Below are 72089 nucleotides of genomic sequence, written 5' to 3' on the forward strand. Positions count from 1 at the left end.
TTGCAGGAGGAGAAATGAAATAAAATGACACGCTTGAAGTTTCGTGTCGTATACACTAATACATATGTGGTTGACTCGGAATCAAATCCACTATCCTTCAAAGTCTGGGATTAATACTTGGATTTTCATGGTGTGTCACATAGAATTTCACTCCAAGAATTCAATAGTAGTTGACGTTTTAGGAATTGAGTAGATCAATGAAGTAATAAGGATGATGATTTCTGAAGCAAAACTCTTAGGTCAGTGGAGCTGAAGAAGCAGAAGAGGAGACAGGTTTGAAGTGTGTCCGGCGTTCTCTTCTTACCATTGCGGCTTAGCTGGAAGTCGACACGACAAATGAAAGCAGGCCTAGTCTAGAAGAGAGAGCCTTAAGACAATCTGCCATGATGATGCTGATCAGGATCATAAAGTAACCACAGCTACAACTTTCCATTTTTAAAGAAAGACTAAGGTACTTTCTTATTTCTAAAATTATGAATCTATTTGAAAGTCAGACAGAGACAAAGACAGAAAAAGAGACAGAAAAGAACAAATATCCTGTGCCCTTTTTCACTCACCAAATGCCCAGAACACCCTGGATTGGGCCAGGCCAGTGTCATACACTGGGAAATCAAAGTTTGCCATAAGCATAGCACTGACCCAAGTACTTGAGCCACCATCTGCTGCCTGCTAAGACACGCATGAACAGGAAGTCAGAAAAGCAAGAGGAACCACCACTCAAACCTTGGCATTTGGTTATAGAGTATAGGAGGTCCAAACTTCATTTTATTAGCATGCCAAATGTACGCCCCAGAAACCAGCATTTTCCATCACTTTCCACAACACATTTATTGTTCTAATTCCTTGTTATATATTGTTGTGTCCGCAGAGCAGCATGTCCCCGTCTTTATTTACCTGATGGAAAAATTCAGAGAGATGAAATAATTTGCCCAAATGTTCACATAGCAAAAGCAAACCTCAGGCTCAAACCCAAGCTCTCTGATTTCCAATCAGTCTGTGTCTCCTCTGTCTCACTAATGCTGATCCCCGACGAGACACATGTTCTTGGGTATATGTCAGCCACGGTTTGACATATGGGACCACATTTAGGATCACAGCTGGGGAGGAGGAAGAAAGGTCTCAGGCTAATCTACACAAAGCAGAGTGCCAACAGACAGGGCTGGGGAATATTGGATTGCACTTTGTTGATACTGTGCATCTCGTAGTCCATTGAATGCCTTGTTTAATACATACTTGACCAGAAGAATGAATGTCAAGCAGCAAAGTCAGATAACACTACCCCTTATGAAAAACTTCCCAAGATAAGTTTGGAAAGTTGTTTGATTCTACTCTTCATTCACTTGATCCTTAAAAGTCCATGCGGTGGACTCTCTGGAAAGTGTACCTCCTAATGTTTGTACAGAGCAGAAACAAGTCGATAGCAACACCAGGTGCTTAAATGGCCACTCCACATCGATCACTATCAGCAGACCTTTCCACAAATAGAAGACGTTGATGGCATCAGACAGGTACTTCTGTCAAGTGGATTTGCAGTTCCGGCTGGTATCAGCCATCGCTCCCTTGTGGCCAGCTTGTGTCTCAAGGAGGGACTGTCTTAGACACTGGGTCAATTTTTGCTGGCTACTGTCAAGAAAATCATGACCCCCCATAAGATAAAACCCCTTCCAAAGTCAAACTTCAAGTTGCCATCCTTTAAAATGCCTTAAACCAGATTTAAATATGAGGGACTCAAACTATTATCTACCAAAAAAGGTGACCTCTGAGTTCACTTTTTTTTTTTTTTGGCAAAAATTAAAAAAAAAAAAATACCACAGGCATAAGAGCTAATATGTGTTTCTGGGGTCCCTGTGGCTAATTTTCAAAGAAATAACACAAAACACATAAACCTATATATAAAATAAAGAAAGAAACTAGCAGAGTAAAATGCTGAATAATAAAATAAAGCAAATGATCCTCAGGGGATAATTACATCTTGAACTCCAGCTGATTCTGCAGATAAAGGGAGCACAGGGCTCACAGTTAAGTGTCCGGGGTCTTCATCCCACTCAGCCATTCCATGGCTTTATGGCCTTGCCCCAGGAAAGAGATTCGATATATCTTTGTGAGTCTCTGCTGCAGAGAAATTATAAGAACAAATGAGAGAGTAGACCACAGACTAGAATCATGTATCACTAGCGATGGCAAAATGGTCCAGGAATTGCATCATGAAGTGATGTGGCTGTGATGTGGACACTACAAAATATGGACACCAGCATATGTGGATGACCTGCCACATGTCTAGATCAGACTCACACACAGGAAGAGTCCGGTCTATGTACTCACATTTATATTCACACATGTGCACTCACACGCATAAATCTTAATCTCTAAGTTCTTTTAATTTCCCTCTTCCTAAATAACCCAACTTGGGTCAAAATTTATAGCCCCGATTTTCCTTTTTTTATTAATGAAGAAAATAAAACCACAAGGAACCTAGATTCCTCTCAAAAGACTTCATCAGTTATGAACCCCTGCTTTGTCTACTCTTCCAACATTTTCTTTCTTGTATTTTTAAAATAAACTTAGAAATCTCAATATGCATAATGCACAGGTCTTCGCACCTACCTTGGAATTCCCACTTACTTTCCTGAAAAGATGGGCTGATTGGACATTCTGTCTCAGTTCCCTGAATGGTGATACACAGTTCTCCTGTCTCTCACTGGTTATCAAACCTCTTCTTACCCTACCTCATTACTCGTGCTTCATTAAAGATTTTCCCCTTTGGCCTCCAGACAATCAAACCTACAGAACACATTTTAATCCCAAAGCTATTCTATTAACTCATTCATTGCAAAAAAAAAAAAATGCATTTACTTGAAAGGCAGAGTTACTTTAGCGAAGAGTTTAAGGAGGAGGAGAAAAGGAAGGAATAGGTGGAGGACAGAGAGAATACCTCCCCATACTGGTTCACTACCCCAGGTGACTGCAATGGCCGGAGCTGTGCCAGACTGAAATTACAAGCTGGGAACTTCATCTGGGTCTCCCGCTTGGGTTCAGGTGGTCCACACACTTTGGCATCCTCTGCTGCTTTCCCAATCACATTGATAAGAAGCTGTGACACACGCAAACAGTCAGAATCCAAGCTGGTGTTCATCTGGGCTACAGGTATCGCAGGAAGGGGCTTAACTCTGCACAACATTAGCCTCCACACTTGATTTACTGAGGCCCTTCAATGACTACAGACAGTTCTGGACTGTTCTACCCTTGTTCATCCTTGCCGTTATTTGACAATGTAAACAACAATGCTGGGTCGTGATCACAGTGGTTACAGCATTGATAGCATTACTGTGGTTCCCCAGTTGATTTCCATGATGTCTGGCTGTCCCTGCTCTTACCCAACCTCTCAACAGACCTTACATCCCTTTCCCAGCCACAGCAGGTTGATGCATTCACTCATCGAGCCCATGCCCTTGTTTTAAAGTATTCTGTATCACTGAGAGTGCATTAAAATAAATGTGACTTTCGTGATCTTGCTGATGAATTTCTGCTAGAAGAAAGCTAGCTATTTCTTTTTCATTTTTTTTTGTTTATTGTTCTAACTGGCAAGGCAGATTTTGCAGAAAGAAGGAGAGACAGAGAAAGATCTTCCATCCGCTGGTTCACTCCTTAAATAGCCATGGTGGTTGTAGTTGAGTGAATCTGAAACTAGGAACGAGGAACTTCTTCCTGGTCTCCCACTTTGGTGTAGGGCCAAAGGCTTTGGACCATCCTCCACTGCCTTCCCAGGCCATAATTAATGAGCTGGCTGGGAGGTGGGTCATCTGGGACATGGACCATGAAGGATTAAGCAATTGAACCACCACACCAGGTCCAAAGGCATTTCTATGTTATCTTTTTAATATTTTACCTTATACATGGAACTGTTGATATTGAGTTATTGCTGAAGACTGACAGCTTTACCACCATCATTATCATATTATGCATAAAGTAAGAAAGTATGCATATGCAAATAGAGCTGTTTCTTTAATTATTCATCAAATGTACTTAGTGGATTTCTACTTTGCCTGGGAAAAGCTCTTCAACTGCTGTGAAGAATATTAATAAAGTGTCCCTTGATGTGAAAAGTCTTGGAGCACATGTGAGATGACCCATGAAGAGTGCCTAAGATAAAGATCCATCTTCATAGAGGTTGCAGGAGGTCAGCAGTCATGAACTGCAGAAATCAGGAGCAGCTTGAGTACATGCGCACTGGCCTCCACGGTCAGGAGGGCCATCTGTATGCCCAGGAAGATGCCAATGGGAAGCTCCATATGAGCATGAGGTGTTAGGAGTTGAAGGAAGCAATGCGTACCTGATGCAAGTGGCAGAACGACAGTGTCCAGCTGGAATGTGCAGATACGGTGACCGAGCCAGCTGCACATGGCCTTACGCTTCACATGAGGCCCACGGAGCTAGGAAGATAGTAGAATACTGCACAGGAGAAGACTATGGTGGAAGCCTGGGCGTACAAAAACACTAAGAATTTATTAGATTATTCATGTTGTAAGTGCAAGCATTATTTAATAAGCACTGTATGGTCACATGTCTGAAAAGTGCTGTTTTCTACGTTCTTTACAGTCTCTCCCAGCCACCATCACAACATGCGAGGCGTCCAGCTGATGCAACTCAGAGGAGTTTTGAAACCAACCACATTTCCCCAGACAAATGCCCTTCCCATTGCATTACTTTCTCATTCGTGAAACAAATAAAACATGGAAGTTGCCGTACGGATAGCCTTGATAGTGCATAATGGAGTCATTTTTCTGCCATTACGATAATGATGATGATGATAAGTGTAAGTCTTAACACATTTACAGAGTTCACAGTCAGGAATGTGCCTACAAGGAGTGCAGAGTCTCCTGATCGTAATTTTCTTTAAAACCAGGCATTCATCTTTGGGAGTTCCACATTCCAGGTCGCTGCGCATTCCTGAAATGTTCAACACACACACAAGCTTATATAGGTGGCTTCCTCCTCCTTTCTGGAACCCATATGTTAAAACACAATAGACCTTACATCATATCACCTTGTATTTTTCTTAACAATACATATTTTGATAAAATATTGATATACAATATGAGACTTTGTGAATGTATTTCTTTTTATTCTTTTTCTGTAAAATGAAAGTTTCTTTTTCTTTTTTATTGCTGCTTTATTTACTTCTTATTTGTTTATTTTTAATTCTTTATTTTTCATGATACAGCTCAAGGCTTTCCCCTCCATCCTCTCCTCCCCCTCCACCATAGTGCAAAATACATGTTGTATGTTCTATGTGATACATGGCAACCTTCATGAAAAATGCAAGACCAATAGATATATATATATACATAAGCATGTATATAAGTATATATTTATCTAGAGTATCTGTATAGTGGTACAAAAGTATACCATGAAACGAATATGCATTACAATATGTGTCTCTACTTTTGAGTAAAAGATGGACTCCCAATGTGATTGGTAGATGTGTCTTGACACTAGAATATTAGACTGTATACCATTCTCTCTACCTACATTGTCAGAATACACTTGGGGAATGAATCATTGGATGGATTCCTTTCTGTCTCTGCTCCTCTCTGTATATATCTGACTTTCCGATAAAAACAAATAAATCTTCAAAAGAAAAAAAAAAGAAGAGCAATGACTCAAAAACAAAACAAAACAAAAAACAAAACCAGTATAAATAACTTGCAAAGCCTAAATGGAAGTGTAAGATATTTCTAGAAGTGGAATGGCTGAGTCAAAATATATGAACACTGGTGGTGGGCAGTATATCATATTTGATAAAGCTACACCTCTGATGTAGACAAATATGGAAACACTGTTCTTAGAGATGGTGTAAATTTTTCTCTGGAGAATCCCATTTTTTTTTAATACTTACTTCTTTGAAAAGCATATTTACAGAAAAAAGAGGCAGAGACAGAAAGGAAGCAGTTTTTCAAAGTCTGGTTCACTCCTCAACTATTCACAATGGCCTGGAATGGGTCAGAATGAAGTCGGACACCAGAAGTGTCACAGGTGTAGGGGCTTAGGGACTTGGACCGTTTTCTGCTGTATTATCAGAGAGCTGGGTTGGAACCAAAGCACCGGGCTTCACGTGCATATCCCTACGGGCTGCCGGTGCTGCAGACCCTGGATTAACCCACCACACCACAGTGCCTTCCTCTCTCTACAGAATTCTTACTGTTATTCCTATCAGCAATTAAAATATGACTTTTCCCCCAATACTTTGACAAAAATACTGCTTTACTCACCTTTCTGTTCTACTCAAGTCTAATTAAGGAAAAAATTAATCAAAAGCTATATTCATTATAATTAGTTAGTGCTTTCAAAAATGTTTTATCTGAATCTTTCAAATCAAGATATTTTTATCCCTCTTGTCAACTTTGGTTCACAGTTTTGTGCTTATCATTTATTCTTCAGTCTTGATTTTTTCTTACATGTTGTTGTCATAATTTGATTTTCTTATGCTTATATTTTCCAGCCTGTGAGTCAATTATTTTTCTGGCTCTTACACTGCCTGCATTGTTTCTATGTTTAATACTATATCAAAGCTTTCCTACTGGGATTCTGTGAATCATCAGAAAAACCTCAACTATCATGTCCCAGAGGATGAACTACATCAATAATTCTACCTTTTAAATGTTAGTATTTAATCAGAGCTAACCTCGCATTTTAATACGTTTACAGTAAAGACTTCTGATTTAGTCTACCCAATGATATTAAAACTGCTTATTTGCTACAATATGAGTTGCTTTACCACATGACAGATTGTGGAATCTGTACATGAGAGACACAGCAACAATTTCCTTTATACATTTCAGAAACCATGGTAATCGTACCATTTTTCATCCTAATTGAGGTTATGAAATCCATGCATGATCCTTCTAGGATCTATTGTTCGGCTTTCATTGAAGTTTGTATCCACTGTCTTCCCACAATTCTAGCAAACCAGATGCTGACCAATCACATGATCATTAAACTGAATACAACACATGAGGGACTGGAGAGGGATACTGCGTTTCACACAGCACAGTGCAGTCTTCACCGTGTTTTTTCCTGATTTCCAGAAAAAGAGCTCAGAGTTTTATTTTGTATGACGTTCCTAAAATCATGTTGTTTTCGTTCCTGGAATATAGAGAGAAGCCAGCATCAGTAACGAGGACTCTCATCATTCTAACCAGTCCTGATCCATCTGCTTGAAATGATAAACACTCCTTTCAAAGTCCAGCAAGTATTATGGTTATCCTCAATCCGCTGAACACAAGTAGTGCTTTCCGCAAGGCTTTTGGTGTTTGCCATAGTTGGTCCACTAATTTCCAGAGTGCCGCTAGGTTTGACTCTAGTGCTGAAATGTGTAACCTGGTTGTGACATTTCCTCCACGAAGGCAGTCTTCCTCTTTTGCACTAAGTCCAAGGAGTTCTATTTAGTTATAGCAAGGCACATGCAAAGAGAAAGCTAAACACTCAAAAACAAAACTAAAAACCTTCCTCTCTCAAGCCAGACTGTGGACTTCACCTTTAATGATTTTCACATCGACATACTCAATATGGGGTTTGCCCTGGGAGCAAGGGAAGATAAAAATCTTAGAGTCTGTCTTCCAGATCTTAGCATCAAAGTTGTAGCCATGTACATATTTACACTACAAGAAAGTGGACAACAATAATAGTGTTCCTGATGACTGTGAAATTGAAGATCCACGAGCATGAGAAGACTTCCTGTGCTGAATATCTGCCCTGGAACTGTATGGCCAATGTATACTCCACATTTCTGTTCTTCCTTCCATGCTGCTCTGAGACACTGGGCAGTGCAGCTACGGCTGATGTCTGAGGTTGGGTGCCATGATTTGTTGGCACTCAAAGGCAGGACTATGTGACCCAGACACACTGTACTAGCAGAAGGCACCTCGTAAGAATAACCATCTGTTGACTGAGCATGTTTTCCATTGAGAGAACCTTCACATCTCTCACCTTTTCACAAAGACTCTGAGGACATGATGTGGGGGAAGGGTTCAAATTCCTTGCCAAGTCACAAGGGCGGCTATTCTGATCTCGCATGATCTCCAGTGGTCTGCTTAATGAATGGATGAAAAAATGACTGTGGAATCAAAGTGTGATTCATCCAGGGTGGTGTTGCATGAATAATGTATGTGGCACAAATACTGCTGGATGGAGCACTTAACTAAATCCTTGATCAGGCTCCTCTTAGTATCTGGTTGGCAGACGTTCAAAAAGGGAAATGAGGTTTGGACAAATTCCATGCACAAAGACATAAAAGGAAGGACCTACCAAGAAAGAGTGGGAAACATTGAAATTTTAGAGTCAATTTGAATTGTGGAAGTCCATTATGAAAGTGGGCCAATGGGCCCAGCATGATAGGTTAGTGGCTAAATCCTCACCTTGCAAGCATTGGGATTCTATATGGGAATGGTTCATGTTCCAGCTGTTCCACTTCCTAGACAGCTCCTGCTTTTGACCTGGGAGAGCAGAGAAGGATGGCTCAAAGCCTTGGGACTCTGCACCCGCATGGGAAACCCTGAAGAAGTTCCTGGCTCCTGGCTTCAGATTGGCTCAGCTCTGGCCATTGTGGCTACTTGGGGAGTGAAGCAGTGGACAGAAGATATTTCTCTTTATCTCATCTTCTCTCTCTAAATCTGATACATATATATTATATATATGTATCATATATAATTATTATATATATATAATTTAGAATGACTTGTTTGGTAGAAAATGTTTTAGATAACTGGAGGCTCCCTTCTGGCAGTAGCTGGACATTCCCACCCCGTCCTGATCAATGTTGACATTGCTAATGTTCTCACATCACAGTAATGTATGCGAACCTGTTGCTATGTTTATTTGACAGTGCAAGACTCTACTGCTCTCTCCTGAAACCCAAACCGTTGGACCATCACCATGGACTATATTATTGGCATGAGCAATTGTAACCAGCCCTTACTGAAACCAGTTCAGAAGAGCAGCTCCACAAAAAAATACCAAGCTTTCACAACTCCCAGGACCAAGTGACAATGCACATGGCACCCACTGGCATCATATGGTGTCTTCCATCTCACATTTCAGTAACAACTTTCATTCTTGATCACAGTGTTTCCAAGCCTCAAGCTCTGAGTCATGAGAATACTGAAATTTGTCATCCCCCCGCAATTTACTGCAACCACTTCTGTGGCGCTGGTCTAGTCCCTCCCATGCCATCCAATGAGGCATCCTTAAAAGGCAAGAATATTTATCCTGGCTTCTCCCTGGCAAGGCTGGGAGGTGTCCCTCCTGTGGGATTGTGCTGGAACTATGTACCACTCTAAATCCAGTGACAGTCTTACTTATCCTCCCATGTCGATTTTGAACTCCTTCAGTGGACACACACAGATGACTTCTATTCTATTCAAGACCTGCCTTGCCCTTTGCCAGAGACCACAGCCATGTCCTCCACTGATTGGCTTCTAACCTCTGAATGGGGGTTGCTTTCTTGATAGTCCATTCTGGCTTGTCGTCACTGGATGTCCCAGGCTGTAGTTTTCAAGGGCTCTGATTTCCTACTCTAAATCTAATCCCTAGCCCAGAATTTCCATAGTGTGGCCATTTGTACATGGAAGTTCCAAACTCTGCTTAAAATATTATATATGTCTGGTTCCTTCTTTAGAAGCCCAATGTCTTCTTCCACTTGATGTGATTCTTGGCAGACCATGTCTCATTAAGGAATACCATTAATTATGCCTTTTATAAGCTTTGCTTATGTAAATTTTAGAAGGTGCTTACTAAATACTGAGACAACATGTGTTAGGATTTTAATAAGGTCAGTATTGAATGATGAGAAATAAATAGGAAGAACTGACCTTTTTACAACATTAAGTCACTGGAGTCCCTGACCTCTGTGTTACACTGTTTATTTAAGTGTTCCTGTAGCTTTAACTCAGGAATAATTTAGAATTTCCCAAATAGGAAATTGTACTTTTTGATTTAGATATACTTTTAAATATTTTATATTTTTATGATAGGGTATAAATTGTAGCACATTTTCAAGTGTAATATTCTAAGCATTTGTTGCTAGTACATAAACCTAAATTTATTTTGTAAATTGACCTTGAATCTACCAGTCTTGCTAACCTCATGATTCCTAATAATTTATTTATGGACCTTATCATATTTTCTATGTGTATAATAACGCCATCCATTATTTATAGTGTTTATATATTTCCTTTTATCATCATGAGGTTTAAATCATTCTCTGGCCTTAATACAGTGTGAGGACCTTCAGTGGGATGCTCGGCTGACCTGAGCTTTGTAAACAGACATCCCCCTGCTTGACCTGAAAGAGAATCTTTGAAATGCTATCAGTAAATACATTTTGCTACATTTGCAAGCTCCAAATAATTTTTTTTTGATATATGCCATAATTTCCACCATGTATCTATAATATTTAAAATTGGTATAGTTCTATGCCTTTTCTACACCAGAGATATTTTTATTTCATCAATAGAATTGCACTAATGTAACCTTCAACCAACCTTCTTAGCATATTGAAAATAAATCTAAATTAGCTATTAAATAAATGTTAAGCTATATATAAATATGTACAGATATTATATTATAATGAGTACCTAAATAACAGAGTGCCATGCAATTACATATAAAATCAGAGATACCACATGTATTTTTATGGATTGCAAGATTCAACAGAATAAAATATTTGGATACGTTGTAGAGATCTAACCCACATAGAGACAATTGCAAAATTGATACGTTTGCAGTTCTTGAAGAATCCCCAGATGACCACCTGTGTATTGCCACATTAGTTTCAAATTATTTCTAGATTGATAGCTTTTATGGTAGCTATTAACACCTTGAGAGCTGAGTGAGTTTTGAGCATTGCCAGAATTACAGATCTAAGACTATGAGCAACAATCTTTGGCGTAAACATTTTGAGGAGTCTAACCAGTCCCTCCAAGTTAGGAAGAAATTGGGAAAATAATACATATTAAACATAAAATGGGATGGGATCTTGGCAGAGCCACAGGCCATTGTCAAGGTGGGAAAGATCAAAGACTGGCATCAGGCAGAGGTGGGTTCATCTGACCCTGTTGACTCTGGAATCAGGCAGAGGTGGGTTCATCTGACCCTGTCGGTCCTTACAGACTGTGGAATGCTTGGCTTTGCTGCAGCTCAGATTTCTTGTCTACCAAGGAATGTCCTTCCTCACAAGATTTATTATCGTTGTTACTATTCATCATGGAAAATTGAATAGCATTTCTGACACAGTTATCCACACTGCTCTAATTACATGTTCTATTTTTTTGTTTTTTTGTTTTTTTGTTTTTTGCTAAGCTTTACTGATGTTAGTATTCACTTGGATGTTAATATTAACTTAATCTACCAATGAAAACACTGGGAAAGAGCAACGCTGAACACACAATCATGTTCCATGGCTGCTCATTTCTTTCTACAGTCTTCCTCAGTTAACACAGGGCCCCCTCTGTGTGAATATTCACACCGCAGTCCCTCATGGCAGGAATGGGTCATTTGTGGGAGAGAACCTGGCAGTTAGACACACGTTGTTTGAAGTCATTTCACCCTTACCCTCAACTCCAGGTGGTGAACTCTGTGTGTGTGTGTGTGTTTTTAAGATTGATTTATTTTTATTTCAACGTCAAATATACAGAGAGGAGGAGAGACAGAGAGGAAGATCTTCATTTGTTGATTCACTCCCCAAGTGGCCTGAAAGACCAGAGCTGAGCTAATCTGAAGCCAGGAGCCAAGAGCCACTTCTAGGTCTCCCTTGAGGGTGCAGGGTTCCAAGGCCTTGGGCCATCCTTGACTGCTTTCCCAGGTCACAAGCAGGGAGCTGGATGGGAAGCGGGGCAGTTGGGATTAGAACAAGTGCTCACAGGGATCCTGGCACATTCAAGGCAAGGACTTTGCCTGCTAGGCTACCAGGCTGGACCCTGAACACTGGGCTTTTGCAGGTTTCATGGACTCAGTGTTGGCTTACAGTCTGCTCAAACAGCACCAAGGATACATTGAGATAGGTCAGAGAAACTTGACTTTTCTCAAAATAGTTATCAGTTGTCCACAACTGAGTTTAAGTGAGAATTAAGTATGAATGCAGCAGAATGCTTGCAGAAAGAAAGAAAGAAGGAAGGAAGGAAGGAGGGAAGGAAGGAAGGAAGGAAGGAAGGAAGGAAGGAAGGAAGGAAGAAAGAAAGAAAGAAAGAAAGAAAGAAAGAAAGAAAGGAATTGAAGAAAGAAAGAAAGAAAGAAAGGAATTGAAGGAAGGAGTGGCAGAGAAAGAGAAGCATGACCATATTTTTCAGAACAGGACCTATGAGACATATAAAATTATTCTGTTATAGTAATAAGAATTTAAAATAATGCACAGCGTAGAACCAGGTATTTTCAGAGATATTTCCGCTACTTCTTGATATGTCAAAATTTTCAGATAACAGAATATGTGCTAAGATGATGTTCAGGAAATGAATGGCCTTCATGACAAGTCCCTCGGGGATATTCTTTCTATACCAACTTCCCAAGCCTCAAACTTGAGAACTGCCGACATTCCACAGTCACACCTGCCCTTTGAGCTAAAGTGGCTTTCCGGTATTGAAGCACAAGACGAGCCAGGATGTTTTAAGCAAATAAAGTATGATTAGAATTTTGAGTAGCTCTTTACGTTCATCTTTATCATATTTTGCCAAAACTTTTTACGATTTTGCTGTCATTGACAAATGAGCATGAGTGAAACACTGTCTCTTGCCTACCTCCCCACTGTTGCAAACTAACAGCGCTAACACCACACTCAAAGGGCTACCTCAGTTTGCATTGCCTTTTTTTTTTTTTAATTGGAAAGGCAGATATACAGAGAGGAGAGACAGAGAGGAAGATCTTCCGTCCAATGATTCACTCCCCAAGTGAGCGCAACGGGCCGATACCATGCCGATCCGAAGCCAGGAGCCTCTTCCGGGTCTCCCACGCGGGTGCAGGTTCCCACTCGATTGCTTTCCCGGGCCACAGGCAGGGAGCTGGAAGGGAAGCGGGGCCGCCGGGATTAGAACCGGCGCCCATATGGGTTCCCAGGCGTGCAAGGCGAGGACCTTAACCACTTGCGCCACCGCGCCGGGCCCTGCATTGCCTTTTTTGCACTGGTTTTCTTGGTTCAGCTTTCATTGGATAAAAAACAAGTCAACCATCTATATTCTCCTGCAGCGACACTCTGGCTTATTCTGACCGCAGTACCTGCATCTCCTTCTCTCCTTGGTGCTTACTAATCTCACCTTTCCACATCATGCTTTTCTAGCTCTCTTCGGCATGCGAAAAGATTTGATTAAATTGTTTGTTCTGTGCTGTTTTACTAGCGTCTAAACGACTAGTTTTTTTTTTTTATGTTACGTTTTAGGATTTTAAGGTTCAAAGAAGAAGAGGCGGCAGCTAGTTGAATGAAGAAAGGCTCAATTTTAGCAGGGATGCAGTGGAGGAGGGAGTAGAAGCTGAGCCTGTCTGAACAGAGGGCCATGTGTGGGAAACCCGGCTTCCTTCTGCTGTCCATTTGAGCAATAGGAAGGGTATATTCTTAAACTGACTGCTAGAGGAGGTGCAAAGCACGGGGCACCACAGAGTCCTAAGAAGGTGGCTGGTATGTGCAGAAAGGTGCCTTAGTGACGTTCAGAGTGCGATGTTGAAGCAGTGTGGCATGTCCTCCAGGTGCAGGGCTTTCTTGAACAATCTGCACTCCACTGCCCTTTAACCATCGGCTTCAGGGCTGGGAGTTCAGCCGCTGCTCCAGCATGAGCTCCATGGAAGCAGAGTCCTAAGTGTACCGTTGGTGCCCAGAACAGCACACAGTACACGCAACAGGCATGTAACATAGTCACGTGAAGAGAACTCATTTTCTCAACTTTTAAAAAGGGTATTGAACTCCAAATGGTTCAGGTTGGTTTGAAATCAGAGAAGAGGGAAAATATATCCAAAGCATCTGTAACACAATATACGCATTTGATAAACCTAGTAGTATGTGGATTCTAACCAAATGGTAATCTTATATCAAAAGGACTGTGTTCAGTAAAAGAAAACTCCCTCCTGTAAGTTTTACTCCTTCACAAACAGTGCTGATCCACTCTCCTGTGGTGTACCCACAGACAAGAATAAACCACAGTGGTGCCTCTCCAGTACAAGCTCTGATTCCCCAGCCCAGGCTGATAAGCCAATGGCTGTGTTCTCCAGGAGGTGCTGGTGGGTGGTCTCCTTTGATTTGCATCATCGTTTTAAAGAAGCCATAATTGTTCAAATCATTTCTCCTCCAAGTCCTTCTGAGACAATGCAAAAATCAGAGATCATGATCAGGCAACAAGTAATTTAGATACCAAGTAGTTCTGTGCTGTCTGTGCAGGACGGTTCCAGAACACCCTTCTCCCATTACCCTAATCTGTGAGTGCTCAGGCTTCTTATATGAAATGGCATAATATGGGCCCAGCACAATAGCCTAATGTGAAAGTCCTCACGTTGCATGTGCTGGGATCCCATATGGGCACCTGTTCCTATCCTGGGTGCTCCATTTTCCTTTTTGGCTCCCTGTTTGAGGTCTGAGAAAGCAGTCAAGGACAGCTCAAAGGCTTAGAACCCTGCATCCTTGTGGGAAAGTAGTCTTCTGGCTCCTGGCTTATGAACGGCTCAGTTCTGGCCATTGTGGCCACCTGGGGAGTGAACCTGTGGATGAGGATTTTTCTCTCTTCTCTCCTTCTCTCTGTGAATCTGAATTTCCAATAAAAATAAATATTAAAAACAAGAGATGGCATAATATGTGTGCATAACCCACGCACATCCTCCCACATAGTTTAATCATCATCAAATGACTTATATCTGATAAAGGATGAATGTTATGCAAATGGTGGTAATTGCATACTTCCTGTAGCAATGACAAGGAAAAAAAAACTGTACATATACGATAATGGCGGTATTATTTTCCCCACTGGCTTCAATTCATGTTTTTTAAATGCAATGATACTGATTCCATAGATATAGGAAGCCAACTGTATGGTGTGTCTCTTGATTTTTCTATACACTCATACATTTATGTATATACTTACATGTAAAATATGTGCACACCTGTGATATGTAAGGAAATACAGAGAGAGAGAGAGAAAAGAGCATGTAGTGTTTTGATCCCGGAAAGCCCTTGGAAATCCATCCGCTTTCTGAGACTGCGTCTTGTTCAAGTTGCCTGTCATCCTCAACGCAGAAGACTTGAAAAGTCATTCTGAGACCCCTTCCTGTCAGGGGACCTTTCTGTCACCGGGAAGATTGAAGGGCTCGTTTTGAAGGATTCACAAGGGATAAACCTGGTTTTGCCGAGAGAAGCGTCTGAATGTAAGCCAGCTCACTTGGCAAGCCATTACAACCTGATCTACTTTTGGAAATTCTCTGAATGAGAGAGAATGTGGAGACGGCATTTTGAAAGGGGAAAGGGGGCAGTGGAAGATAAGAGGGGAACAAGGCACTCACAGCAACTCATGCTTAACCCGATTCTCTGCTGCAGGACCTGCATGTGGAGTGGGGATAGAATGGAGTCGGGGCGCACACAGCTGTCCAGTGTCCTCTAAGGCCAGAAACATACGTGTCTATCATATTTAATCTTGACAATACTGCTTGTGATCGGAATTGTGTCTGTATCTCAGAGAAGAAAACCAAAATTCAAAAGGTCTATGTGACTTTCTAAAGACTTGTTTGTAAGGAGTTGTAAAGAGATTGAGGAGAAAGAGGAGGGGAGAGATGCAGAAAGTGCCTGCATTTGCATCGTGGCAGCGGCTGGGCCAGACACACAAGCTAGGAGCCTGGCCCTCCATGCTGAGTCTTCCACGTGGGTGGAGATGGCCCGAGGACTTGGGCCATCTTTTGTTGCCTTCAGAGGCATGTAAGCAGGGGATTGGGTCAGAGGGAGAGCAGCCAGGACTAAACCACCACTGTGATGTTGGCTGCTGGCTTCACAGGCGAGGCTTAAACCACAATGCCGCAATGATAGACCTGAGATCGTGCAACTTGCCCAACATGACTCACGTAGCTAGTGGGGTTGGAGAGACTCGGTCCAAGCTCTCTTTGCTGCACAGTTTGCTCATGCCCCAGGGATAATGCACAGCGTTGGGATGTCTTCCATCCCACCTGTAGGCACAGCGAGTGGCACTGGCCTTCTTTGTATTGGTGGAGTAGTCCAAGCTCTTTGGGACCTTACAGCTCAGTATTCTCTGTTCTGGCTGTACTACCTGCCTCCAGTCTTCAGGAGATGGAGGTTTCTGTTTTCATGCTGGCTCCAGTGTGGTTTCCTGATCCGCTAGAGAAAAGCAGCTTCCCCACTTATCTCTGGGATGTCAGCCTGCTTCCTTGTATCCATGCTACTTAGGAAACATCCGTGCAGCAATTTATGCTTTCATAGTCATTTATTGACTCTACTTTCCAGCTAGATGAATATTCATTAAGAGCAAGGGGCTTTCCTACCCTCCGAGCTCACGTGATACTTATGGCAAGTTTTCATCACTACCATATACTCAGTGTGTGATGTTTATGTTGAAGGGATAACAAAGCACTTCTAATTGTTTTTTTCACACAAACATCTGTTTCTTTATTTGAAAAAACAGAGTGGTAGGAGAAAACAAGTTTCATCCACTGGTTCACTTCCATATGGCTGCAAAAGTCCTTGTCTAGGCCAGGTAATAGTCAGGAGCCTGAAGCTCCATTCAGCCTGCCATGCAGATGGCAGGAGCCAAAGGGCTTGGACCATTTTCCACGGTTTCTCAGGCAAATTAGCAGGAAGCTGGATCAGAAGCAGAGCATCTAGGATTCGAAGAGGTGTTCATTTTGTGATGCCAGCATTATAGTTGGTGACTTAACCTGCTGTGCCACAACTCTAGCCCCAAAATGTTCTGAGTTTTAAGAATTCTTTCTATGACATTATCGGGCTGCATGATCAAAGGCAGGCTTCATCCAAAACGAGTTTATCAGTGAAATTCTAAATAGGTGGTGTCATGTGCAAATGTCATTTAAGCTAGACATAGTGTAATGCTTCATTTCATAAGATGAAAACCTCAAAGGCAAGAATTACAACAGACAAAAAGGAAGGAGAAGGAATGATGTATTCATTTAAGCAATTATTGAGTACTTCAGTATCTAACACTGTGGTGGTGGTTCTTCAAAGCTTTGCTTATTTGAGAAATGGAATGGCAGGGAGGGAGGGCAGGAGGAATGAAGGAAGGAAGGAAGGAAGGAAGGAAGGAAGGAAGGAAGGAAGGAAGGAAGGAAAGAAGGAAGGAAGGAGGGAAGGAAGGAAGGAAGGAATGAGCTGAGAGAAAAAGAGACCTCTGTTCCACTAGTTCAGTCCTTTCCTTAAATAGTTGCAAAAACTTTGATGTACCAGGCTGAACTCCTTGGGAGTGGCAGAGACCTAGTACCTGGAGCCCTCTGCATACCAGACTGCATTAGCAGTCAGCTGCATCAGAGACAGAGCAGCTGGGACTTTAGTCAGCACTCCGATACAGGTGATGCTATTGCAGAGGATGGCATAACAGGCTTTGGCATTGTCAGTCCTAGTTCTCGTATTAAAACACTCAGGTAGGCTTAAAACTACTATTGGCTATATTCTACCCTGTGGTGATTGATTTAATTGTTCTGTGGCATGATCTGGGCATTGGGGTGTTAAAGGCATTCCAACATCACTTCATGACATAATGGCACCACTGGGAAAAAGCACCAGCCATTGTGGATTTGAAGATGCGAGTGTGTATAAGGTTGTGAGACCACAATGATAGCATAAGGCTGGAAGTCCTCCAATGATCACTGCAGTTGGATGTGCTGTGGGAAAAAAAGCAGGTAATTTTGAGCCAAGCTGTTCATCATCACCCGGAGCTTAACCAGAGACACACAGGACAGAACAACACAGGACAGCAGAAGGGATTTGATGCAGAAATAGAGACGTCAAAGGGGAAAAACCAAGATGAACCAGAAAGGTTGTAGTGTCCTTGGTGCATCAAGCAATATAAGGAAGGGAAAGGGAAACCAATCAAGGCTGGAGAGATCTCGAAGGAACCAAGACGAACTCTTATCATAAAAGATGGCTAGAATATGAATAGATGTGGAGCACAGTTGAGTGAGGGGTGTTAGGGATAACTGGAGTTACAGGGTGTTAGAAACGGGTTGAACTAGGTAACTTGATAGATGCGAAGATTGGCACACAGAACATTCTCTCAGGTTTGATCAAACCGAGAAGCAAATGATGCTGAGGGTGGAGATCTACAGAGCAACATCACCTGGCAGGTTTCAGGCAAGCTTATGGCTACTGCAGGGCAGACACGGCAAATAGCACGAGTGAAAACTAAGGAATATGCTGTGTTGGAACAGGTCAGAGTACTTGTCTGGCATGAGAGAAACGTGGCCACCATGTGAACTGAGACATGAATATGGGTGATCTTGCTGTCCAGCCTGAAGGAAGCCCATGAGGCCCTTGTCCAGGTTCGCCTTCACAGATGCCCTTTGAGATGCTGGTCCCGGAATTCACCATTGGATCCACTGTCATGGTGTGGTTGGCTACATTTTGACGTATGGAAGACAAGGGCATTGGTATTAGGTAGTCATAGCTGTCCATTTGGGCAGCAGATCTGGATCTCTCAGGAGGCTCTGTGTTACTCTACCAGCAGCAGCAGCAGCAGCACTCCCAAGGCGTGAGTGAACAGCAGCTTTTGGAATGGTTGCACTATCCATACACACACATGGTGAATTTCTTCTGCATCTGTGCCTCCTCTGAGTATCTTAGCTCGGTCTCATTAGGTACAGACTGACCCTTTAAATCAGGCTGTACCGATGTAAACCATTGACGGGAAAGAGCAGCGCATCCTCCCCAGGCAGTGTGCTAGCACACACAGACGTATTTGCCTTCCCTGCTTTGCACACCGATTTGCCTTCCTGAAATATTTCAGAGGCCTCCGCCTTTTCCTGTATTTACCAAGTCATCACAGTGGAAGAGGTTGGGTTGCAGGAGACAAAGCTAGGTTTGCAATCAATTTTTGCTTATTTTTGGTTTTCTGGATGTGGCTCGCTGTTGAAGAATAACCTACAGATGGGGTAATGATGATGTATTTTGTCACATGGGCTGAACCAAAGGAGAGGAGCTGCACAAGTCAGTGACCCATCCTCCAGAACTCCCCGGAAGTCAGACGCATCCATTTTTGCAGTCCTCACCAACACCTGGAGCTTACCCTTCTACTACAATCCACTCCACATTTGCCCTTATATGAACATCAATTGAGTTTTATAGTGTGTGCCAAACAATTTAGCACTTAACACCAATTAAATAAGGTTAAGTAAACTCACTTCTGCACAAGTGTCTGCTGTGAAATGCACGAGACAGATGCAGGTCCCATTACCATCCTTAATTAGATTAATTGGCTTTTCTATGTTCATTTTCTCCTCCTCAGCTCTTTTGCGTGCTTTCTACTGGAGGATCCAGGTCAGCTAATTCATGGTGGGAAGAAAAGCGCTTCTAAAGAGCTGGGGATTTATTAATGACCGAATGACTTGGCAGGCCACTCTCATGGCTCCTTATGCACAGTGGTCTTATTTCTTCCTGCTACCATTTTCCCCTTCAAAATTTTTCCCTGTCTTTATGAAGGGAACAATGCCAGCATCCTATCCAGCTATATTTAGAAAGCAGAAATGAAATAATTATCCTACGATGAATAGCCCAAGTCCAGAAAAATGATATTGCTAATTAAATCATAAAACATTATACATCTCAGGAACAAATATATTTTAAATATTTGTTTATTCTTATTGCAAAGGCAGATTTGCAGAGAGAAGACAGAGAGAAAGATCTTCCAACCACTGGTTCACTCTCCAAATGGCTGCAATAGCCAGAAGTGAGCTGATCTGAATCCAGGAACCGAGAGCTTCATCCAGACTTCCTACATGGGTGCAGAGTCTCAAGATTTTTGGCTATTCTCTCCAGCTTTTTCAGTCCACAAGCAGGGACCTGGTTAGGAAGTGGAACAACTGGGGGCATGAACTGCTGCCCTTACAGGATCCTGGCACTTGCAAGACAAAGATTTAGTCACTGAGCCGTCATGCCAGGCCCAAACATGATATATTTCAAGTTGTAACAGCCACTGATCACTTTTAAACTATTTGCATATTGAATGATCCTGGTGAAATTGTGCGGGAAGCTGTGTAGTTGAGACTGATTGAGCGAGGGTGTGATGAGCAAGGCTACAAGGAGTTTCTGGCTGAGTGGCAAGGCCCAGTAGAATGTCTCTGGTCACCTCATTACTGCCTCACCCCACTGTATGGACACGCAATCACCTCTCTGATGTCTCATAGCATTCTCCTGAGGGATGTGAAATGATTCCTGCAGCTGGTATAACACCTTAAACTGATCAATCATGTTATGGTAAAAACATCTTTAGGTAATGGCACACAGCTAAAAGCACACAATAGTACAACTGAGCCCACAATGTCTCCAAACATCCTGTTGGAACCCTGCACCCACAAGGGAGACTCTGAAGAGGATCCTGGCTCCAGGCATTGGATTGGTTCAGCTCTGGCCATTGCGGCCACTTGGAGGGCGGGTGAATCAACGGACAGAAGATCTTCTCTGTCTCTCCTCCTCTCTGTAAATCTGACTTTCCAGTAAAAATAAAGCTTTCAAAAAAGGATAAAAGGTGAAATTGGAGAGGACAGTCTTAAGATGTCACAATACTTCCCGAATTGCGTTCACCTGAGTCCTTGCTTGTCCTGTGCTTGAAAGCAGCCTTGAAAGACTTTTTTGCATATTGTTTATATTTGCCAGGCATAACAAGCACATTCTATCCCAAAATGAGGTATTAGATTCAGCACAATAAAATTGAGGTTTAAGATGAAAGCTTGGAAGTCATGTTCAACAGTATTAAGGAAGCCTTAATTGCAGCTACAAAGTGATTGCTTGGAAATCTCTTTATCTGGGTTTGCTGCTGTGCTGTCTGATTGCAGGGGCAAGAATGCCCCCAGCCGACCTCCCTTGCATTCTAAAAAGCTTTCTGTCACTGTTGCAAATAAGGGACTGATACTGTCCTTATTCTGAGAGTTCTGTGCTAATCACAGACAATTACCTGCACCACAGAACAGAAAGGGTTTCTGACATGAAAGTCCAGGCTGGAAGCTCATTTCCTCCTATCAACTTGCCAAATGCAGGGCCACAGGCTTCTGTAGTAATTAGATTTTCCAAACCTTTCTCTGGCTCCTCTTTTGCTGTTGACAAGGATTTTCTACTGAAAATTACAGATTGCAAATGGGATGTCGGGATCTGCATCTGGTCACCTTTTATTTCATCCATAAGCTCCAAGACAACGCATTTGTCTTCAGTGGTGAGTCGGAGTGGCCTTACAGCAAGGCCTTAAAGATGAGAGATGACGGGTTGCAGAACCCTCTGTCCCTGGGCAGCCAGGCTGCCTCCAAAGATCAACCCTGTGTTAAAATCTCCCTGCTCACCAGACTCTGAGCTTGCTCCAATCTCCTGGGCACACTTCAGCCAGATAGACCTGCTCCGTCCCTAACGCAAGCTGAATCTTCCCTCTGTAATGGCTGTCTTTGGACCTATCTGTGGAGTGACAGTATGACTTTTGAAAGTGATAAAAATACAATTTGTTGTATGACTCAGTAGCATTGTGTAAAAATGAGACTTGGCTGGAGCAGGCAGGAATCCAGCCCCCACACCTATGGAAGCCCACCTCCTTCTGCTACAGCCACGGGGTCTTTAATGAATGGTTTGCTAGTGCCTCCAGCACCCTGTAGGCTTCTCCAACACTCACAGTGAGCTCAAACTCAGTTGGATATTTAATCATTTCTCTTTGTTTGGCAAGATTTATTTATATACCTTCAAAGCCTGCTTTCTCTAACTAGCTGGGTTTCAACATTGTCATGGCGACTGCTTACTTGTTGGTTAGGAATGTATGTCAGAGTCATCTGTACATAGATAATTTATATAATTTATCTTAGTTCTCTAAATGAGAAAAAAGGTAGGGGGCACTGTTATAATACTGCAGTAGCAGTTATCAGAAGTGTAGATCCAAGGATGATAGTTTCATACATATTAGCTGAAAAATTCTATTTCTAGGTTGTTTTTTAGAAAAACCTAAAATTGAGAATACATAGCTAGCCAGTTTTTCAATACATAAAGAGAAAAGACTTCATGCATTTTAGGTTCAGCATTTTAAGATAATCATATTTCCCACTAATATGAGTGGCTGTGGTTTAATGGCATAGGAACACTGGTTGTCTTGAATTATCGTCTGCTATTTTTAATGTGTAGTTTTTTTTTTTTGAAAGAGTTACTTCGATGAGAGAGAGAGGGGGAGAGAGAGAAATCTTCCATCTTCTATTCACTGGGTCACTCCTCAAATGGCTGAAGTTATCAGAGCAGAGCTTCTTACAAGTCTTGCACATGGGTGCAGAAATCCAAGTACTTGGGAACATTACCAGAGAACATCTAGGACTCTAACCAGTGCGTTTCTGGAAAGCAGCATTGTAGATAGTGGTTTAACTTGCTTTGCCACAATGCCAGCCCCATAGAACTAGTTATTGTTGATGAACTAATTGGGTGGTCTTAAATATGTTATTGAAACGGTCACCAACAAATACCCCAAACTCACTGTAGGCATGGTTATAGAATTCCCAAACAGGCTCCATTTGCCCAACATGCACAAAACCAATCACTGACATTAGGGTGGTGGAAGAGTGGGCATATATTGCACTGCACTGAGCAATGAGCACCAGTTAACCCAGTGCCTAACCCCAAGCAGTCAAGTGTGAAAGGTTTTATAGATAGAAAATTGGGGTGCTGAGGTGCACACATAGAAGGTTCCCGGTTGGTGAGTCATGCCTTGGTCTTTAGAGAATTTCTGACTTTCTGCTGGGCTCCAACCCACGGGGTGGGAATTGCTTGAATGTAGTTACAGGATTTGCTTCCAGACAATATTGCCCATTACGACTCTTAGCTATTGAAGAAGCAATTGACTCCTGGAAATCACTCCCTTAAGTCAGTAAATTCCTTTTCATAAAAGGCAGGCAAGGACACCTGTGCTAAGGGAAGCAGACAAGGCCATCTGGGATTCTTGAAATGGGCATGGGGCTGTGCCATACTTTTACATTATAAGGCTTCAGTTTCAAATCTTGATCTGCAACTTGGATGAATAAACCAGATTGTATCTAAATGATACCCATACGTGGAAGCTCACACAGGGCACATTCTGTAAAAGAGGGGACACACCGTAGATCCTGTGAGGAATGATGAAGAATTTCCCCCCGGTTCTGTAAGCCTTCCCAACTGTGGATCATAAGTAGAATTAACCTCATTGGCAGATGAGAATCTGAAGACAGTGGGAAGTCTAGTGATTGGAACTAGTTAGGAGCTTTCAGGCCTTGAACTGAGTCTCAAGCAATCTGACTCTGCAATCAGGGATGACATTGTTGGGAGCAACCAGACTGGCGATGAAATTCTAAATTCATTCCCATGAACTGTCTGTATGGTTTCCATCCAAATGCTTTTAAATGGTACAGTTAAGAGATTCAAATTGCACCAATGCAGTGGTTCAACTGGCTAATCTTCCACCTCCAGTCGCTGGGATGCCATATGGGTGAAAGCTCATGTCCCAACTGTTCCGCTTCCCTTCCAGCTCCTTGCCTTGGAAAACAGTCTAGGATGGCCCAAAACCCTGGGACCCTGCACCCACAGGGGAGACCTGGAAGAAGCTCCTGGCTCCTGGCTTCAGATCAGCTCTGCTCTGGCCATTGCAGCCCTTTGGGGAGTGAACTAGCAGATGGAGGATCTTTATCACTCTTTCTTTCTTTCTGTAAATCTGTCTTTCCAGTAAAAATAATTAAATCTTAGAAATATAGATTCAAATTATTTCTCCACTTAGGGAAGTTGATGATTTTTAAGCTAGAGTTCAGTGGCACCAGTTTGTGTTCCATATGCTCCATTTCCCATTCTGTTTTCCACTTGTGCCCTGGGAAGAGCTTACAAGATAGACCAAGTGTTTGAGCTCCTACCACCATTATGGCAAATTTGATTGAGGTTCCTGGGTTCAAACTATTTCAGCTCCCACCACTGTGGTCATATAGGGATTAAACTAGCCAATGATCCGTCTCCATTTCTCCCTTCCTGTCCCTAACATTTTGGATTTGAAGTCAATAAATAACCTTTCAAAGTTCTTAGTGAATTCTTTAACACACACATAAATATATATATATGATACATCATGAAAATTGCATATAAATTCCCCCTAGTCCCATCGATACTGCAATTTACAAATACACACACTCACATATACACAAACAGCATTTACCCAAGAGTTGAAAAACCGTCCAAGAGGCCATTAGATCACCGAGGAACCAGTGAATAAGTATTTACTCGCATTCGAAAGGAGGGAAGGAGAGCTAAACAAGATCTCTCTGATGAAGTCCAGGCCACTACTGAGCAGTGCACACTTTAGGTTATGACTGCCATTTCTTCGGGTAGTCTTCTCCCCACCCCCTCACTCCCCCAGGGAAGACAGCAGAAGCCTTGCACTAGCACTCAGAGATCTGGTACTGTAACAGGAGCCAAGCTTGGCACCCAACATCCTTGAGAGTGGCTAAGGAGATTCTAGGCTTCAATCAGCCACATCCTCTGCTCTCTCATTAGTGGCTATTATTGCTGAATCATGATCATGAATTTTGTGCTTCATCATTGTTTTTAATTACAGGGAAGATTCTATATATGAAAGCATATTTAGTGGCATTTTGAGCTTTGAAATTCATGAGGCGGGGGGATTGAGATTTTCAACCTGTTCATTATGATTATAAATAGTGTACCACTGCCCAAAGTTTCCATGGCTGAGATGTCGAATGCGTAACACGTGGTTGGTGTGCAGCAGCTTTTACTTTCAATGGCCTTCCATGAGCAGTGTTTCTGTCTTCAGGATAGTCCATTTGGGCTGAAGTCACCCTGTTTGTCCCTGCAAAGGAGACGTGAAAGCAGAGAGGAGAAACAGAGATCGGATGCCTGGAAGCTGGTGCCTGGTCCTTGCCTGCAGACAGAAGTAGCAGCCCCTGGAAGCTGCCACTCCAGTCAGGTTCCAAGTTGATAAAGACTCGGATTCTGCCAATGTGCCAAAATCACTCAGATGGTGATGTCTGTTCCAAAAAAAGCAAAACTCGTAAATGAGATTGGCAGGATGCTGGCGTATTCAAAAATCAAACATTCGTTTTCCTCCAATAGCAAACACATTAGCTTCTTGATCTTACATGTGTTAGTCCCATATCTAGGAACATACCAAAGGGAAATAAATGGACTGTGAACAGATTTACTTTGGACAAATGCGGTCATCTTGGAATTATGTAAGCAAACATTTGAAAATGATATAACACTTCAACACCCTGCGGATTTTTAAATGCTTTATGTTGTGTCCAGAGGCCAGAATCTTATGAAGCTGTTAAAATTCATAGTTAGACACTTTATAGACGGGGAATACTCAGCGTGTTATCCTAAAATAGGAGAAGAATAGTACAGCCAGCACTGTCACCACTTGCGGCACTGACATCCCATATGGAAGTGCTTCTGTGAGTCTTGGCTGTTCTGTTTCAACTGCTTGCTGATGCTCCTGAAAAGGTAGCAAATGATGGCCCAAGGACTCGGGTCCCTGCCAGGCATGCAAAGGCTCTCTGGATAGTTCCTGGCTCATAGCATTGGCCTGGCCAGGTCTTGGTCATGGAAGACGCTTGAGGAATGAGAAAGTATCTCTCTGCCTTCTGAGTAAATAAATATGTGTTTGGACAGTAAGAATAAACAAGAAGATAAAGGTATATATAATATATATATTATTTGTATAAGTGTGTATATATTCATATGTGTATTGTGTATGTATATTATATATATATACAAATTCTCCATAGGCATCTTGTGGAAAGGTTTTTAATTTTTTCTATGTTGTTTTTGTTATGAAAATTTAATATAAGCTTAGCTGAGTCATCAGAAATGAGGCATTTGCTGTTTTCATTGTCACAATGATCAGGCCGACTAAAGGGTGGTTTTATTCCATGTGATTTATTACAACTTTATCATGGACTGGAATATACAAGCCTCTATTATGGTGGAGCGCACATTTATGGAATAAATGGTGCCTAGGATGGTTGGGAACCTGAAGACAGAGGCCCAGGGCAATCAACACGAAAAATACCAGTCACAAGACATTTAGCTAACAAACCTGCACACTACTTCCTTGTGCCAGGTGCTATGCTAAAGACTGCCAGGTGATATGACAATCAGGCCAACAAAGAGCTGAAAGGAAGATAAGAAGCTCCCATTTTAAAGCTTATAAAAGTAGGACTCACCGAAAGGTTGTCATGAGAAGCAGTCTCAAGGGAAAAAGGACATCTCTCCTGGGACACCACCCTTAGATGGAAACTAGGGACAACTGGTTTAAAGAAGAGACTTGGGGTGGGGGCTTGTGTACTTATTAACATTCTTGGGGTCTTAGATAGTGCCCTTAATGGAATATATCAAGGAAAGCATGAATGTATACACAAAGTGGAATGAACAAAGAATATACAGTGACCTGCATTAATTTTCTCCATCATTTATATGATGGAAAAAATGATCAATTTTAGATATTTTGGAGTTTCACTAATGGAGACAGGGGTCATGCAACTGTAAGAAACATGATTGCGGGATGAAGCGTTGCAATTGGAACTAACACTTCACAGATTTGGCTCTCAGAATTTGCATGGTTTGTGCCACACATGATGCTGAGGCCAGAAGCCTGTGGGACAGGTTTATGACAGTCCAGACACTGGTGGTTGGATGAGCTCCTCTGGATGTAGCAGATGGTTTCGCATCCCTAAGGGGTGCATGGTAAGATCGTCTCAGGAGATGGAGTTCTGCATTGTGAAGAAGCTTGGGAGAGACAGCCCCACAGTGATCCTATATTCTGAGATGTGGAATGCCCATCCATGTGTGAATGGAGAAAGGGAATTTCTCAATGAGTATGTTGGTGTCTCACTGCATTTTCCAAGGGTACAGACACATGGAGTGCTGGCTAGAGCTGTTGTTCGCGTTTGTGGTCATGATGCCCATCCAGCCAGTAGCTGTAGATGGCGAAGTTGAACACATAAAGATGGCTCACTGGGTAATGTTCACCTAGTTCACCTGAGTCACATCCCACTCCGTGAATTAGGGTTGGGGTCAGTTCACTATGCCGCATCACATTCCATGAGCTCTGTGAGAGAGTGTATGATCTTCTCAAGGGTTACCAACTCCCTGATGACATGATTTTCCTGGCAGAATTACTCTAGTAAGCATACTTGGCAGGACATCTTGGCTATGGCCTAGAAGCTGAGTTGTCTCAAAAACTGGTTTGCATTTCTCTAAAACTGATTTGGCAGATACTTGTGTGGACAATGTAGAATGTGGAGAGACGGGATCTGCTGGTGTTTGAGCCCCTGCTACAGTCTCAGGTCCCTGAACTGTACGTAACAAACCAGGCACAGTAGACACATGTACATGTCATGTGTATTGCATACACATCGTGTCCAGATACCAAGCTACTTCAAAACTTCACACAGCATGGAGCAAGTGGTAACCTGGTGCAAAAATGGCTTGAACCTCACAGTTCGCTTCATCAAAGGCGTTTCTCACATACTTTTCAAATTACCTTCACAAATAGAGTTGGCCCATGCTAGACTCTCCTTCAACATCCAAGGACTCAACTAATAGTGGGTAAAAATATACTGTGCAATTAGACTGTATCTGTGCTGATCATGTGCAGATTTTCTTACTGCTTCTTTTTATTCCTGAACAATGCAGGGTACCGATTACATTTATATCATTTAAATTTCCCTATTAAGGTAATCCAGAGATTGCTTTAAGTGAGTGGGAGGAGGGAAGATGTTTCATGTGGCAGTTAAGACACTGCTTGCAGGCTCACATCCCATATCATAGTGGCAAGTGTTTAAGCGATTGCTCTAACTTTCAATTACAGTTCCCTACTGATGTTCTGCCTGCAAAATAGCAGGTGAGGCTTTCATTGTGTGCTTTCTGTCACTCAAATGAAGGACCCAAACTGAGTCTCACTCAGTCCCAGCTGGTATTTGGAGAGTGAACCAGCTGATGGGAGATTTTTGTCTGTCAGACTCCTTCTGTATTTTTGCATTTTAAAGAAATGAAACATTTAAGTCTATAGGGATGAAGGGCAAAGGTTACATGCCAACATTACACAATTTTAGGTAAGGGTATTTGTGATATGAAATGAATATATTAATGAATGTTTTTCACAGGGTGGAGAGCCTGTAAAACCGTGGGGAAATGTGCCTTTTTAATTGTGTATATCCTATATTAACTATATACATTTTAAGTGTCCTTGGAGCTCTTCAAGGTTGTGGATATTTTATTCAGTTTTTGTCTACTTCCAACTGACCCACTCATAGCCAATCATTCTGCTCACACATCCCATCCAAATTTACCAATCATTCCATCATCTAATTACGAGTTCTTATATTTCACATTTAACTGTGTTAAGTGAGTGTAAAAAGATATGGTTTATTAGGGCATTAAATGTTTAGGTCTTTCATTACAAAGAACATTGAGACAAAAGAAACAGAGGAAATAGGAGTTCGCCATCACTCGACACAAAGTCATATCTGTCACAGGGGAAAAACTTCCCAGGAAATACCAGCTTTATTCCTGATGCAAATGAAGGGAGGCTGGGATATTATAAACAAACTGGGCTAGCATTTGTGTTGTCTGGGTTTACAATATGCTTTAAGCTGTGCAATTAAGGCAAATAGATGGATTCTTTGCATTAAAAAAAAATCTTCAAATAGAAGAGAACAGAGAACAAAACACCTGGGCCTATTGGTGAGGCTTATTACTGATTCTGAGAGCAAACAGAATCCAAGGGAGAAATGATACCTAGCCCTCCTTCCAGTATTCCTCCCCTCTCAATGGCCCTGAATTCTAAAATAGAGTTCCTGTGCATGTGTGTGTGTGTGTGTGTGTGTGTGTGTGTGTGTGTGTGTGTGTGTGTCGGGGGGAGGGTGTTTTCTTTGACAGGCAAAGAAAGCGTGAGCTCCAATCTGTTAGTTCCTTCTCCAAATGCCCACAAGGACCAGGCAATAACCAGCAACTCAGCCCAGGTCTGTGTCATGAGTGGCAGGGACACAGTCACTTATTCCATCACTCCTGCTTCCGGAGTCTGTGTTAGCAGGGAGCTGGGGTGCTGAGTAGAAACAGGCTGTGAGCCCAGGTGCTACAGAGAGAGGCACAGAAAACCTCAACACCAGGCCAAACGCCTGTCACACAGTGTCCTAGCCTTTTAAACGAGCTGTAAACTCACATCCCTGCAGGCCACCTGTGCTTCCTGGGTTGCCTCCAATACAATCCCCCTGGCATCTGTAAGCAAGGCAGAAGCGGCTTCTTGATGCCACCAGTCCAAACACGAGAGCGGAGAGGAGAGCCTGACTTCACCTGCAGGCTCACTGATCTGCCACCTTCAGATCTCCTTCTGATCCTGGTGATAAACACGGTGCTATCTCTTCATCAAAATACCATATAAAGAAGTACAATTAAAGTAGTAGTATATTCTAAGACCCTATCATCCTGAATACACCCGATCTTGTCTGATCTTGAAAAATAACAGTTTAAACACGCAGAGAAGCATTCACAAGGAAAGGAAAAGTTGCAATGTGGGGCAAAATTTTTGCAAACCAACATATACAATGAAAACTATTTTATTTGCAATGTCTTAAGAAATCTTCTGATGCAAAATGAAAAACTGTTGAAGTTAGAAAAAATCATGCTAGAATAGTCAGTTTATCAGAAAAGAGAAATTGGTATAAATAAAGGAATCAGTTCTCAATAGGACCATTTACCTGTACATTGCCATAAAATTATTTTTCAGACTAAAGGAACAGTGTTAGAGAGTATGTATTTGCTACCATATCAAAATATTTAAATTTTATGGCATCTACCATATTTAAATCATTACACATGGACCTAAACATGCCTGGGAGCTTTCCCTTGTAACTGTGTGCCTTTATTTATGACACATTTATGGTACGAATAGTTACAAGCGTTCATCTCATCCAGTTGTTTATAAAGTAACTATAGTTGTCTGTAATGAGGTATTAGTCCACAGATTGCTTTTTTTTCAGTTTGGTGGACATAACTGGAAATCTGTAGTCTGAATAACTTACATGACAGACACTTGTTTCTCACAGTTGCAGACACTTAGATGCTGAGGTCACAAGGGCATGGTTTCAGTCTGATCAGAGCCTTCTCCTGGTTTGTAGATGGCTGTCTTCTCCTTGTGCCTTGTGTATTGACATGAGGGGTGTGTGTGTGAGAGAGAAAGAAAGATGACATGGAGAAAGGAACAAATGACACCATGCCTCTTTTTTATGTTCATAATTAACTTTTTATTTTATTTTAAAATTTATTACAAAAGTGAGAAGGTTGCAAACCCTGGGGCCTTTGAATAGGCTGGATTGAGCCAGGGCCAGAGGGAGGGAGATAAATATTTAAGTTTTCCCTCCTGATTCTGCCTGATTGGAGTTGGACTGAGGGAAGGGGGAAGCAGGGAGAAATACGAAGTTTGTTTGAGATTGCCGCTGATGTCTCCAGGTGGAGAAATAGATTTGAAGGGTGTTACTTGGATGTTCTTGAGTGTTCTGAGAAGTTGTCAACTGCTTAACACCAGGGCTGAGAAATTCTAAGGACTTTTGGCTGTCTCATCTAACTCAGTGTGCAGACAGATCCAAGTGTTTATTGTAGAGCCCATCCTGGAGTGTTGTTCAATCTGTCCTTCTTTCCATCCTTTGAAGAGACACTCAAAGTCTCTGATGGCTTACTGTTCTTTCATATTCATCTAGGTATGCTCTCCATTTTTGCACATGGGTCAGCAACTGAGGTCACCCACTTCCACGGTGTGTGCTTTGGACCCGGATCATGTGTGATTTTTTTTTTCCTGAGTACTGCGATCATGTTTCTTCTAATAAGGCATCCACCTCTATCGCTTCTCGGCCTTTTGGCTAAGATCAAGTGTAGGCATCCACCTCATTGTGTAGATTGTGCTCTTATGGTCCAGTCATTTCATTATTACCCCTGCAAAGAATATTTATTAGAGTTGTTATTCACCACCCTGTCCTCACTCCTTGAAGAGCAACCTGTCCTATTTCTGTCCTTTCAACATATTAGAACATACTGTCACTGAACACGGAGTTAGATGATTTGTGCCTCAGTACCTGCTCACTCAGGTACCGAGCTCTGTGCAGGAGATGCACCTGTAAGTGACAGTCTTGGGATACTGACCATGTCCAGAAGAGGGCTTGGGGAGTTCCACGCATGAGATCAAGCATGCTCTAGGATGTGCGTTTGTTACTGAGATCACAGAGAGTAGAAGAGAAAGTTTCCAAGAAGTAGGTTGAGCACATGGAGAAAGAGAGAGAGAGAGAGAGAGAGACAGAGAGAGAGAGACAGAGAGTCCTTAGCATAAACCCTAAGGACCTGGATCATTGAGGACCAAGGAGAAGCAGCTGAGGTTTTAATGATCTCAGGTGAAATGAATTGGAGCTCCTGTGGTCAGCCTCAGGAAACTGAATTATCACCTAAGAACAATAGGAGAAATGGAGAGCTTCAAAGGGGAAGGAGGGAGACAAAAGAGCAGGCATCTTTCCTTGTCCACCCAGCCAGGCTTACACAGTTGGCTCCTCCTTAGGACTGGCTGTTCCTTCAGCATCTTCCTGAACCTCTTTCAGGAGTTCACAGGTTCCACTAAATTTGTGCAGAGGATTTGGAATTTCGGTGAACTAGCTTTCAAAACCAGCCTTGCCACTTGCTAGTATGATTTTAAGCATTATGTTGCTGAGAGATTCTTCCTTAATTGGATCTCTTAATGGGCTCCTGATGGATTCCATGTTTGAACATTTCTAAAATAGTCTCTTCCATTATCACTGTCATATGAATTATAATGAAATGCCTTAACTCACTGGTGCCAGGCCCTTAAGTGGATTCCCAAGAAGAGTTCATTTAGCAGAAAATCCAGACATATATAGATATAGACATAGATCTATATCTGTAGATATAGATGTAGATATTTTAAGGCAGCTGTGTCTGAAAAAGAATGTAGGCTTACATCTGCTGATTTACATTCGTAGATTAAAAGGCACCTGTCTGCTTAGCCTCAGTAATTCCTGTTGAACCTTATTTCTATGGGATTCAAGATCCCAGACCCAGGAATCAATGGCAACCACTATTAGTTTAGCCTGGCCATGTTGTATGTGCTTATATTAAATATATGGATATATATATATATATACATATGTATATATATATATCCTTAAGCATACAAAATACAATAGTATCTGGTGAATGCCAATACTTATTTAAATAATTACTTCCTAAATAAAGATTTAATTATTTATTTGGAAAGTAAAGTTTCAGAAAGAGGAGAGAGTGTGGGTGAGAGAGAGACAGAGGAAGAAAATTTATCTTTGCTGAATCACCATCCCCCAAATGGCCACAATGTCTAGGTCTTGGACAAGCCAAAGTGAGGGTCTTGGAATTCTATCTGAGTCCCCCCAGTGGGGGACACAGATCCAAGTACTTGGGCCAGCCTCCACTGCTTTCCTAGGGGCATGAGCATGCCACTGGATAGGAGGTGGAGCAGCTGGGATTCAGATCAGCTATCCATGGGGGATGCCCATTTTACAAGATGCTACATACTCTGCTGTGCTATAATATTGACCTCACAGATCCATGTTCTGAAAGGATGGTAAATGAGTTCATTGAGAACTCGCCAAAAATACATTGATAACATTTCCTATCCGGTGACTACATTTCATCAAACTTGACCAAAACTATGCCAACTACATGTTATAGACAAGAAAGTAGAGCCTGTTAGAGGTAAAACTGCTGGACATGATCTAGTTTATGGACAAAGGGATCTCAACACAATTGTGGGAAATTGAATTATGAGATAAGATCATTTTGTTGCAAGAACATTTTTTATAAGCCATGCATAGTTTTCATAAAATACATATTTTCCCTAATTCTTGAAGATACTAAATACCCCACTGTATTCAAGGAGGAATTGTTGAGTTGACCTTGTCCAGCTTAACCACCTAGGCAGCCAATCTTAGGTTTTCCTGTTTCTCTAGCAAGTGGCACAACAGTAGTAGTTAATATTGATGGAGTTAGATTTACTGGAGGCATATTGCATGTTAGGCAATATGTAAATGTATTCCATCCATTATTTCATTGGTAGGTTTGATTATTTTCCAGATTTTGCAAATACAAAACTAACCTTCAAGCAATTTTAGCCAACAGCTGATATCTCAGAGTTCAAAAGTGGGAGAGCTGGAGCCCTGGAACTGACTGTTGTCGACACTACCTCCCTAACCATCACATGTCTGAAAAATGAGGTGACCATTCTATGTACTGTAGGAAAAGAAAGTCGACATATCCTGCAAAGTTGCATCGGTTTACGTGGATTGGAGACGGCATTGTGAGGGAGAAAGCAGGAGATGCAGTGTCGATCTGTAGAGATGAAAGAATGTGGAGAGAGGACAGGAGGAGATGATTTCAAGCAAGGATACTTTCCAGGCAAGGGTATGGAAAGAGAAGGGTGTGGGAGAGAAACCTGATAAACTGAGGGACCGTGATGAAAATGGGCAAGCCGGAATCCGACTTTCAGTTGTCAAAAGGCTGGCTGGTGATCTTAGCTCAATATAGTTACACTTCCTCATTTGGCAGTCATAATTCTCCTCTAGTTTCCTGTTAAAAGAAAGTTGTCACTGAGACACAGATTAAAATTGTCCTCATTCATCAATGTTGGTTGCTATGGAAACTATTGGTGAGGCTCCATACAGAGTCTTAGAATCCAGGTCACCGGAGCCATTCTTAGGGTTAGTGCTACTGTGTGGACCACAGCTGGAGTGGTTTGCCAACCTCAAACTGCCCTGGAGGCAAAACTGAAAGTTGAGATCAGGATTACTGGCAAACGTACAAAAAACTTAGCCGTCACAAACACCTAACCCTTTGACACAATGACATGTTTTAAATGATTTATGCCACCTATTGATTTTCTGGAAGAGAGAAAGAAAAGTTAACCTTCATCATAAAACAAAGAAACATTGAGAATGTGGGGGCAGGGGTAGAAATAGAGGCCAAATATGAGGGAGATCAGCACCATTAATAATCAGTAATCTTTGTAAACAGTAAACAGTACTCCATGGGGATAGAGGATGGATGTTGCTTTAGTTGCGTGGCCCATGAAAGCAGACCGTGCTCGGTTCAGAACTGGAATGGGTTGTATAAAATTGAGGACATTGGGGCAGTGTCTTAGCTGGCTCAGTTTGTTGTGACAACATGTAAGACAGAAAACCAGATGGGTCGGGAGGCTTAAGCAGCAGCTGTGGATTCCTCACTGCTTGGAGGCTCTCAGTCCAAGATCACCTTGGGATTTGATCCTGTGTCTACTGAGTCCCCACTTCCTAGCTGGTGGTCAGTCATGATGCCCGCACAGAGGAGGAAAGGGGGCTTTCTGGTTTTTTTTCTTATCTAGACTTTGTCCCTTTCTTGAGAACTCCACCTTTATGATGTAATCACCCCTGAAGTTGTCACCTTCCAATAGCCTGTCACTGGGCATCAAACCTGAATAGTACACATATTCAGTGTACTGTAAGCCTATGGGAAAACTCTCCAACCTCCAGTGTTCTCACCTGAAGAGATGGGGCATGGCTTCCATAAGTCACGGGTGTGCACCCCTGATGGGCTTCCGTGTGATGTGTGTGGTCTCTTGGTTCAGGAAGAACACCATTGCTCTCCATCTTAATCTCCTAACCTATCTCTTACTCTCTACAGAGGACCCTAAGAAAAGTTTTCAAGTGCTAGGCATTGATTTGTAAACTAAAGGAACAACAACAAAATAATTTAAGGGACCAAGACATATGAATGGATGCAGATACTCCAATAAGAACGTTGTCAGTTCATGCAAATGGGGAGAGGTGGGATTTGAGCTCAGTTCTTCTTCTAAGGGACAACGCAGAACACACACCTTGCAGCCACATCTGAAGTGCTTATGCATAATAGATACAGGCAATGCCCATATACATTCTATATTCTATAATGAAATTGTATATTATACATACATATATGTAGCTGGTACATAGACTATCACACACTGTGGATGCGGTATATAATATAGCTTATATGTTATATATCACATGTGTATGCACATGTATATACACTGCTTACACGTAGACATACAAACCCTGCTAACATATTTATCCACTGCCACTATGTATATTATATATTTACATACTGCTAATATTATTATATATTATGTACAGCAGATTATTTATTATGCATACTGCTTATCTTTAAGACATTATTAAAATGCATTATTATATATTCAAAAATTATATATTATGCATATAGACTGATGACATATGTATATACTACCCATCCTATATTATACATACATGTAAATTGGTAATGCATAATAAATACACAAATACCACTAATTATGTATATATATACTATGTGTATATTATATATCACTAATATATTAAGATACATATTATGCATAATCACTGTGTAGTATATGATATACGTTACATGCTACAAATACATTCTGCTTGTTCATTATATAATATTTATACTGCTACTATGTATATTTTATATACACATTGCTAACATGTTAAAATGTCATTATAGATTTGATATATATTACATATTATGATGCATTGTTACTACATATTTTATATCATGTATTACACATTATGTAATACATATGTAAACCCAGCTATAGGATTAGGAGACATCAGTGGGAGGAGATACAGGCAATAGAAAAGCCCAAGGATTGAAAATGTTTCTTGCAGAGATGCCTAGACTGCGAAAACTTTTGTGAACTGAGTACTTAAGACATTGATTAGTGTCTAATTATTTTACCAATCCTGAAAGGCAGATAGTCTGATTCCCGCTTTACAGATAAAATCAGAGAAATGACATTATGCTGGCTGGATGCACTCAGCTCCTGAGTAAATAGGTCTGAGAGAAAAACCTTTCTTTGCATGACTCTCATCTTCCTGTCTACTACATTGACTTGGAGGGGCCTTGGAATGAGGGGAAGCAGAGAAAGGGGATTAGGGTCTAGCATTTAGTATGAGCACATTTTGAATTTCTTTCAAAATATGTGGAGGTACACAGGATGGTCAAGAGAATCTGAACATCTCATTCGGCCCAGACAAAGCTGGTCTATAACAGGGACCACATCAAGACCCCCTCGCAGAGACCACTAGCACTTAGCAAGCGCTCGGCGCTTAGTTAATGACTTATTGATGGGAAGAGAGAGTTCCAAGGTGTATACTAAGTAGGCGGGCATCAATACTCTGGCATTAGCCTTTGTTCCTTTGAGTGTGGACCCTTTGAAGAGACATCTATGTTTAAAAAAATGTGATCGTGAAATAAGATGACCCCTGACCTCATTGTAAATGCAGGCCAACACACACACACACACACACACAGATGATCACTACAGCAAGCAGAGCTAATGGTTTAACAATCCATCAGTAACACTCCAAGAAAAGGACAAGATTTAACAGATTCTGATACTTGACATTTGTAAATGCTCTCCAGTCATCGGAATGAAATAGGTAATGATAGGTCCTGCCTTACATTTGGGGAGTGAACCAGTCTGACTCTGCCTTTGTGTTTGCCTTTTCAATGAATCTTTTAAAAGCTACTCATTTTCTTTAAAATATACTGTATTTGCTTCGAAGATAGTTACAGAGATGGTGAGAGAGAGAGAGAAAGAGAGAGAGAGGAAGAGAGAGATCTTACAGCCACTTGTTCACTCTGCGCATGGCTGCAATGGCCAGAAATTACTGCACCAGGACCCTCTCTGAAGTCTCCCACAAGGATGGCAGGGACTCCAAGATGCAGGCCATTCTCTACTGCTTTCCCAGGCACATTATCAGGGAACTGGATTGCACCTGTGTTGTAACTGGGCTGCTGATGCCACTAATGGTGGCTTAACCTGTGGCACCACTACGCTAGCCAGTTAGAAATTGCTTCTAAAGCCAGCGCATGCACAGTCTGTGTGGGCACTGTGTGGGCACTTTGTGGCAAAACTCACTTGAGTTTTATTTCCTATGAAGACAAGATTAGACAGCATAGTGTCCTACAGTTTAAACCCATAGTACTCAGCCTGTCATACAAGCACTCAGTGAGTATTGGACTTTTTCTATTTTTTTTTTTTTTACTGTAATGAGTGATGAAGTAAAAGGCCTGTTCACACAGACCTACAGACACCTTATTTGAATAGCATATTTGCAGATAACAGGCTGGTGGTTCTCAATCTTTTTCTTTGTAAAGTGATTACATTTGGAACAACAAAGAAGTGCAGTCCTCCATTTAGTTTAGTCTGCAAAGCAGGTTTAGTTGGTGCCAGGCATGAGAGTAAGTGCTTTGCCCATTTCTCTTCATTTACCTTTGTAGACAAAGGTATAGGGTTGATCCTTTCATCATTTGCCTTTTACAGATGGGAAATCAAGAAAAATGAGATGGAGTTGCTCACCAGGTTCCCTTACTCCCACCCCCGATCTGCTGCAGCTGGTCTGGGTATGGCTTAGCTTTTGTCTAGTTGCACACTGTGCGCAGATTAAATGCTCCTTTTTGGTTGGAGAACAAAGGCCTGGTGTCTGAAATGAACTTGGGGGAGCAGCACACGAGCCTGGTTACCCTAGACCACGTGGCCACCCTGGCGGAAATGAATTTGGAAGGAAAACATCAGGAGGAGTGGCATGGTGTTCCGTTGGGAATTTTTACATAAAGTTGAGGAAAGAGGAAAACATGAAAAGTATGCTGGAAGCAATTTAGTGCATGTCTGTCTACGTGACTTATTACCTATAATATTTGTCACAAAGACTCAGCAGAGGGCTATGTCAGGACCCCTTTGCTAGGCTTGTTAACCCTCTCTGAATCTCCTCTTGTTATGGAAAAGCACAGACCACATAGAAATCCCGCAGGGTACTTTGAAATCAAAGTTTCTCTAATGTAAGAGTTATCCTTAGAATTTATTCCATTTTGGGGAGAGGGGAGGGGAACGGGAGAAGTGGGGAGTTCTCAGAAGACTAGTGATACTGTAAAGCCAAAATATCATTTAACTGCCCTGACCTTGAAATACTCCTCTGAAAACCATTACTAATGTAGGATTATGGATTTGGGGGGATGGATTATGGCTTTTTAAAAAAATTATTTATTATTCATTCGAAAGAAACTGAGAAACACAAAGAGTTAAAGACAAACAGAATCTTCCATCTGCTACTTTCTCTCCAAAAGTTCCCAACAGCTGAGGCTGGTCCAGGCTCGATTCCTGAGCAGGGAATGCAATCCAGGTCTCCGGAACAGATGGCAGGAGCACAGGGATGTGAGTTGTTACCTGCTGTAGCATCCCCCTCAGCATCTACATCAGTAGGAGTCCAGAATTAGGAGCAGAGCCAGGCATTGAACCTAGGCACTCCACTGCCAGGTGCTTGCATCCCCAGTGGCATCTTCATGATTATGCCAAATGCCTACCCGGGGAGGACGGCCTTTCAATATTGAGAGCTGATTCTTTGGCTTATTCGGTCTCTTTCACTCCTTTCATTTCCGACATGGGGAGGTATAGAAGAGAGATCACATGGAACTAATGGCAGAACCAGCTCAGAGCTCATTTCTTCTGATCCTGGTGTTTGTTCATTTCCCTGCACTGCACTGCCCCCAGGGTGGCCATGAGGATGGGGATGTGGGACCTCCACCCGTGGGCAGAAGGGCTAGGTGAACAGTGAGTATTTCTGTCACATTACAATCCTTGCAGACCCTCAGAAAGAAAGTATCTTATCTACCCACCGAGGGAGAGTTTCCATTTACTGTAAGTGTCAGGATGGGATTAATGTTGCTTTGAGGAGGGAGGCCTGGGGGACAGAAGCAGTCTATACGAAGAAGCTTCAGGACTGACCGCTGTCTTAACAAGGCTCTCGTCTGAAGGCAAGTGTTTGCAAACTTCCTGCCTTAAAGGTTAATCAAAGTGACATTGACTTTGCTGGCAGCTCCCCTCTGGAAAGCAGTGTGGTTTCCTCCTTTGGATCTGCACAAAAGCGCCTGCCTCGTGTGTTAGCCCTGCGGTTGTGCACCTGCTCTACACTCACCTTCATGTCTCCTTTCTGCCTTTCATCTCACCCTCCCAAGTGAGGGAATAAAAGAGGCGTATTGCGTGTGTGTGTGTGTGTGTGTGTGTGTGTGTGTGTGTGTGTGCGCGCGCGCGGCGGGAGCGGAATAGCATTTACTCTTCTTTTTTGACGAGATGAGCAAATCTGCTTTCTTTTAACTTAAAGTTGTGATCTCTGCATGCATTGCTTTTCTTAAATAGAAGTAACGCCTTGCTTCACGATATTCACAGCTTAATCATGTGCAGTCCTTGTTTCAAGGTCTATGACTCTGTCCTTCACTTACTTAGCAGGAAACCATGCAAAATGTTCCTTTCGTTAGATCCGTTTTTATCCCAGGATTTGTTTTTAGTGGAATTCAAAACACGATTATTCTCTTTGTAGCATTGGCTCTGGAGATGCTGAAATGCATGCCAATGTAAGCAAGCTTGTCCAACTGCGAAGTGACACAACCACTCATACAGAGGGGTGTTCAGTTATTGACTTATTCAGATATCACTCTGGGGAGGTCACAGCTGAGCAAACTCCCATCCTTATACCTTGACAGAGCTTCCAGCCCAAGCTGGGATCCAATGGGCACTAAACTACAATTGATACTATTGTGTAATTTCCAGTAGCTTTAGCTGATTACATGAAATAAACTAGGTAAGTAGAGGAATTCTAAATTAGGTGGATAGATGGATGGATGGATGGATGGGTGGATGATGGATGGATGGATGGATGGATGGATGATGGATGGATGGATGGGTGGATGGACAGATATAAGCAATAGAGATATAAGTGGCAGATAGATAAGAGATAAATAATGGAAGGAAATAGTCTGTAGATATAAACAATCAGATCAATGGATGGCAAGATACAGATAATCAATAATGTCTTTTGAAATGTAATTACTTTTTGGGTCTGATTTTGGGACAGACACCTGAAGTGAGAATTCACTTGGAATTTCACTGTTAAGTATAATCAGAATCTATTGGGAACTTTTACTCAGCACTTTTGTGGTTTTAACCAAGGTGATGCTGTGGAAGGTAGATCTCAGATGGCCAAAAGGAAAGCTGAGGTTTTATCCTGCTCCCTGGGTGGGTGGCTAGGCGGAGTTTGTGTGCACACTAGCAGAAGATGCACTGGTGGATGCGGCCAGCTCCCTGCCTTGACCGGGCTGGAGCAGGCAGGAATCGTTACTTGGGCTGCACATGCGAATAAGGAACTGAGCTTCTGCTCACCTGTGTGGGCATCACTGCCTTCCCCGTTGGAGTGGCAGCAGTTCTCGTGAGTCAACACACAGAGACAGACTACATAGTAGCGCAACTGCTGTCTTTGTCATCGAAGTCATGCTCTTTTGCATCATCCCAGGACTGGAATTCCAGCTTCCCCACCCTCTTTGCATGGCTTCGTGCGTTTGGCAATGACTTGCACTCCTTTCCTGCCCTCCGTAACATCCACATCCTGAGGTCCATCTCACACAGTGTTTGCAGAATGAGAACCTGGCGGGCAGGAACTCAAGTATGCCATTTAGTAGCTGCGTGATTTTGACTGTTTCCCTTAGTCTCTGGGCCATGGTATCCTCCTCTATTAAATGATGTCTTAAAAAGAGGGAAGGAAATCCAATCATGAACAGCATTTTCCTGCTGCCTGTTGTTCTTCCTCCGTGTGGAAAACAGGTTTAAAGACCTGACAGCTGGGAGCTTGTGTTTCCCTGAACACAAGCCCTCCTTCTGCACGTCTGCGTGGCCAGAATCTGGAGGCCCATCATGTCACAGGGCAAAGGATGCAAGACAGAATCTGAAGGAATCTGTCCATCCCCTCATACAAGCTGTCTGTGCTAGAGTCGTGCTCCTCCTGGCAGCAATTCCCAGGGTGCATCTGAAACTGACTCATCCTGTGCAAGGGTCCATGCTGCTGTAGTGCAAGAAATGTCTAAAATACATCCAGAACAGTAAAAGGAGGAGGAGAGAGATCTCGATCCTGGATATGTATACAGTAACAAGCAAAATTTCAAAAGTGACTGCCTGTGTGTGGCTCATGAGTCAACAAAGAGAAATAATTACATATATTTATACTGTTAAAATCAGCAATTCTCTACATAAGAGCACCGGAGTGTTGACTTTCTTTCTCGTAAAAATCTGAATGTTTGGCAACTTTATGTAGCAGTTGTTCATCTCCACAAGGCAATTCATTCTTCATTTGGTTATAACTCCCACACCCCTATTGCTTTCACACCAGCCTGCACACCCGTGTTACCTAATGGGTGTACAGAGGATGGTAAGTGTGAAATTCTGGTTGACTCTAACATAAAGAACATGACTTAGAGGTCTGTGTTGTGGCATAGTGGCTACAACCACCACTTGGAGTGCTAGCTTTCCAACCAGCACCAACTTGAGCTCAGCTGCTGCACTGCTGTTGCTAAGCCTGAGAAGGCAGAAGGTGCTGACTCAGGTCCTTGGGCCCCTGCCTGAACGTGGCAGACCCAGATGGGACTTCTGGTTCCTGGCTTCCATCTAGGTCCAGCCTGAGCTGGGCAGGCACCCGGGGAGCTTTTCAGAGGATGGAGGGTCTCTCTCCTTGCTCCCCTCACTCCATTCCTATAGCATTGCCTTTCAAATATTTCTAAATGATTTAGACCAAATCGAAGAAACAGTCTAAATGAAACTGTTGGTTATATCTTGACGATAGGATCCTGGACTGTCTGACATTGTCCATACCAGCAACGTCAAGAAACACTTCAATAACAGACTGATGGACATAAGACTGTTGATGAAGGACTATGCTATTTTAATGATATGAAAAAAAAAATCAGTCTGGGGTTGGGAATTTAGAGAGGGGGTAGGGGAATCCCAGACCTTATGCAATTGTACCATAAAATTAAAAATATAATAAAATTAAAAATGACTTACACATGGATATAATGAATGTAAGCATCCCAGCATTCTTTTTCTTTTTATGCTTTCATTTAAAACACGAATGCTCATGTTCCAGACAAACCTCTCCACACAGCCAATTGTTGGGTCTCGGATCTGCCTGATTTGTTTCCTCATCGTTGTTCCTACAACTTAGTGTCTGTGTGTTTGTAAACACGACACGGATTGAATTCCACGGACTGTTGTTTAGTTAAAGGGATGTGCCCTAATCCTGATTAGAGCGCCACGTGGGAGATTTCATAATAATTACATGCAGAGCTCATTAGTGCTGGGAAGAGCCTGAATCACATCTAATAATCAAAAACTGGAACCAGTTACACTCGGATCAGGATTTAAGTACAGAGAACTCAAGGGTGGGAAAATGGGCATTTCCTCCTTCCAGCCTTAACTGTCTCGCTGGCAGCTGCCTCAGCTGGTGTGTCAGCTCAGATGAGGTGATATGGAAGTTTTATTGCTGGTTTTCCAATCTCCGTCACTACCTGATTGGATTCCACTTCTACTTGGGCTAAATGGTGGCAGAAATCCCATTACCGTGCCAATAACTCAAATTAATTAGCAAAAACCACAAAACAAGAGAGCTGTACCCCTTCCAGTGACTGTGGCCTCTCATGCAGTGATAGCCAGGAGGAACAGCGAGTAACAATGGCAATATTCATATCTACAAGAGCTATAATGTCACTGGAACAAATCACAGTGTGAAAGGATCCAAGTCCCCGATGTCTGAAGTCAGACCTCTTCTGGCTCCTTTTTCCCTAGGTTAAATTTCCTCAAATCTCTTCCCACACATTTCATAAACCTGAAGCTACAAGGTCAGGTTATGCTCACGCCCCAGATCATTCATGTGTCAATCATTTCATGTGTTTTACTTGTTAGAATATCATCCGTGTGCGGAGGCAGTTGCCCTAGCAAAGGCAGCGGGGGATTGGCCATTGGCAATTTCAGTGATCGTGCAAATGCTTTCGTGTTTGTTGCTCACGTTGCCTTTGCATTTAGGAGTGTAAGAACTCTTTGAGGAGAGGCATTGTGGCATCGCTCAGCCACCACTCACATCAACCTCCCATATTAGAGCAACTGTGCATGTCTTGGCTGCTCCACTTATGACTTAGCTCCCTGCTAATGTGTCAGACTGTGCAATAGAAGATGGCCAAAGTGTATATGAAAGACTTGCATAGACTTCCAGCCTCTTGGCATCAACCTTGCCCAATCTGAGCAGGTGCAAACATTTAAGGAGGGAGCGAACAAAGGGAAGATACTCTTCTCTCTTGGTCTCTCTGTCACGTTGCCTTTCAAACAAAAAAAATCAACACTGCTTGTCCTACCTGTCTTCCTTATGTTCTCAAATCTAACTCATTTCATTCTATAGACTATGTTATATCTTTTTCTTTTAACGTAAGTTTTTCTAATAACAAATATTTCTTTTTCCCTTCTACCCCCAAATTTTTCTTTTTTCTTTTTATCCAGACCCCACCCCCAGCTTTCTCAGTTGACTTCCATTGACCTATTTTAAATATAAATACCAAAGGTTTTAAACCTACCAAGTACAACATAACCTTTGTGTCATAACATAAACAAGATTGTAAGCACATACAGAAATGAATGCAGTGTTCACAAATACTCAGAGAACATTGTGTGAAAAGCTAGGGAGGTTGTCTTTAGGCCTGATGGAAAATACTTTATAATAAAGACATGACTAGGGGTAAAAGAAAGGAAATGATCTACTATTCATTATATTAAGACTCAAAGTCATGCAAGCAGAGTAAATTTTATCTTCCTTATAGGAATCATAACACACAGCTTCTGAAAGCATTGGCAGTATGCTCAAGGGGCAAATGCAGTTTGCCAGCACCTTATCTTAGTCTTTTCTAACAGACTCCAGTGTTAAGAGATGTTCTAACAAATATAGACATTATACCTCTAATTAGATTTTGTAATTCATTTCTTTTTATTGGAAAGGTAGATGAGACTCATGGAGAGAAGGCGAGACAGAGAGAAAGATCTTCCATCCACTGTTTCACTTCCCAAATGGCCACAATGCCAGAGTAGAGCAGACCCAAAGCCAAGGACCAAAGACTTCTGGTTCTCCCACCAAGACCTTAGGCTGTCGTCCACTGCTTCCCCAGGCCACAAGCAGGGAGCTAAATGGAAAGTGGAGCAGTGCAGCAGCTGGGAAATGAATCGGTGCCTGTATGGGATCCCTGTGCTTACAAGGAGAGGATTTAGCCTTTGCGTGATTGTGGTAGCCTACAATTTGAATCTTAAAATGCTGTTTGTACTCCTCTGAAGCTTCTTTTTTAGGCACAAATATGATATTTTGGATATTGTTGTAATGCTGTGGGTTTAACTGCCAGCTGTGATCCCAGCACCCCAAATGGGCACTGGTTAATGTCCCAGCTGCTCCACTTCTGACCCCACTCCTTGCTAATGCGCCTTAAGGAGCAATAGAAGAGGGGGCAAATGCTTGAGATCAGGTGATTGGCTTACAGTAATGGTACAATTCAATATAACACATACCAACACATTAATAAAATGTCTTAAATCAGAGTGTCCAGGTTCCATTTCTGACTTCAGTTCCATTGTCCAGCTTTCTATTAATATACACATTGCAAACCAGCAGTGATGGTTTCAAGCGATTGAGTTTTTGCCACCCACATGGAAGACCTGAGTTGAGTTCCAAGCTCCTGGTCTTGTCTTTTGCCCAGTCCAGGATGCCCCAGGTCGTTGAGCATGAATCCACTGATGGGATATCTCTCACTTTTTCAGTCTTTCTCTCTTTATCTGTCTTCTGCCTCTGTATTTCTCTGTCTCTTTAAGTAATAGTTAGTTAGAGAGGAAACATATACATTAAAATTAAACATATTCCCACATGTAACTGTAGTATTTGTGATTTTTACCAAATCCAGAAAGTTTCCTTTATATCCGAATGTCCATTTTCACTTGATGAAATTTTAACCGTATTCATCATAGGAAAATTTTCAGTAAAACATTTTTTTAAAAATTCTCACTTTTTCAACACTGTAAACAAGTCCTTGAAAAACTACCTTCCCACTTTTTTTAGAGAAAAAAAATAAGCATATATTACTATATTTAAAGTAGAGATGCAGAGTTTCAGCACCTTGTTCTCTGTGAAAATCCTGCAGCATATTGGTGGGCATCGGGAACAGATGGCACCTTGATCTTTGCACCAAGTATAGCTACAAAGCTTCCAGAGTATGGACCAGCTGCACCCTGCACAGTCAGAGGTTCTGCACAGGGCACAAGGCCACCCTCGGGTGGTTGCAAATGTCCAGGAAAGGTCAGACACATAGAACCGTCTCCCCTTCTTTGACATGATTCTTGGTGTCTGCATTTGCTGACGAAATACAAGAGGGACAGCCAGTGGCACAAGGCCAAAAGAGCTGGTACACACAGATGAAAGAGAGTGGGACAAAATGGGAAAAATGAAAGCTAGGGGAGGTGACAGGAAAGAGACCCAGGTAGAAGGTGGCAGGTTCTCATTCTCAACTTACTCCCGTGGCTGTAGTTGTTTTTAGTTTTTGGACTCATGCCCTGCATCCAGTCATTTCTGTCTGCAAAGGGACAGAAAGCAGTGACTTCAGAGTGTGTTCTTGCTACATGGGACATGTCTACACATTGGGTAGCTCCTTGGAGCCCCTTCTCTTCTCTGTTTCACTTCGTTTTTCTTAGAGAACACACCAATCCTATTAGCAAAGCCAAGACCTGAGTCCTGAGTGTAGAGTTCACACCACAGTGCAGACGTCTCCCAGAGTCTAACTGGCAGGTGAACAGGCAAAGGGGAGAGTTTACACGGGCTTTGGGCTCCTGGGGAATGAGAGGAAATTCAACTGCTAATCCACATTTCCCAACTCTCAGGATGTCTTTGTATCCTTGGGAGCAGTGACAGCAAACATAGACCTGTGTTCTCTCGTTCAAGTGTTTCTGTGATATGGACTATATGTCCTTTTCCCTTGAAGCATTTAGATGAATTTTTGAGAGACCAATAAGAACAAAACTGCCCAGATGAGGTTTCAGGTAGAAAAGACTAAGTTAGGAAACATGACCCTGATTTCTTTCAAATTTCTGCAAGACTTTCTTGTGGATGTCACATAGCCCAAACATACAGAAGAGCAAGAACTAAGACGATTACCATTGTTCAGCACCATGGCTGTGACAGGAATATTAGCACTTATGTCTCAAGTACTCTATATCCAAGCTTGGAATGTAGAGACCAAAAGTTTATGATTATTAGCATTGCTACTTATTGAGACATGTATGAGAGAAAGAAAGAAAGAAAGAAAGAAAGAAAGAAAGAAAGAAAGAAAGAAAGAAAGAAAGAAAGAAAGAAAGAAAGAAAGAAAGAAAGGAAGGAAGGAAGAAGAAAATAATAAAACAAAACACCTAAGGGGTTCTCTGTTAATACAGAAAATTCAAACTCTAAACTTGTGTGCATCTGGTCTCTCTTGCCACCCCCACAGCATGCCTCGCAACTGCCTTGCTCTGAATTCAGCACCAAGCATGCCCCATCCCCCTCTGAGCCCGACATCCACTTGGAAGTCAAGTGCCTGCATTCAGCTCTGCTTCTTTGACTTGTTTATTCTTGGATTGCTTCTCTCGTTCGCAAACATGTGCTCTCCCCCACGGGAGTTTAGACCATGAGATCAGCCATCATCTCTCCAGAACCCTTGCATCATGAGAAGAAAGCAGGCAGGTGGCCTGGGGAGGCACTCAGAACTCTTCTTTCTTTCTCACAGATTGGATGGCCTTGGGGTTATAATTGGGCCAAATCTGTGTGGGTTGTGCTGTTATGCTGAACTAACAAGTGTTGATACGAAGGACCAAGGGACCCTTTCAAGAATTCAATCCATCCACAAAGAAAAACTAACTGCAAGGATGAGGGAAAACACAATAAAAAAAAAAGTCAGTTGAAAGAAAAAGTTCAGCATTGGTAATGTTTCTGTAGAGAGCCTTGAGTTATGCGCAGAAAGCACAAACACTTGACATTTGTTGTGAACTTTCAAGGAAAACTGGACAAAATGAAGTGATTTAATTTTAGAAAAACAGTAACTAGTCATGCAGTGGTGTACTTTCAACAAAAATGTTGGCAAACACCACTTACCCTTGTGTGTTAAATTTATGATACTTCAACAAAATGAAGGCAACACTCCATCATAAAGTCTGGAGGTTTGCAAAGATAGTCTTTGTTAGGCAAAATGACAGAGAGCATGTTTAGTTTATTCCTCCAAACAGCCTCATCAGCTGGCACTGGATCAGGTTGAAGCCGGGATCCAGGCACTCCATCCTGTCTATGTGACGGGGCCTATGCACTTGGGCCATGAAAGGATGCTTTGCCAGTCATGCAGCAGAAGTTAAGAAACCAGGATTCCAACCAACACTCCAACCTGGAACATTTTTGTCAGGTGACAGCTTAACACTCAGCGCCATAACAATAGCTTCATTTGTTTTATTATTATTATTATTATTATTATTATTATTATTATTATTATTTTACTTGAAAAACAGAGGCAAGGAGACATAAATATGGAGATTTTCCCTCTATTGGTTCACTCCCTAAATGCCTGCAACAGCCAGGGGTGTGCAATCCTGAAGCCCGGAGCCAGGAACTCAGTGTGGCTGGTGGGGGTATATGTGGGTAGCTGCTGTCTCCTGGAATGTGCATCAGTAGGAAGTCAGAATTGGAATTGGAGTCAGGACATGAACCCAGACACATATTCATGGCATTATAGGTGACTCTGCTGCCATGCCACTTTCCCACTCGCAAATCCTGCTGTTTCTTTTTTTGTGTGTTACAGCACACATTGATTGCCAGAGTTCTTAACTCCAGCTTACGCTCCATGTGACTCTAATGTTTAAGGTCATAGCCCCTTGGTGCAGGTGCCAGGATCACTGGTTTGGGTTAAGACCCACCAGCAGTTGCCAGAGATCACGGGTGGAAGAGTACTGTGGATCCGTAACTATGTGGATGACAGTCAAAGTCAAGGCCAGCCTGACAACTGTGTCTTTTGAGATGGGCTATTTATATACCCTCAAGAGGCAGGAGGAACAGAGAGAGCCAGGGAACAAACATTAAAGCGTGACCCAGGGTCAGACGATGGGAACTGCAAGGATAAAGAAAGGTAGACAGCGTGTAGGGATGGTCCTGAAGAAATCCACTTTCAGACTCCACGTCTCAGATGGTGTTATTTTTCTTTTCCTGGAAGAAATTGGGTTGAGTTCTGTTTGAATCACCTACGTGACCTTTACTTTTCTCTCTGGGAGAAGCCCAGTGTGGATTTGACTTGCTCATTTGGCATGCTTTAGTACCTGAGTTAGCTTTTCAGAAATCCTGCCAATATTAGCCTTGTGTGCAGACGCTTCTCAATTTAGTGGTGCCTTGGGACATCAGTTAGAAATGCTGCCATTAAATCACACAGTGGTGTTCTCTGACATTCCACAAAGACAGCTAAAGGCAACTGCAGCTTCTAGGTATCCTCCACTGGTCTGACCTGAGGCGCTCTGGTCAACATGCAGGGCAGTGAGGTGCTAGGGATTGAGAGCACAGTAGGATCATATGTGTACCACTGACTGATGGTCAATAGCCAAAGTTTATGAACAGCACCAGACTTGTAAAAGAAAGTTGTCACGTAGGCATCCAGAGAGAGGGGGGGCTTGAACCATTTACATGTCAACAGTAAGGGTCAGTGCCCTAACACACAACTTGTTCCTCCAGCAGGTCCTTTATGTAAACCGGAAAACCAGGAGGTTTCCTGTTCATTCATCTCCTTATTAACTGCTCCTGGGGCCTCTCAGAGGAGATGCATCTGGCCCTGTCTCCTTCAATAGCGAAGATTTTGAATGTCCTTCTACACTCAGTATATACGTAAATATCAACAACTTCACCCAGCATGTAAAGTCAATTCCTTGACTGTTCCTTACTGTTTATTTTCTTCATTTTTAAACATGAACTTTGCTTCCCATTGCAGTTCATCCACATTCTTGACCATATCATTCAGGTGCTACAACCATGACAAAACTGAAGAACCTGACTGAAACTTGGAGACTAATTGGTCATCCCTTATACTGAGGTCACCTAGAGTGATTTCAACATCTTCACACAATATTATAGCTGACATGGGCTCAGCTGCCTTCAGGCTGGTGCTCCATCTTGGTCTCATCGTCCATCTTGGATCTGAAATGTGTTTGTTTATTGCAATGCTGTTGATGGTAGCTGATCTGTTGTTTATAGAAACACATTTATCTCCCAAGAATAACACCATCTTTCAAAGGCTCTCGCATTTTTCCTTTTTAAACTCTTGGTGTTTGCTTATTAGCATAGGATTCACAGAATTTGTGAAAAGATGTCAACAGCAAAAGTTGGAATAAGAAGGAATTACTTGTGGAAAAGCTTTCTGGATTTCAAACATCCGCTAAGAAAGATCGTGTGAAAATTACTCTCCAAACCCACAACCACTTCCCAACTTACTCGAACTCGTAACATGTGCCTTATCATTCAAATTTCAAATACCAGTAGTATTTATGAAAGATCAATTTCATCTTGAGAATTTTTTTTAATCACCAAAGAAAATGAAAACATTTCTTAAAGTGATTACGTTGTAGTCAGAGGGTGCGTTCCACAAACCATTTGAGATAAAGATGGCCTCCTTAATTACATGAAATATGACTTTGCAAATTACATAGAACGGAAGGGGATGTTATTTCAATTCACTCAAAGACAAATGAATTTCTCTCTCCAAATAGTAAAACCCAGACTCTATGTTTTTAGCAGGATTAGTAGAATGTCAATGTATTACTAGTAAGTTTGACTTTTAAATTTCTTCAGCTGGCCCCATGCCGGTGCTTGACACTAGCAATCTACCCATGTTTGCTGCCAAGGGCAAGGTTATTTCAGAACACACAATTTGTACTTCCGTCAACACCAAGGATGGAAGCTCTGAAAAAAGATCAACACACAACCATTTTCTTTCCCCCCTGCCGGCATAATTTGGGAGATTCCACAGTGAGTGAAACCAACAAAAAGAGATTAAAAAGGCATGATTTGAGAAACGTTATCACTGCAAATATGGAGAAAAAAATCATGTTAGGCTTCTCATCTCTTACCCAATAATTAATTCTGTGAAAGTATATTCTGATAGCTTGCAAGCAGTGGATGAAAAAGCACCATGGTCTTTGAAAGGATCTGAAACACAGCAGGGCAGAGATGTTTTCCATCATAGAAAATCAATTTCTGGTGAATGGGGAGGAGGTAAAGATTTTATGCCAACATCAGATATGGTTTGGGAAAGTCTATTTCTGCTGGTTTTCTGGAAGCACTTGACAGAAATTTGAAATAGAAATATATTTGTCCCATCATTTAATTCATCTATTTGTGTCATCATCAATGACATCCAAGTTAATATTTTATGTATAGTTTTAAGGCCTAGTTTTACTCCAAGAATGCATTCAAAATAACTTTAAAAATAAATATCGAGTGTGCCTTGTTTGTAACCTGAACTTTAAAGCTGGTTGAGAGATGAGAATACATGCACACACACACAGGATTCAGTAATAAGTGCTCATTACTCCCCTCAAGCCAAAAACAAAACAAAAAAAAAAAAGGAAGAAATTGAAAAGAGTATGATGACATCTGGGACTATTTAATCAGAAGTAAAGGAAGATTCATTTTGTTGTGACTCTTGACAATTAGAAAAAGCTAGTAGGATGTATGAAAACTTGGGCCCGGAAAATGTGTCTCCTTAGTGTGGAGTTCAGGAAATGAAGCCTGGCCCGCTGGTAACTCAGGTGACAGGAAATGCACTCCCCTGCCAGCTCATTTCCTCTGCTTTCTCACTTTGAATGAACCCCACAGCTGCAATCCTGTGCCTCCTTCTCTCTACAGAGTCATTGGAAGCGCTGAGTGTGACAGCCTCCAACAGGAACAGCGCTGGGTCGGGGACCCCCAGGGGTACCGATTCGTCCTCAGATGACAGTGTGAAACAAAGCATGGCAGAAGCTGAATAGGAGCCTGGCTAGCTCATTTCGAGGCAGGCACAAACACAAAGCGGAAAAGATTGTCTTTTTTTTTATTTTGCCCATTTTCATGTGTTTCTGTACTTAATTTTGAATACTAGTTTTTGAATTTAAGCTTTATATTTCACAACGATATCTTTCATAGCACTCTGTATTTGACAATGATATCTTCCGTAACACTCTTGGCGTGTCAGTTTAATAGCAATAACTGTTAGTTTACTATCTTGTTTGGAGAATCACTGAATTATCCTGGAATGAATTAGGAGAAGGTATATAGGAATTTCAGTGCAACAAATAGTGATGTTTATCATGTGTCTAGGTCAATATAGCAAGTATGTTATTGCGAGAGAATCTCTTCTATTTTATGTAATACAGCTGTGACAACATAAAATTAGTGTACTAAACATTGTGAAGGTAGCCTAAGATTGTATACTACTTCATGCAAAAAAATCAGTATCCAAATTTCCCTCTTTCATTAAAAAAAATAATGATACTAACATTGCTGCTTGCTGACTACCTGCCTGCCAATACGTTTTTTTCTTCATTTACTGTAGCTGTGTGAACAAGCCAGTTGGCCAAGTGAGGGAAGTCTGTTAGGGAATCACATGAAACTCATCCCAGTCCAAACAGGAAGAGCTGACCTTCCTCCGCTGTGCGTGTGTGCACCCAGCTGAATCCCTTTCTTTCACATGTGTCTTGTAGTGAGGTAGTCAGCTAGTCCAGGGTCAGGACTTGGAAGCCACTCCTCTCCACCATCTAGCTGTTCCCTCCTGCCCACCTGTGACTCTCATCTGTCATCTCAGAGGGGGCAATATTGCATTGCTATGTAACCTCTCCCTTCACAAGCCCCTATAAAGGCTCATGATGAGGAGGGGCTTGGTCTCTTGGTTACGTGCTTCCATCGCTCTGGCGCTCTCAACTCTTGGCCTCCCCAGTGCCTGCTTGCTCTCTAGCTTACTGTGGACAGACGCTGAGGACAGGTAGCCCCTGAACATGGCCCCTGTATGACTGTATTCCTCATCCTCTGTTCACTGCTTGGGTGGGACAATGAAATAGCAATGCTAAGATGCTTTGTAATTCTAATTTGCATACTATCAGGAGTTCCAGGAGACATGAGGCCCAGTAGTAGTGGAATGTGAGCAGAGGAGCCAGGGAAAGGTGGATTTCTGCAGCGTGTCCAGGTTGCTTGTTGCACGTCTCTTAAGATAATTTAAATTGTTGGGGAAGCTGGGACATAGGTCTTCAGCTTAATGGTTGGACTCCAGAGAAAAGACCATTTGTTCCTCTTGGGATTTCGGTTGATTGGATTGCCATAGGGACTTGTGATGCGCTATTTCTAGTGGGCCCTGTTATCATCACGCGTGGTTAATAAAGACTCTCTCATAAACCTTAAGGACTGGCATGACTTCTCTTGAACCCTGCAACAGTCGTCCTTATCTGGCATTTGAAATCTACTTGCTCTCTACTGCATGCCAGCCCTGCAGTGAGGATCTGCCAAAGCCATTAGTGCACCCGAGGGTGTTTAAAAGGCCACACACTTACAGCGTTATACTATTTATGCAGTGTGAATACTAGTATTGGCAATCTGGCCAGATGAGCCTTCACAGAGAAGGTTGTCTTTTTACACTCCCAATCTTGACCTAATCAGTAACTATTCTTGGGCTCTAAGATGTTTTGAGACTCAAAAACGGCCATAGGACAGAAGGGCATGTCACAGTTAATAAAAGTGTTGGAAAGAAAGCCCTTCGAACAGTCAAATGCAGAATGGACTTGACTAATACAGGTTTAATCCTCTTTAATTTAGGGAAAAGAGGTATGCTTTCAAGCCTTTTGAAATAGGATTCCTTCCATCACAGGATCAGATTTAAGGATGCACCTTTAGCCATTATACTCTTTTTACCTTTTCAATTGTGATGTCAGAAGATGTGTCGGCTCTTTCTTTAGCTTTTAACATGAAATTAGGTATCAGGAAATCTCTCCCTACCCATCATTTCAAAAGACCTGTAGAAAGGTAATTATCCTAACCATCGTTATATGCTGCAATAGTGACCTTACACACAGTTATTCATTTAATATTGGGAATATTTCTGACAGGGGATGATCACTCCGGTGTTATGAAGAGGAAGTTGAACCCTGGGTAGGTGAGATCTTTGCCAAAGCTCACATTGCTGTGAGAAAATGAACTTGGCTCCAGAGATCCCTGACAGCATAATTTACGCCCTTCAGTCTGCATAAAGCATCGAGAACTCAATGCAGAGCAGTCAATCAAGTAGGTTGACTTGGGTGCAAGGAAGCCAAACCAAGCCCAGCACTAAACTTGCTTGTTCATTTCTTAGGAAACCACATGCTTCTGCCTAAGTATTTGCCAATCACTGAGAAGAGCATACACCAGAATTCTTGAATCTGTTCACAAGTACTGGCTACTGTCCCAAAACATGACACCCGTGTCCTTCCCACAAAGCCATTATGGCTTCCTATCACATTTTCTCTGGACTCATCTCCTGCCTGTCTTTAGTACTTTGTAAAGCCTCCTTGGCTTGTCACCTTCTCAGGTTCCACCAGAAGCCTTCTTCTACTTTGCTACATATCAACCCAAATTCTTTCATTGTGACAGTTGCAAGTCACTCATCCTTATAATTAGCAAATACATTTCTTCACGTAGAAGACTGGCTCCATTTTGCTTTTTGATTTTGTAACTTGTACCAGTCCTTCAGTATTTGGTGACTACATCATGTCTATCATGAAATGTGTCTGATGTATCAGTAGAATTTAAATTCTGCATTTGACAATCTTGCATTTAAAAATAACATCACCGTTGCCATCTTGAAGTTAGACTTTAATTGGACATCTTATATTTTTATGAGTTAAATTGGTCGACTTTAAGTGGTGGCGTGTGAATTGTAAAGGCAGAGATGGAGGGGGAACAGGTTAGAGAAATTTAGATTGACCAGCAATGCTAGATTGAGGTTGAGGGTATGGGCCATTTTTTTCATACCCTTCCACAGTACTGGGAACCTTTGTGAGAAGTCTGTGGGTTTTCCAGAATGGGTATCTGACTGTAGGGGCACGGGCTTTATGGAAACTGGGACTCTAACAAAGAAACATGCATCAATATAGGAAACCGATGGATCTTTCTGAGGACCTCTTGTAAATAGCAAGTTGTATATAGAGGCTCAAGGATCTTTTTGGTTGATACCTATCTTATGAATATTTGTGTATACATTCTCAGTATCTTTTTTTAAGCAATAAAGTCCATGCAAAATCAAATTCTGTGGATTATGCAAAATTCAACATCAAAGGCAAATATTGAATTCTCTCACGTGAGGGCGGAGTCATCCTGTTGCTGGTCCCAATGAATTTTATGAGTAGGATGCTTTTCTGTATTTCCCTGGAGTTTCTTGAATGTTTAGCATGTCTCATGCATGACTGTGAGTTAGATGAGCCTCCCATTCCTTCAGCACCACAAGAATTCTTCTGTGGTCAACTTTCTTACCTTCTTCTCCAAGAACCTGTGCAATTCCTATGGCACTTCACCTGTGCAAATAATGAGAACATGCAGTTACAAACTCAATGCACTGTGTGCTTCAGGGTTATTTCACCCTGCTGCTCAAAGTTCCTGTTGTCTTCAAAGAAAAGTGTTTGGCATGGTGTAGGAATGAATATGAACCATGAATTCAGGACTTGAGATGTGGAGAGAGAGAGAGAGAAGAAGGCTTAGGTCAGTCTCATGTTAGGAGACCCTCAGCATAATGGCAACTTCCCTCTTTCCTCCACCACTGCCCTTCCTCATTGCAAATTCTTCAAACACAATGGGAGACAGAGGTTAGCAACCTGCAAGCAGAGAAGTTGCCGCATGTCCAGCCCCAGGATTTCATAGATGTGATCATGTTCACTTTTACAGCAAATATTATCCTTCCTCATATTTAGGGCGCATTCAAGGACTCTCGGCTCACAGCGTGAGAAGTAAGATCTGATTCCAACGCTTTGGTGCAAGAACTTCAGTCCGTGCTTTTCTAAAGATCTGCAAAGATGTTTGCCAACACATCAAAATCCAGGGCATTCATCAACCATATGCAGGCTGGATGCATAGAGATGACAGGAACAACGGGAGAAAACCTAGTGCACCCTATATGTGCTTGCTGCAGCACAGGTTGGGAGGGCAGTAAAATAAACAAGTCATAAGAGGGATATCCAGTCTGCTCTGGTCAGCGCATTACTCCAGCATAGGGCAACGTGCTATCCACCTAAGAACATCCTTGGTATGAAATCTGGCTCATGTACTTTCACACCCATAGATTTTGTCAGGGTGCTTGACCTTTGATAAGTTCACAGCAAACAATCAATGTAATAATTGCTTAAATTAACCTGTCCCTACTTCAATGCATCATCACTTTCCAGTTCTTCAAAGACTAAAAATTCTTCAAGGAGAAAAAAAAATGTGTCCCATAATCTGAGATAAGGTTATGGGCAAATAACTCAGAAAAACCAAGCATATTAACTCAACACCTGAAAGCAAGAATAATGAATGGTGAATCATCTTCTGAGATTATGGTTTACTAGAAAAATGGAGAAGGTCATTGAAGAACTTCCGTCAGCAAATAGGGGTAGTCCAGGATGACATCAGCTTGTGGAATTAAAGTGTCCTGGCTGTCTGAGCAGTTCTTCAGCAGAATGAAGGCAGAGCTGGTGTCAGAGGCTGGGAAACCCTGTACACGTAGAAGCTTCCATGGGAAGTCCCACTACTGGAAAGGAGAGCCATGGCTCAGTATAAAAATTGGGGAGCAGCTTAAGGTGGAAAAAACATGGTAAGGAGGTTTCCCCAAAATGCCTGCTCATAACAGTTCTGAGGGAAGTTTGGAAATCAAACCCTGTGATGAAACTGAGAGCCAATGTTAAAGTTAGGAAAGTTGACCAGAAGATATATTTATTATCATCTATGTATTTGTAAATTACTACTTCCAAAACTAGCAAAAAGTCAAGATGCATACAAGAAGAGAACTACAGTTGAATTAAAGAGAGGGAGAGAGAGTTCCACAAAAGCAAAGATAATAGTGCTATCCGCCATTCTGTCCACCTGTCTCCGTGAACAATGGTGTTTATTATAGTCCAGTGGATTGCACATCTGGAACGCTAGCTTAAATGAGTTAACCTAACTTTATTTACAATGGATGTTCGATATTATTTAGTTTAAAACTTTTGTGAGTTCTTCAATATTTCCTTCCATCAAGATGTCAAGCTTAGGAAATGTGTGCTCTGATACTCTACATTTTCTGGACAATAAGCAGTGGCAACATTCCATTTTAATTCTTATTGTTCAGACAATGACACTGCTATCAGATGTGGCTGTCAGATGTTGGAAAGAAGTGATAAATGGACAAAAATCGCTGACTTGTAAAGCCTGTGTTGTTCCAAGCACAGCTATTTCCACCTGCTATCCCATGAGTGACAGAATGAGAAGGAATGTATTGAGGAGGACAGCCATAGTGGCTCCTCCTTGGCAGGCACTATCACTATACTTAACTCGGATTAACCAAACAGTAAAATCCTTTTTGTTTTGGAGGCTTTGTTCTGCTTGATTATTTTGTTTGTCCAATAGGTTTGTGAGAGTACTTCAAACATTCATGGAAAATGAAATTAAAATTATTTTAATGCAAAGTTTCTGAAACCTATGCATGCACAAATTTTTTAAGGCAAAAGATTTATACAGTCTGAAGAGAAACCAGAGTATTTGCTTTTTAGAAAAGATTATTTGGAAATGAACGAGAGAGAACAAGAAAGAGAGAGAGAGATGCAGATTTTCCATCTTCTGGTTCACTTCTGAAATGGTTAAAGCTGCAAGTCCTGGGCAATCTGAAGCCAGAAGCCAGGAGCTGCTTTGAGGTCTCTCAAACAGGCACAGAGACTTGGTCCTTGCTACGCTGCATTCCCAAGCGCATGATCAAAGAGTTGTATGGGCAGTAGAACAACCTGGAATCAAATGAAAACCCACATGTGATGTGTGAAGCACAGGAGGTGGTTATACCAGCACTATGACACAGTGTCAGCCCAGTTAACACAGATCTTCAAAGGCTTGGTGGAAAAGTTTGGTATGGAAAAATGATGCATGGATTTCAAATATGGGAGGGTGGGTGTCAAAGTAAACTAATCATTGGATTCTACTTTTGCATCTACTTCTTAGAACTCTCATATATTTTAGATTTGGTAGAACCTTTTGTCACTGGATTGTTGCTTAATCTCAAAACACCTTTCCAAGTGCCAGGACTGCAGTTCCACATGTATGTGCAATGACACATTCCTGTAAAGGTCCTAGGGATGCAGGTGAAGGGTCGCTGAGCTGCAATGGACTGCTGAACTTCAGGGTAAAGTAGCCGCTGCCTCCATGTCTGCCTTTTCATTGGCTTCCAGCATGGCTTTAAACAAGGCTTACAACCACACTGAGATTTTTTGAGTCTGCAAAACTGAAACATAGACCCCTTTGCCTGACTACCTGACTACCCTTTGCATTCATGCTTTGCCGGAGACCAGCTCTGGCTGACTCGGGAGCTTGCAAAGGATGCATGGATCGGTGAGGAGATAAGAAGAGGAGACGAGATGTGGACCACTATGGCATGATGCTCATAATGGACAACTCAGAAAACTTGTCTTCCTTATTTATACACAAATCATCACAACCTGTTGCACAACATCCAATTGTTTCAGTTTTACTTCACAATGAAAATATGACTACAAAAACAATCCTAAAAATGTTATTATTATCTTACTTCAGAGAAAATATTTTCAGCAAGCTATTACTCATTGAAACTTGCAGTGACCTGGCTGAAGACAGGAACTCCATGTTGGCAGCACATGCATTTACGTAGTGACAAGTGGTTAACTTATATCTAAAATCAATTTTCACTAAACATAAACTAAATAATATTACTTAAAATATCAAGAGTATAGAATCAAAAGAAAGGCTCAGGGGCCCGGCACGGTGGCACAGTGGTTAAGGTCCTCGCCTTGCACGCCCGGGGTTCCAATATGGGCGCCGGTTCTATCCCGGCAGCCCTGCTTCCCATCCAGCTCCCTGCCTGTGGCCCGGGAAAGCAGCAGAGGATGGCCCAAAGCTTTGGGACCCTGCACCTGTGTGGGAGACCCGGAAGAGTCTCCTGACTTCGGATCGGCATAGCATTGGCCGTTGTGCTCACTTGGGGAGTGAATCATCGGATGGAAGATCTTCCTCTCTGTCTCTCCTCTCTGTATATCTGCCTTTCTAATAAAAAAATAATAAAAATAAATCTTTTTAAAAAAAGAAAAGCTCATAAATGAAAGGGATTTATAAAGGCATATGTCATAGGTTCTTTATTAAATCTTATAATCAAGTATGTATTAATTAATTAATTACTTCACCTAGTGCTGATTTCATTGTTTTTTGTTCTTTTGTTAAAGGGCAGTGAAAGGGATTAGGGCAACTCAGCCAATGTACAAATAGAGGGCCTTTACAAGAAACTTCTTTTTATCTTTATAAACTATTTTCTTTCCCTAAATATGAGTGCCAACATAGGGTAGAAATTTTAAGCCATTTTGGGGGGATGGTTCACATTTGTCTCCCTTTAGAAGATGCCCCATATACTTTCTGCTTTCCGTGGTGAGAAACCAAAATGTGTCATTTCATGTGCTGTAACAGTTCGAGGTGCATGGTAAACAAACGCTTTGTACCTCCATGATTGCCATCTATTCCAAGATATTATCAAGCCGTTTCTTAAGGAAAACATTACTTATATTAGGGCAAACTTCAGGACAAAAGTGGGCACATAACAAGATGTTTGGAGATATTGTGGGCTCAATTGTACTATTGTATGCTTTTAGCTGTGTTTCATGACCTTGAGTCACTAAAGATGTTTTTTATCATAACATGATTGATCAGTTTAAGGCGTTATACCAGCTGCAGGAATCACTTCACATTAGCAGAAAAGCAACAAAAACACCCTCGGGAGAATTCTATGAGACATCAGAGAGGTGACTGAGTGTCATACAATGGGGTGAGGCAGCAATGAGGTGACCAGAGACATTCTGCCGGGCCTTGCCACACAGCCAGAAACTCCTCATGGCCTTGCTAAGAGAGGAACAGTGCTCATCCCAGATCCATGCCATCTGACCCAACCGCATGGCTTCCCGCAATGCTTGAAATAAACATTTCAACTGTTATTTGTTTTTGTAGAACCATTATGCTAAGTACTGTTAAAGACGAGCTTTTCTTATAATGTGTATGTTATTTTTTTAAAAACGTTATTTTGACAATCTGAATGGAGATATGAATTAAGCCATTATCACACTAACAATTGGAAGTAGCATTCTTTCTGAGAAAATTTTGAAAGTAATTAAAGAAGTACAGCAGCAGGTGTTTTAGAGTTAAACAATATGCTAAATAGTAACCAATGTAGAGTCTATTGCCAACAAAAGGTTGAGTACAGTTTCCAACAGTGCTTTTTCCATGGGCAACCTACCGGTGTATATTGACAGAAAGCTTTTATCCTGCGATTCCTCCCTGAAATCAGGCATTTCCAAAGTTTGCAAACAACTGTTTCCTGGTCTACCAGAATATCAAAACACACATGCAATAAGGTGAATGGAAAGACTCATGGTCCTAGGATAGAGCTATGAAAAACAACACCAAATCAACAAAAATTTCTCACCCAATACTTCAGTCTCTCTAAAACTTCTTCTTTATTAGAATAGAAATAAGGAGCGTGATTTCTTTTTTTTTTTTTTTTACAAAGCTTGTGTCACCAGCACAACCATATGACATCTAATAAGTGTGCTTAGGTAAATCATACAGATACAGCTAAATCCCATGGCTGTGGACAGTTGTCTTGTATGCATTTTCTTGATCTTTCCTTACTCATATACACTATTGACTGGCTTACCTTCCCTGATTGGGCTGTCTCATCTCCTTGTTCTCTGAGATGATCCCATTCATGGTGTTTATTCCTTGCATTGCAATGCAGGCTGTGCCCCACAGGAGGAGAATACCCCAAGTCAGATTTTGATGGCATGCTTTCTTAAAACTCAGACCACTAAACGCACACCAGGGTTCTTAAAAATCCAGTGCAACGGGAAAGTAACAGATAAGTTTCATTGCTGGAAAAGAATTGAAATTCTGTCATACACTTTTCTTTTTCATGGTATTCCGCTTTCATGAGCCTTTTCAAAGACCACTTGTATTCAAGGAATTTAAAATTGCGAGCTTCAAAATATTTTGCATTGATTCTGCCTTCCAGGAGCCTGCTAAAGTTCTGTTTTATTGATAATTCTGTGATGTGGTTTTTTCTTTCTCTTGCTAGTATCTTCAGAGAAATACTGTGTTCAAGCACACAGGAGAAAATGCTAAGAGATGATTAAATCTTGAAAAGCTATTTAATCAGATTACTTTTTTTCCCACATGCCAGTAAACATACGTGACAAAGACCTTGTTGTACAGCAAGCTTGTTGGCATGTAGAAAGGAGACACAAGGCCTAGGTCTGCATGATCTGCATCAGTGGCATTGTTGTGTGTTTCAAGGCGTGCTGGCTCAGTGGTTTTGAACGTCCATGTGCCCATGTGCTTCTGGAAGAAATTTGACTTGTTTGGTATGGAATTGCTCCCAGCGTTGAATTTCTTGCACATCTTCTCATTTGTAATCAGTTTTAGAATCATGACATAAATACCATCTAATGTAGCAGGCTTAACTAAAACATTTGCAACTCCTGTCAGTGATCACAAACCAAGATTTTTTTTTTCTCACTTTTATATTTACCTCTACTGCCATCCTTCCAGCCCAAGTTTTTCAAAATCACATATTGATTTAGGACTTTAAACAAGTTTTATTATGAGATGACTGCTCTTTCGGGATGACTGTGCTCACCCCGTTCAGTTTTTAAACCCGATTTCTCCTTCAGCTTAGAAGCCTAACGCTCGGGCCCTGCGCGGTAGCCCAGTAAAGTCCTTGCCTTACACGCACCAGGATCCCACATGAGCGCCGGTTCTAATCACAGAAGCTCCACTTCCCATCCAGCTTCCTGCTTGTGACCTGGAAAAGCAGTTGAAGACCACCTATAGCCTTGGGACCCTGCACCCGCGTGGGAGACCCGGAAGAGGCTCCTGGCTTCAGACTGGGCTCAGCTCCAGCCATTGCAGCTGCTTGGGGAGTGAATCTCTGTCTCTCCTGCTCTCTGTATACCTGACTGTCCAATAAGAATTAAAATCTTAAAAAAAAAAAAAAAGAAGCATAAAGCTCACCAATTCCTAGGAATGGACCAAACCATCTGTTGCCCCAAAGCATCAGTTTTTATCAGCAGAAAAGTGTGATAGTGTTAACAAGAGGCCACCTTAACTAACGCTGCAGGCTGGTAGGCAAACCACGGACTGCAGCACTCCTGTAACACTGCCCAGCTATGGGGTTAGACTCTGTTTTTCAGGTAAATGACTGATTTTGTATTCTTGTCTTCCCTTCTGTTATAAAGTGGTAGAATGATTTAGAGAAAATTTGTATCCGTGTACTCTTTGAGAAAACAATAATTTTGGGCAACTGTTGGTGTTGACTAAGATGGATGTGTTGGGGGAAATCTGGTTTAACAAGTTAGTAGCAGGCCAGTGTAGTTATTAATGTGATGATAATTGTATTCAGCCTGTGGAACAGCTGCTCTACCTTTGACATGAAGTGACTTCATGATTTTATCATATGAAGGCCAGTTCGTTGTGGACAAAGGAGTGCTTCCGGCCTCAATGGAAATCTAGATCACTGGAATCAGTATCATTAATACTAATCACTACTCTGAAAAGCAATTGTCGCAGCTGAATTATACATTTTAGCTAAAAATAGCAATAAATTTAGGGACCCAGAGTGGTAGCCTACTGGCTAAAGTACTTGTCTTGCATGCTATGGATCCCATATAGTTGCCAGTTTTAATCCCGGCAGCCCTGCTTCCCATGCAGCTCCCTGCTTGTGGCCTGGGAAAGCAATCAAGGACAGCCCATGGCCTTTGGACCCTGCACCCCTGGGGGAGACTTGGAAGAAGCTCCTGGCTCCTGGCTTTGGATCTGTGCAGCTCCAGCCAGTGCAGCCATTTGGGGAGTGAACCAATGAATGGAAGATCTTCCTCTCTGTTTTCCTCCTCTCTGTATATCTGACTTTCCAATAAAAATAAAACCAACCTTAAGAAAAAAGATAAGTAAAGCAAAGAAAAAAGACACAGCAGTGAATTCAGATGCCAGAATTGCAGGTGGTACAGCCATGGGAGCGATGTCCTGTGTTTAATTTAAGGACAGCTGTGATGATGCGAGGTGTAATTTTTTAGAATGACTGGCTTGAAAATCTAAAGGGAAACATCCTTGTCTGGGACATGACAATAGTCTGACTTGGGCCAAGAAAGTGTATCGATATTCAGACAATGAAATCTCCCAATTGCAGTCAGAGTGCAATATTTGTGTGAGGTGCACAGACAAAAAAAAAAAAAAAAGTAGCAAGGAGGAAAGAGACCTATGTCAGCCTGGGACATTTTCTCCTAGTGGTGTGCTATTTGTTGAAATAAAGACTTTGTTGGGGGAAGGTTAGACTCATTGTTGAACACATCAAGGGACAGAATACACAAGGGAACATGATTGTGTTCTTTGAATGGAGCTCCACAGGGAGCTAGACAGAGAGGCACGGGGTGCAGATTCCACGCAACGTATCCTCTCAACAAAGGGGCACTACAGGATCAACAGGAAGGGCTGGCATTTCAGCATCTCATACAAATACTGCTTTGAGCCCTGACTTCACCACCCCCGATCTAGTTCCCTGAGAAAGTGACAGAATGTGGCCCCTGCCACCCCTGCAGGAGTCCCAGGTGAAACTCCAGTCTCCAGCTATTGAGTAGTGAATCAATATATGGTAGACACTGTTCTCTCTCTCTCTATCTCATTCTCTCTTTCTCTCTCACTGCTTTTGTCACTCTTTCCCTCTCCCTGCAATCCTGCCTTTCAAATACATAAATAAACAAATCTACAATGGAGGAAGACATGGAGGTATTCCAGAAAAGCTCATGGAGGTGTAGGCGTTGGCCCTAGAAGTGAAAATGTTGGTTAAGATGTATTTGTCCTGTCTCAGAGTACCTGGGCTGCAGCTCAGCTTCAGCTCCCAAATGCGCCATCCTGCTCATGCAAATGCTGTGACACAGTAGCGATGACTCTATTAACTGGGTGCCCACCACCCAGATAGGAGGCATAGATTGAATTCCTAACGTTCTACTTGCAAACATGCAATAGAAGAAGCAAACTTAACTCCAGGCTCTTTGGGAAGAGTAAGCTCTCCTCCCGCCCCTCAACACACACACACAGTTAGCATATGGTTTATGATACCATCTTTGTGTCCCTGAAGCTTTGAACATGTCTAGGATCGGATAGGGGTTCTTGTGATGCCAATCGTGCAGAGTTCGATCAATGGCATGAAGTATCCATGTTAATACATCAGGGTTGAACAAGGTATTTGCAGTTGACCTTGCAGATCCAGTCTGTTGTCCTCTCCTTGCTTATGACCCGGGAGTCTAGACTTCAGCAGCTGGCTTTTTTTCTTTTTTCTCCCTGGCTTGTTTCCATGGGAGGCACAAGGAAGGAAGAGATACAAGGTCAGCAAGACTGTGGGGTCAGAATATTTGCTGCATAGCCTACTCTTGCCTCTGCTCCTGCAGTCAGTTGCTCGTCCCCAGAGATCATGGAAACCTTTAGCTGTCACTCCAGCTACCCTCAGTACCTTAGCGTCCCATCAGGCAACAAATCATGATGAGGGTAGGTGTCCATTGTTCCTGGCTCGGGTTGGGTTTGCCTTCCCCTGGCCTATAACCCATAGAGGGATCCTTCATTCTTAGCTGATCTGTGGATAGCTTCCTCTTTAAATATCCTCCCATAGGCACACGGCAGTCTGGATGCCCAGGAGAAATTTGAGACATTCTTGGTTTTGAAGCCTACCCTTGCGATGGTTCAGACATTCAACCGTCAACCTTTCTCACTGAAAACAATACCACACTGGACATGTAGAATGTTACCCTTATGATTCTTTTTCTTTCCTATTTCCCAACCTGTTCACAGAATTAAGAACATTTATTTTTATCACATGTGTGCAAGATTTTGAAACATTTATTTTTAACTGTATGTCTGCTAAGTCTTCTGAATTTCAGACTCGGGGCTTGACTCTTGAGCAGATGGCTGTTATGTTCTTTGAGGAGGAAGAGAGAGTGGGAAGGGGGGGTGAGCATGGATGCCAAACCTTAACCTGAACCGATGCCAGCAAATACATAAAAGTGAAACCCAGCAGGATTCACCGGCGCCGCCTTTGCCATTGTCCAACAGCTCCTAAGTGGGTGAAGCTACTTTAGCTTAGTGTCTGCCAACTGCTTTGTTCCCTGAACAGGGCGCAGGCGTCAAGTGGCCTTTCCACATCCTTCTATGGATTCTAGGTCACAGCTGTTTCAGCATCCCTCTTTTGTTCTCTCTCTTTTTAAACTTTATTTGAAAGGCAGAGAGGAAGCAAGCATAATAGTTAGGTAGAAATCTTTGTCTGATGGCTCATTTGCCAGGTGGCTACAATAGCTGGGGAATGGGTTAGACCAAAGCCATGGTCCAGGTGGTCCATCCATGTCTCCTACATGGCCTGCAGGGGCCCAAGTACTTGGAGCATCATCCACCGCCTTTTGACCTACTCATTATTCAAGTGTGGAGGAGCTGGGGACTCTGACACTTTGGTGTGGGGTAGAGTGGTTTCATTAGCTGCCTTACCTTCAGTAGCTGAGCTCACTGTATCCTCACACTGGCCCCACATCCCTTCATCTTTCTAACTCCCCTCAGTGACCTCCAAAGTTTAAGGACATTGTGCATTATCTCTCCAGTCCTTTTTTTTTTTCACAAACGTTGAGAAATCCACAGGTCTTTTTACTTACGCTGAGCCCTCCCAGCATGGAGGGCCTCAGCTATTGCACTGTCGCCTGATGCATCTCACATCAGGGAAGGCCACGTATGGAGGAGAATGGGTGAGAGCAATCACTTGCAATTCTTGCTAAGGAAGCACAAATTTCGCTCAGGAAGACATGCGCCACGTGCCATGGATTTACCTGAGCTGCGCGATGGACAGGGTCATTGAACAAGGAGGCCCTCACTGGTCTTCTATCTCCTGCCTTACAGCACTGGGGAACATCAGTCACCGGATCTATTAGGCCAGTGACATCATGTGACACAAGTCACAGGTGGGACTCAAAGCTTAATAAATCTGCAGTAGTCTATTGCTTAAGGTGATAATTTTGTATGGTCCGGGAATGATGTCACACATATTCAAGTGCTCTGTGGCAGAAAAGTTTTGCCACCCCTGTGCTAAAGGCTGGTAAATAAATATTTGAGAGTAATCGAATTCCTAACAAATCAGTTACTAATCGTTATTTTTTGATAATAAGAGTACTTCTAAAAGAACAATTAACTTACAAAACAAATATTCAATTCGGTACATCACAGAAATAATGCAATAATATAATGTGTATATAAAATTAGATACTACATGTAATATTTGCATGCTATGTAATAAGGTTATTTATAAGCAATCATGCATGATATACTGATAGTTACATATAATTAATATTGTTAAGAGCAATGACAGCTCCACTGATTCAACATGACTCCTTCAATAAAAAAAAAAAGACTTTTTTTTTCTTTCAAATTGAATATGATGCATGCCAGGATATCAGCAGTTAACCTCCTGCCCCAGGCTGATCAGGGATTGCAAATGGAATGTGCAAGCAAGCTCTCAGACTCAAAATGACTACTAAAAGGGAGCAGGTATTTGGCCTGGCAGTTTAAGACATTCATGTCCCACTCACTGCACTGGAATTTATACTCAGCTTGGCTAAGGACTTCACCATGTTGCCAGGGTAGACCCTGGGAGGGATCGATGATGGCTCATGTGGCTGAGGTCCTGGCAAGCCACGGTGGATACCTGGGTGGAGTTGGTGGCTCCTAGCTTTAGGCTTTCCATGGCAGGTATTGGTGCAGCATCTAGGAGATGGAGCTCTTCCTGTGTCTCTCTCCCCCTGCAATGAGTGCATCAATGTAAAAAAAAAAAAACAAACTAAGGAGACAATATCATCAACAGAAAGATGACAAAAGAAAGCAGGCAGTTTCAGAAGGAAAGTCTTGAGATGTGTAAGGCCTACTGGGGAAAGGTCATGGTGGAGGAGCACCAACAAAACTCCCAGGGTGGTTTCCCTCCCCCGTCATCCTCCCAGGACCAGGTGCAGAGCCTTACCAAACCACATTCCCAATTTCTGGAATCAGCCACAAAGCTCACTATGACCTGTAAATTATTTTCTCTTGCACCAAATCCTCACCGCCATCATGCTTGCCAGTCCAGCACCTATATCAACCCTAAACAACCCTCGGAGGGCATGGCTCCACTGGCCCGTGGCCTCTTTTGGGACCAGGGAATCTAGCTCAGGAACATGTCTGATGAAGACTTGCTTTTTGTCCATCTCCTCATGTGTTGACCCTATTCAATACTCAAACCTGATCTGTGGGAATAAAAAAAAAAAAAAGCTTTCCAAAAAATCTGATGCCACAAATTTGCTCACCCCTAAAAACAAAAGGTGTTAAGAAGGAGCTTTCACAAGTTGACAGCTCCCATCCATTCCTGGCTTCTTTAATGGGGTAGGGAGCTGTCGTGAGTGGTTCTATTACCTTAGAGCACTATTAAGACACTTGCACTCTCTGCCTTTCAATGCGTTATTCTTATGCAAACACACGCTCCTTCGGGTTCTGCTTTGTCACCTAACTCACACCCCAATTCTCACACACACATTCACTTTCATGCCTACAGGTCCCATGAAGGTCTGAGACTCAGGATGCAGGGCAGGTCCTAAGGCCATTGCACTGAATTTTCTTTAAGTCTCCCTGGAGAGAGTACAAGAGAGGCAGTCTTCTCCCAGACAAGGGTGGCTTAAGGGCGGTGTCAGGCTCTCTGTCCAGCTCACTCGGGCTCAGAGCACCTGAGACGGGGTCTCCTTCCTTAAGGAGCTGGTTGCTAGCAACTTGCCTTTTCCACTGAGCCACTTTTACACCCACTGGGGCTCTATCTCTTCTTCAGCTTTTCATAGATCTCCTCCTTACAGACTAGTGAGGCGCATGGTGTGAAAATTATCTTGCCTTACACACTTGACCAGCCAGTCCCAGTTGCCAAACAAGTCCTGATAGGCCTCTTAGTACCGCTCCTTTCTGTTACACATAATTGCATTTAAATAACTAATGTTTCACACATCATTCATAAAGATTAAACATGCCAGTTAATATTCCAGACATTTCACACTTTGAGGGGATGTCTATAAAAAAAGGCAATTTTTTTTAAAAAAAGATTTTGTTTATTTTTATTGGAAAGCCATTCTACATCAATGGCGCTGTGCATTCCAAATTTGACTTCACAAAGATATAGCTCGTTTTATGAAGAGCTAGTCTCTGTTGCAGCGAACTCTAGAGCATACAGAGACCACTCCATTATCCATTGCAAACTCCCATAACACACTTGAAAGGCACTGATTTCAAAAGAGTCAATTAGCAAATGAGTACAATATGCTAGAAACCCACTGTGATGGGGCATACAGAATCCCTCAGTCTCGAAGAGAGACTTCCCAAGTCCCAGGTCCACCCCCCTGGGGCCAAGCTGGGATTGCAGGGAGATTCTGCCCCAGCTGCTTCTCCATCTGTTTCTGACCTTCCACAAACCCTCCAGATGCGGTGTTAGGTGTGAGCACCAGTTCTACTTCCTAAGTTAGCTCTATTTCAGTCAATTCACACATGATATATCTTCCTTGTTTTGTCCTAAAAAGGCCTTTTTTGTTTTAAAGATTTTATTTATTTTTATTGGAAAGGCAGATATACAGAGAGGAGGAGAGAGAAAGAGAGGAAGATTTTCCTTCTGATGGTTCACTCCCTAAGTAGCCACAACAGCTGGAGCTGAGCCAATCTGAAGCCAGGAGCCAGGGGCTTCTTCCACATCTCCCACGCAGGTTGCAGGGTTCTCAAGGCTTTAGGTCGTCCTCGACGGCTTTTCCAGGCCACAAGCAGGGAGCTGGAATGGAAGCGGAGCAGCTGGAATAGGAACTGGCACCCACATGGCATCCCAGTGAGTGCAAGGTTAAGACTTTAGCTACTATGCCACCATGCCAGGTCCTGCCTGTTTTTTGTTTTTTTTTTTTTGTTGTTGTTGTTGTTATTAACATTGTATTATGTGATACAGTTTTATAGGCACTGGGGATTCCCCCCACCTCTCCCATACCCCTCCCTCCATGGTGGATTCCTCCACCTTGCTGCATAACCACAGTTCAAGTTCAGTTGAGATTCCTTCATTGCAAGCATATACCTAGCATAACGTCCAGCGTCTTATTGTCCAGATAAGTTCAGTGGCCTCTTGGGGAGACCTTCTCTGGTCTGAAGATAGGGCTAACAGAGTAAAGTTCCAGTCAGTTAAAAGCCCCAACAAAACCTCAGTATCAATATACAACATTATGGAACCTTCGGTCTTATAGTTTTTGTGATTTAAAATTTTATACAACTAGGTCAATCCGCTGTGCTTTTTCTAAGTCTCGACGTTTCCACTGGAGATTCGTCTCCTGCGCTCTGTCGAGGCTGTTGTTAGCTCTAGCTGTCTCACAGAGCTGGATGATTTTCCTTGATAATAGCATGTGGCAGCTTACTCCCGTATTCGACAGCTGACAGGCACTCGCGTTCCTTGCACTTTTCCTTCAGAGCTGGCAGAGCCGACGTGAGCATTTTCTGCACATCCATGACTGTAGGCAGCGCATCCTTCATCCTTGGTGTGCAGTATGCCCCTCACCATGAGAGCTCGCATCCAGGAGTGTCTATCCTTCAACTGTGCTGTGACTATCAAACCAGCATCCAAACTCACATTTCAAAAGTCGCTGTTTTCTCTCACTGAGACTTGCCGTTGTCAGAATTTTCTTGTTTTGTGTCAGCTTGGGTACTTTGAAGCAGGTTTTCACCCTCCTTTTCAGTGTTCTCCTAAAATGTTAATGAGATTTTTTTTAATGTTATGAACCATTTGAGTTACTTCTTTTTTTCACATTTCTCTTCTAATATCTTGAATATTTTTCTACTGTGCCATCTGTTTTTCTATAATTGATGTGTGAAAAGTATTTATAGATTCTGAATTCTAATATTTTGTCAATTATATAGTTGCCAGAATTATCTTTCAATCTGTAGCGAGGGTTTTCACTCAAGATTTATGCAACTTTAATGAGCAAAAGACCTTAATTTTAATGTTGCAGAATTAATTTGTCATTTCTTTGACAATTCTCTGTAATTTTTTCAGAAATGATTTACAAGCTTAAAATCGCAAATGTATTGCTATGTTGTTTTCTAAAATGTATACAGTTGATTCTTGTGTCTGAAATTCATTTTTAATGTATGAATTAGCAAAGTAATGTCCCTTTTTCTTTTTTACTTTTACAAGTCTATTTCTCAACACAATTGACAAATCCTCTATATACTTATCTATAGGACTCATTCTATTATAAATCAGGTTTTCACACGCTACTAATGCATTGAAAAGTTTATGGAAAAACATAATTTGAAGATGAGTTTATTTCTGGTGCAAATAATTTTTCAGTCTATGCATTTTTTTTCATGATACTCATCTTTATTTTCCTTTGGGGTAACTCTTTATGTTTTGAGAGCTATATTTCATCGTTTGCTTTTTTATACGTTGGTACTATTCCATGCTATGGTGAAACGATTGTAGAATTTTTAACAATTGTTTGTATCAGATGATTCTATTCACCGTTTTCATGTTTTTCAGAAATGGCATGTACTTTCTCAGGTCTTAAGTCAGCTTGATGGAGTTAAGAAAGAAGTCAGACAGGAAGGAAGGGCTGGGGAATGATGCAAACCTGGCTTGAGTTGACATCTCGACAGATAGATCCTCTCAGGGAGAGTTATGGTGACCAACTTCACCATACTGAGTCTTCTTCAGAAACTCAGAATGTTTCTCCACTCATTTAGAACTTTCAAGGGCTCTTTCCGGAAAATGCTTTAGGGTGTTTTAACAGCTGTATTCCAAAGTCTTAAAAGATTCTCTAAACCTGTTTTTATTTTTTTTTAAGATTTATTTTTATTATTTTTTATTGGAAAGGCGGATATACAGAGAGGAGATACAGAGAGGAAGATCTTCCGTCCGATGATTCACTCCCCAAGTGAGCCGCAATGGTCGATGCTATGCCAATCCGAAGCCAGGAGCCTCTTCCGGGTCTCCCACACGGGTGCAGGGTCCCAAAGCTTTGGGCCGTCCTCGACTGCTTTCCCAGGCCACAGGCAGGGAGCTGGAAGGGAAGCGGGGCTGCCGGGATTAGAACCGGCACCCATATGGGATCCCGGGCGTGCAAGGCGAGGACTTAACCACTTGAGCCATCGCGCCGGGCCCATAAACCTGTTTTTAAAAATATATCTTGAGGTTCCCAGCATGGTAGCCTAAGTGGCTAAAGTCCTTGCCTTGCTTGCACTGGGATCCCATATGGCCACCGGTGAGTGTCCTGGCTGCTATGCTTCCCATCCAGTTCCCCATTTGTGGCCTGGGAAAGCAGTCAAGGACAACTCAAACCCTTGGTAGTCTGCACCTGTGTAGGAGACCTGGAAGAGGAGGCTCTGGACTCCTAGCTTCAGATCAGCTCAACTTTGGCTGTTGTGGCCACTTGGGGAGTGAATCAGCAGACGAAAGATCTTCCTCTCTCTCTCCTCCTCCTCTCTGTGTATCTACCTTTCCAATTATATGTATAATTGGAATAGCTTGAATTATATCTTGAATTATTTGCAGCTGGTATGTGTAAACACAGATTACAATTATTTTATCTGGAATCACTTGATGAACACTCTCAATAATTGCAATCATCTCTATGAGATGTTTAAAGTCTCCTAAGTAGATAATCATATCATGTGAAGATAATGAGAATCATGCTTTCTACTGTTGCAAAGGAAATAACAGTTCTCCTCACTGTTCATGCCTTGTTCACTGGGACAGATACAATAAAGCTCAGGTTAACAGGAGAAATGCGCACACATGTGTTGATTTAGTTGAAGATTTGAGTGGTAACAGAAGCTTCCAGAAATGAAGACCCAGAGATCAGGGGTAATTGTCTGTGTTTGTTATTATATTTGATAGAGAATGGACTGCTGTGTTGCAGTGTGATTGGACAAAGGGCATGACCAATGTAACAGACTAGAGGATGGGGGTGGTTAATGAGTAGGCTCTAACTGCCCAGCTTCTGTTTGGCCTCTCTGTGTAGCAATTCTTCCTGTAGGTTTGGCGTAGGGATGAGAGGGCTCAAGGGAAGTAGGAGTGAGCTTTCCGGGTAAATGGCTAGCTTTGTGGCAGAGGAGTTTTCTTTTCCATGGCTGTTCTGGGAGGGAAGGAATTTCAGTTCATCTGATTCCCTATAGGGAACCAAGAGAGGAAGCAAACTGTGTAAAATATCTGGTCTGTGAGAACCATCCAGTGTCCTGGGGTTCAAGACACTACAGTCAGAGCATGTTGCTTTAGGGAAGTGTATTCTCAGCTCTGACAACAATCAAAAGAATTCTTGTTTCTTTCTCCTGCAGACACTGCAGGCTGGGCCTTCCAAGCAATGCAGACTATGAGACATCCATGGTGCACATATCTTTTTTTTTTTTTCTAAAATTCTGTTCAATGCTTTTGGCGTTTTATTGCTAAGCATGATGTTTGATCAAGGGTAGCACAGAAATCTTTGTGCTTCTAACTTGATAGAAGTTTTTGTCCAGAACAGATATTGAGATATTTCTGTTTGACATCTAAATTGTTATCTACTGGATCATATTTATCC

The sequence above is a fragment of the Ochotona curzoniae genome, unplaced genomic scaffold (assembly GCF_017591425.1).
Source record: "Ochotona curzoniae isolate NIBS_2020 unplaced genomic scaffold, NIBS_Ocur_1.0 scaffold_274, whole genome shotgun sequence".
Lineage (NCBI taxonomy): Eukaryota > Metazoa > Chordata > Mammalia > Lagomorpha > Ochotonidae > Ochotona > Ochotona curzoniae.